This window comes from Orbicella franksi, chromosome 6 (genome assembly GCF_964199315.1).
Source record: "Orbicella franksi chromosome 6, jaOrbFran1.1, whole genome shotgun sequence".
Classification (NCBI taxonomy): Eukaryota; Metazoa; Cnidaria; class Anthozoa; order Scleractinia; family Merulinidae; genus Orbicella; species Orbicella franksi.
The window spans coordinates 16790225-16854158 of record NC_138150.1 but is presented as its reverse complement, the minus strand read 5'-3'; the positions used below and the strand labels follow the sequence as shown (position 1 = coordinate 16854158).

Here is a 63934-nt window from a genome sequence, read left to right as displayed (position 1 = left end):
GGATTATCAAGAGTTGATTGCGAACTTCTTTCAATGAAGTCATCCTAGTTCATCCTGATATACAGAGGACGAATATCACCAATGTCAATAAGCCTGACAGTGCAGAAACCGAGGTTTCCGACGTTGCTGCTTAATGTTTGTGAATTCCCGCTGCAACGGCGTTCTCTCCCCAGCCTTCTCACAGGTTTCGGCGTCCCCGTCGCCGTCCGCGTTCCCACTGCTTAAAGTCCCTATTATTTACAGAGTGCAAGTTACGCTCTTGATTACATTGCAAGATGGGTGAGCAATCGGAACCATCGGTGATTTTGATTGAGTGTTTCGGATCAGACAAGTTGAAAGATTTGAGAACGAAACGTTCATTAGGGACCCACCCTGATTATGAAAGTGATAAGGGGTGGGGTGGGTGGGACTTCTTCGGCTTGCAGGAATTTTATTTCGCCTTCACTGCTTCTGCAGGAAATTTTTACGGAGTCAAGTCCCCTGTACGGATTTTTTATTTTTTTCTGGCGACGCGGCGGGGGGAGGAGAAGGGGGGGGGGGTACGCGGATTTTCTACTCTCGCAATCTTAATCTTGACACTCGCCACAATCTGATTACCTGGAAGAGGCTTCAAACAAATATTTTTCATCTTTCACACAGTCGTTTTGCTTTCCTGTCCAAATTATACTCCGGGGAAAACATAACCAAGTATCAGACACATTTAAGTGCTATTGCCTAACTGATGCGGCATTTTTGCATTTTTTTTGTTTGGGAAATATCAATTTTATTTATTCATTCCCCTCGTAATAAAATTCCTTCTTGGCATGCATTGAATCAAGGTTTTAGCTAGGATTCTGTGACTAGCCGTCCAGTAACAAACATGGAGGTTGAACATACATAACGTGCTAGTGGTAGGACGTGTTTTTTGTTGCTCCTTGAAATGGCGGAGTAACAAGTGATCATGCACGTTCCCGAAGCAAACCATTGAAATACCTGAAGATGGCGGAAAACCTAATGAGCCCAAAAGAGGAAGAAGTAGGAAACGTCAAAGAGGAAGCAGCTCCAAAACGGACGAAGAAACTAACGATTCTGACATGATTTGCGGCCAACATGGCGACCAAGTTGACCAAGACGACGATCAGACAAGCGCTGCTCGCTTTGAAGAAATTAATCAGAAGCTTGACAAGCTCTTGGTTCTTTGTCCTCTAATTGAAGACCTTAAGACCCAGTTAGCGCTGCTAAAGGAAGAAAACACAGAGCTAAAGGAGGGTCCACAATAGGTTTTGGCGGGATGCAGGATTTGCCTTTTTTTCGCCGTGATATTCGGGATTTGAGCTGAAAACAGGGGCGGGAAGCGGGAATTACTATTAAGAGCGGGAGTGGGATTTTGTGTTTTTATGTTGTTGGGATGCGGGATTCGTGAGGGGAACAGAGCGGGATACGGGATTTCCATTCTTTTGTGACCTCATAAATTCATAATTGACCGACGCAAAAACTGCAAGTTGGCAGAAACGAACCTTTTGTGTGTATAGCTGTGTCAGGTTTCAAGTGATGGATAGCAATGGCTCTGTGCCCTGTCAGGTTCTGTCAAAAGCATCCATTATCGCTTGTCTACGTTAGTATCATGAGACTATGAGATGGTCTTTGAGTTCTATTGCGATCATTTGTGTTGGCCTCTGACATCAATGACATCTGTCCATTTCCGACATTTTCGACGCTTGCGCCTGTAATCAAAACCCCCCGATCCTTTCTAGTTTTTCTAGTCTTTTGACCTTTTCCAGAGCTCTTGGCTTGTTTTGGCCAGGACGGCCACACCGGATGGTGGCAATAGTGATTTATCGAACAAAGTATTCGACATTATAAATTGCATCGCCATATATTACGAAAATGTGTGCAAGTGGGAATGCCTTCATTTGGAAAGAAAAGTTCTGAGCCCAGATTTCAAGGAAAGTGAAGATGCTGAAAGCTTTGAAAGAGATTGTCAGGTGTGTTTATGGGCCATGTCTTGAATATGGGAGTGAACAATTGCTTTCTTTCACTGATACGTGGACAAAAGAAAACAAAACAGTAAACCGTTTACAGAAAGAAACCTTACAATCATTTGTGCTTACTTATCTGCTATCCATTGAATCCTTTTGTGATCTTTTATGTGATATCTTTTTTAAACAAGTTTCTTTGTTAATTATTAATTTAACAAATTAATAATTAATACAGAAAAGTTTAAAAGTGGGTGGGATCGGGATTTCAGGGCAAAAACGGGCGGGATGGCGTGATTAATAGGAAAAAATGGGCGGAAAAGCGAGATCCCTATTGTGGACCCCCCTAAAGAAATCATTACAATGGGCGACAGACGAAGTAAATGATTTGCGAAACAACCAGAATGAAATGAGAACCGAACTAAACAGCTCCAGAGACATGTTGCAATATGTCCAGCAAGATCTCCAGATGCAGACCATACGCAACATTAAAATTGAAGCTCAGTCAAGGCGAAGTAACATTAAGTTCTTTGGAGTGCGAGAAGCAGAAGCTGAAAGTAACCCGTACGAAACAGAGAGGATCGTAAAACTTTTTCTTGTCAACGAGCTCAAAATGCCAATTGAAGACGTGACGAATTTAAAATTCGAAATAGTACACCGCATGCCAACTAAACGCTAAGCAAGGACAACAACGAGTGGACCAAGACCTATTATAGCCAAGCTGAGTTTTTACAAGGATAAGCGCCGTATATTTAAGCACGTGAAGAATATCGACCCTGAGTTAAAGATCGGCGTCGCAGATGGCTATCCCAAGGAAATAGATGAAATGAGGAAGGCGCTACTACCAGTGCTAAGGAAGGCCAAGAGGAAAAAGGCTTCAGCCTCGTTCAACGTGGACAGACTTGTAATTAAAATTAAAATTTACCCTGGACCTGAAACTGAGAATTTTCCTTTCTATGCAAAATTTTTGTCGTCGTAAAATCGCTATCTGATCTTATTTAAATCACAAGACAGCTTCGGGAATCCATCTTGCACGGTAAGCCGTCACATTTTCAAGGGAGTTGGTTACATTTAGGTTATATGCACACTTGAGACTCCCTTACCTCCTTTGCTAATTGTTAGTAAAGTAGTCAAAAGTGCCAGATTCTAGCTTTGCCGCAGTTAATTGCTTTGCCCTAAAATTTCCTAAATTTTCGCGACTTTAGCTGCACAAATTCGATAAATTTGTGCTGGCACTTTTTCATTTATTTGTGTTTAGGTTGGTTTTATATTTAAGTGTCGATGATCGTTTACATATCAAGAATGAGTACCCAATTAGGTTTAAATAATAGACTCCATCTTACAGCCAACTACAGAAGATTTTATAACAATTTGTATAGAAAGCACAGGTCAAGAATTCTATTTGCGGTTCTGGTCTTTGTTAAGAGAAGAAATGGTACAAAGTCTCAACTACGCATATGAACACGGACAACTGAACTTAATGCAAAAACAGGACATTATCAAGGTGATACCAAAAAAAAAAAAGGAAAGACAAGTCATTCCTTGAAAACTGGAGACCCTTAAGCTTACTCAATGTTGATTACAAAATCGCTACAAAAGTTATAGCACACAGGATTTCGAGTGTTCTTCCAATCATTGTCAAGGAAGACCAAATCGGATATGTCAAAGGCCGGTACATCGGTCAAAATATAAGGCTAATCACAGACATCATGAAGGTAACAAAACTAGAAAGTATATCTGGTTTGGCCATTTTCATTGATTTTAAAAAGCATTCGACACGGTGGATTGGAACCTCCTCTTCAGGGCGCTGCAAGCTTTTAAGAGGCTGTCTTTGTAAAAAACCGACCACTGATTTTACTTCGAAAATTCGATTTTTCTCATAAGCTGGTATTTTCGAAGCCCTTACCTATTCAATCACTAAAATGAGTTTTATTTGATTAAAAATTCTATTTGAATTTTTCTGGGATAGATTGAAGTTCGGTCCGCTCGACACAAGTTGCGTGCCTGCCGCTCAAAAGTCCCAATTCTTTTTTCAACCATAGATATATCATAGCAGTTTGTTTAGTCATGTTGCAATTATAATTCAATGTTGTTCCTTCAACGGTTAAAAGAAGATTTTCTACCCGTTAAATCGAGTTTTGAACCAAACACGAAAATAGCTCTACTTTGAAGGCACGTTTTAAAAATGTGGCACCTGTTTGAAAATGCCGAACTACATGAATAGAAAGTATAAATGGCCCTTAATTTAAAACAGTAATAAAATTTGTCTGCCCACTAGGTTTTCAAAACTAACGACCGCTTAAAGTCAGGATATTTTGAAAATAGTCCAGTGAGTAACTTACATCCTCGCCTTCGTAAAGTGCTCCGATAAATTCACGTAGATCGTTTACCTGGCTTCAAGATTAAAGTTTAGGTCGTTTATAGCGATCCTTGAAACCTAGGTAGCATTAAAACTGCCAGCTTTTCCTTCCAGCTGTAGGTTTGTATACAAGGTACATTTATGCGTTCCTCATCTGTGTCGAGCGTGACGGTAACATACTTCGATGTTTTTTTGTATTACTGACCATTGTTTTCCTCGAAGCCGGTTTAGTCATGTAGAGTCCTCTTGAAACGTTTGCAGAAGCACTCTTTCGGACATTTCTCGGCACACATACAAGTATGAACAGTAAACTGTGATCCGAGGATCCAAGGAAGGATTGATAAATGCTACGGCTATTTTGTGTTTACAATAGCTGTTTTACTTCCCAATCTGATGTGATACTCACGGTCTGTTCGTATAGGGCCCCGTCAAACTGAAACAGCTGCCCCTTTGTAGCAACGTGTGGAAGATCAACGAAATCAGATCTAGTCAACTTTAGGTCATAGATGTCATTGAACCAGTTGTTCTCGAAAGCTTTCGAGAACTTACCGCCGTTACGTAGATGACACTCTAGTCGGGATGCCAGATCTGACAGCAGCTACAGTATTTTTGGATACCTTGAACCACGCCCATAGCGCCGTCAGCTTCACTATGGAGGTAGAGGAAAATGGGATGCTCCCTTTCCTTGGGGTGCAGCTTCTAAATCGCGCACCACGTGTTGAAACAAAGGTTTACGTTAAGCCGACAAACACTGGGCTACTCCTGCACTATCACAGCCATGTGGACAGCCGCTACAAGCATGGTTTGCTCGTCACCATGCTTGATCGCGCGCACCGGCTAACGTCATCTTGGGCGCATTTCTCAGAGGAGTGTGAACGTTTGAGAGGGGTCTTCCGTAAGCTGAGGTATCCGAATCACCTTATTGATTCCGTCATCAACAGGTTTATTACCTCAAGAGTCGTATTGGACCAGCCCAAACAGCATACCGATGACGCCTTCGGGATAGTTATCCCCTATAAAGATCAGGATGCTGCGCTGTCTGTCAAACGACAACTTAAAAATCTTAGCAGCAAGGTGCAAAAGACCATCCAACTCGTGTTTACTAGCCGCAAGCTTAAACAAGATCTAAGCCTACGTGAGCCCAAGCCTAACACCTTAACCCAGCAATGCGTTGTTTATTTATTCAAGTGTGACCTGTGTGATGCAGGTTATGTCGGGTACACAAAGGGCCACTGCACCTTCACACGCGCGTTGAGGGATATCGTCAAAAGGCGTCATCTATTTACAAGCATTATTCCAAAGAACATAACACTACTGTTCCGACCAATTTCTTAACACGCTTCAATGTAATCAAGAAATGCACGAACAAATTTGACTGCCTTGTTAATGAAATGCTTTGTATTCAAGATCTTAAACCAGCACTGAATGTACAGTCTGATTCTCTTCGTGCTAAAGTATTCATGTAATGAGCTTGGTACCCTCTTATGCAAATTCGCTTCAACTTAGCCTCTTCACAAACCGGTTTTTGTATTTAATGCGCATGCGCATTGAACAACTATGTTGAAAACGGTTTCGTGTTAAACCATCCCGAGTGTAAAACTTCGGAGGTCCCATGGGATTTCCCGAAGAAATGAATCGTCACGAGTGTTATTTCGCACTGTCATCGTATTAAATCGGGAAGACCGAACACCAAGTACATGAGCGCAATGGCGACCTGATGCCGGTTCACGTCGTTCGTGTGCATGGAAGCAGAGTTCGGGTAACTTGTTGTTCGAGCGTTCAAGTAAAGGCGGCCACACTGCTATAACTTCCGGGGCGTATCGTTGCATGCTGTGTTGTCGTTGCCGTTTTTTCTGTTTCGAATAATTTGGACAGCTTTCCGTCGCGAGTTGGTTTCTAATTTTCAAGGTAAGCTTAAGTTATTATCCATTTCTCAGTCACTATGTCGTTTTCTTCCTTTCTTCGTAAGTTAACTACACAGCCCTCGAGAATTTAAGCTTACCTACCAACAAATGCCTTGTTATGCCTCCTTGTTATTTCATTTAGGTGTTGCTAACCGAGTTTCCTCGGTGACAGGAGTTTCTTTGGTCCCGCAAGCCATTGAAATTTCCTTTAGCCATGGCTATAAATAGTCACATTGGGATGTGATTTCAGTCGAATTGCTGAACTTACTGGAGCTGTTTGTTATCGTATTAAATGGAAAGATCAATCTGCGAATAATTGATTGTCTACCTCATCACATGTTCAACGGGGATGCTGGAATTTTATGCTTGCGATTTTTATTTAACTGTGTTTTACTTGCCAACATCGCAACAAATTAAGCTTATGTACACTATGAAAAACTGGAATCAAATGATGTTCTACTACTACATGACAAACTGAATGATGTAGAGGAAATTCCAGGCCCTGCAATATTTGATATGATTGGTCCAACGACCACTGTGTCTGTAGACTAAAAATCAGGGAATGCAACACCGTTTGGTGAAGATACTGGTGAGCAATGTGTTGAATTGTCTCATCAAATCGAATATATTAATTTGCAAACTTATTTCACTCTGAATATAGTTACTGGAAATGACCTCTATAGCTCCTCAAGATATTCTGGACGAACAAATGACTGTTTGCTGTAGACTGATACACGTAGCTAACTGACTTACATCCAGGTGGTCTATGACATTTCCAGACTGCACACTTTTTATTCATTATTGCATCCTCATTTCAATTACCGAGAGCTAACCCTAAACAGGCTAACCTGAGCATTATTCAGGCTAGCCTGAATGATATTTATATAGGCTAAGCAGAGTGATTTTTAGGCTAACCAGGCTACTATTTAGGCCTAAATGTAGTTTGTAGTTTGCAAATGTCATACACTGCATTAATTCCATGTTTGTTTTCAATTTTTCCTAGATGTATACATGTACAATACAATACAATACAATACCTTGCAATGCTCTAATCCCTCTATGAGATGCGCCTGCAGGGAATCATGGTAGTTGTATTTATGAAAACAAATATCCAATCCAAGATGATTAATACAACTACCATTATGTTTCCCTGCAGGCGCATTTCATGGAGGGAATGGCTATTATGGCATACCGTGCAATGCAATACAGCAGATATATCTTAATAGATGTTTTGATGTACAAAGTATTGCTCTATATTATTATGAATCAATGTGCTGTATTTTGATGAGCAAGTCAATACACAAGCAACGAGTAAAATGGGTGTCTGGAAAACCCGAATAGTGAAGAGCGAATAGTCGCGAAGAGCGAACAGCGAATAGTCCCGAGTAGCGAATATCGAATAGTGCGAATAGTGCGAATAGTGCGAATAGTGGCAAATAGTCTCGAATAGTGGCGAATAGTGGCACTGAAATAGTGGCAAACAGTAACAAATAGGGTATCCAGTATCTCGCAGTCAACCTCGTAGCAACTTAGGATGGGATTTTTCCGCTAAAAAGCACAGACGCTTATCAGGATAAAAGGCGTTTCTAAACGTAATTTCTTCTGTTTTAACCGCTGCAAAAGCGTAAATACGTCTTTATTAGGTTATCCTTGTGTTTTCTGTTTTCTTAATGTCGGCGATGGACAGCCTACCAGCCTGAGTCCGGAGAAGAAAAGGTAATAAATTCACTGAAATTCTGTTGCTTATTTGGATAATTAATTAACGCTGGATATTAGATCTAAAGCGGTGACTATTGACGACTATTCACGACTTTTAGCGACTGTTCACCACTATTTGCACTATTCGAGACTACAGTGGAACCTCGATTTAACGAAGTCGCTGGGGATCGTGCAAATTTGTTCGTTAAATCGAAAACCTCGATACAACGAATTTGAGGGGAAACAACCAAAATGTTCGTTATATCGAGGTCATAGTTAATGATTGATTTGTAACACAGGCTACTTCTGTCACGCAATTTAATGGAATTTTCGTCACCCAGAAGTGCCGCAGTTTGAGATGCAAATCATTAAGCATGGTGGCTTTCAGTATCAATTATTTTCACTTTTGGGGAGACACGCAGCTTTTGTTTACAAAAGAACGACACTTTCAGAGTAGTGATTTAAAAATGTTGCAACATAGAGGTTATACAGAAAATTGTCTATGGAAACAAGGAAACGGGCGTTAGTGTTCTTATGTTGCACTACCCAACATTTTCGGACTTCAAAGAAGATAGAGCAGAAGTTAATTGATGTCGAAATACTATAGTGCCAATGTCTATGACATATAATAAGCCGTTGACTGAAAGGTGGTTGTCTCTTTATCATAAGGATTACAAGGATTTTGTTGACTGTTGGTCTGTTCAGCGTTTATCTTCTGTCGCATGTTGATATTGTAATTCATTATATCGAGGTAGATTTTATGTTTGGGCTTCCGGATTATGTTCGTTATATCGAAGAATTCGTTATATCGAGGTTCATTATATCGAGGTTCTATTCCATACATTTTACTGTAACTTTGGCCGGGACATAGAATATCGTTCGTTATATCGAGGACTTCGTTAAATAGAGGTTCGTTAAATCGAGGTTCCACTGTATTCGCACTATTCGGGACTTAGTCCCTATTCGCTATTCGCGACTATTCGTTATTCGCTATTCGGGTTTTCCAGACACCCGAGTAAAATTATACTTCGATACTGCGCATGAAATCGTTTAATAAGTGATTTATTACCCAAATGTTGTAGTCAATAACTAATTAAAGGGAAAGAGGGAAAGTGCGACAGTTTTGCATGTCTTGCACAGACCTGACAAGTAGGATTTCTGCTATAAAAATAACTAATTGTACAATTTTGCTGTATATTTGTACCCTTTCACGTGTTTTTTGGACTATTATTACTGCAGTTCAATAATTATGTGAGTTATAAACAGATCCAGTGAAACAAAGCTGCACAGAGTTTCACACATAATGTAAAATGCAAATTCAAAATTAACAGTGCTGACATTTACCTTCAGATGCAAAAGCAGACGAAATACCAACATTTTGACCTGCACCTATAAAGAAGTAACTAATGTACAGAAAAGTTGAGGACCGTTGCTTTGGAAACATGCTCTTACACTTTGACTTAAAGTTGGCACTGAACAATTTTGATACTAACAACAACGCAAGACATCTGCACCATGTCATGTCAGATGTGAGCACAAGAATCTAGTCAACCAAAGTCAGGCACACTGGGCAATGGGAAATGGAACACTCTGTTCTCCATTGTTAATTTTTTTTCCTACAAGTATTTAACTTTGTATCAACGTCTCATCAATATGTTTTATGTGAGGAGTTGAGCTAATTCACAGAATTCTTTGTGCAACTATTGTATTCTGACAACCACTTGAAGATTTTGATTCAGTTAATTATTAGAAACACTCTTCTGTCCAGCAGACATTTTACAAACAACTACCCATTGATCAACAGGCAACCTTACAACAAGCTATCGTAAGAAGTATACAAAATGTACGGCGATTAACGTTATTGCTTTCTTTTTATTGCACTTACAGTTACATTTTAATGAAAGAACCCTGTAAATTCTCCATGCAAATTGATTGTTGTTTAACATGTCTATATACCCTTTACAGCCATGGTAAAAACTAAATATCAGAACTTCAGTGTAATTCAAGGCCATTAAGGTGTCGACTTGGGGCTAACTTTCTCAGTTACTGACTTTTATCTAGTAGGCTTAGTAATTCCAGGAAACCATCTTGACACGTCATGTACAAGTTAATTTGACATTTGTCGGTAAACTTCTGTCAATAACATTTCGTGCTTAAAACTTATAATTTGTTCCACTACTCCATGGATGGCTCCCCCCTTAAAGTGTCCGTCTCTGGTTATGGCGCCAGTTGGCTGAAAACGCATTAAACACGCGTACGCATTGCGCACCTATTTTTATTTTTCATTGTAGCGGAGCCCCATACCCATATAGGGAAGCAAAGGAAACCCATGAATTGATTTTCTCATGGTTATCATGACTAGCGGTATTGCTCGTGGGCGCGTACGCACGACGGCGACGACGACGGAGTCGCGCAAGATGGCGGCCATACTCCAGCTAATAGCTGGAGGTTGACAGAGACATGCACCCTCGGTTTGTAGCGGGAGAATGCCATTTTTCTTGGCGGGATTTTGAAAGAGAAACGATAGCGGAGGTTGATCTAATGTTTTTAAGACAGGGTTGCACTGAAGCAAAAAACAGAAAGCAAGAATTAACGGGCAAAGAAGTAGCGAAGAAGATCGCGAAAAAGACTGAGCGGGCCAGCGCTGGGGAAGGAGGCGAAACAGTACTGAACAACGCCGTGAATTATAGCTAGTCAAGGGCTAGAGAAAGGAGGTGAAATAATACCGAACAATGCCGTGAACCAAAGCTAACGAGGGCTATAGAAAGGAGGCGAAAGTACCCGATAAATCAGAAGACTGCAGAACTCCTCATGGCCAAGTTCAAAATTCGCGCGAACGTGATGCTGTGCAGCCGTGCAAGAAAATTCAAAAGTCACATGATTTGGTCAGGTGATGAACAAGAGAAATCAAACGTACCCGAGAGTTTTAGAGAAATTACAAAACAGTAAACGTAGCGGAAAGAAGTGGTTGATTCGTTGATCTATCGAAAATATAACTTCAGTTCAGTCTTCACAACTTTTGCTGCAAGTGTCTGCCTGGAAGATTTACACTGGCCGAACTGAATTGCCAACTTGCGGTAAGTGACTTTTGTTGTTGCGTTTGCTCTGAAAATTATTAAGTTGCCTCGGCGATATAAGCTTAGCTAAGCTTATTTTCAATTGGAATCCATTGAAAGTCTTCCTTATTTGAAGCCATGCTGTAAGAGATTTTAAAAATTGCATCGTTTTAATTTCGCTCGTCTCTAAACAATAACACGTGGGTCGCTTTGGAGGTTGCTGTAAGTTGTAAACAAATAAAGTTTTCTGTCGATTTTCGTCGTCAACTTAAGCTTATAACCTCACGTCTAAAAATAAGCTTAACCAAAACCGTACTTGTAAACACGGCCGGGCGAGTTTTGAAGTTTACTCTGAGTTAGTTAGCACTGCCGCTTCGTAGACTGCTAAAATTTCTTCTTCTGTTTTGAAAACCAAGAAAGGTCTACAAACCATTTTAAGCCGAAGCGAACAGGATTTGCTAAATTTACTTTTGTTCCTATGTGAATATTTGCATATTGTGATTACAAAGTATGGAGATTTCCTTGTTTTGTTAGTTCAATTTATTCGGTTTGGCGAAATGCTTTTGTGAATTCCGAGGTTCATTTGGTTGAAGACTGGTAAAGCTACTGCCAATAAAATGACTGCAAAGCTAAATTAAACCGTCGGCAAAAATACAGACTCTCAGTAATATTCAATCAAATTTAAGCGTGAATAATTTTTAAACTTTAACACTGCAAGCTTAAACGAATTTTCTTTATCCTCTCTTTTATTCGGTCACCTTTCATTGAGAAGGGATTGCTGTTGATACTCGAGCTCAGATGTAGTGATATGCATCTTGTGTTTATAATGTAGATTTCCTCGTTTTATTTTGTTGTCTGTCCAATTAGTTCGGTTTGGTGAAATGCTTATACAGTGTATAGTCCAAAATGTCGAGTAGACGATTATGCATGGCAATCCTGTCGGCAAATTAAGCTCTGCTTTGATTTTGATTGGCTATTTCATTTTATTTATGCCATTGCTTTTGGTTGGGGGTACATGGACCCTATTTTCTTAATAAGAGGTTATTCCCCAATACGGTATTTACACTTAATATGGAAATGTTCCTAAAAAGTGAGATTGTACTAATTAACTCGGTAAATTGAACAGTGTAATAGAAGTTCTTGCCCTGACCATTTCTCAGTAATAAGAATAACTTTTACATACATATATATACACAATTTAGTTGGAGAGAGCGCTCTCCTATCTCCACTCTCTCTCTCTCTCTCTCTCTCTCTCTCTCGGCTCTCTTCTTCACACTATTTTTTTATTAACTAACTTGTTAAATGAATATCATTGACTGTTTTCTTTGTTGTGCATGCATACTTTTTTGCTCGTTGAAGAAAGTTTCAGTTTCTTCCTGGTTGTACAGTGTCCTTTGTCCTGTCCAGTACCAATTCGTTTGTGATATAACTTTGTGAATTCTCTATTCTCCTTAAATTTTATCTCATCAGGTTGATAGAATGCACTCTCAGAGTGTTCCATCATTGTCTTCAGTCGCTACAATTTTCCGGGAAAAAGCAATAGTTTTCTTAATTTCCTTTTACTTTGTGTTAGGACTTTTTAGCATGCCTGTAATTGGCCCATGGGCATTACCGGAGAATAATTTTCAAGTAAAGAATTACATTTGTTTTAGTGTTGAGTGTTTTAAATTGTTATGAATTAGGCATTTATTTTTATTTTTATTTTTTAAATATTTTATTTTAGTCGCATGCAATGTTTTATGATTTTACCGAGGTATACCATGTAAATGTAAATAATGCACTGGAATTGGCCAATCAGAGTGTGCATTATATCGGCTTTAAACACAAACCATGTATAATAAATGACTTGTATGTAAATGATATTTTTATTACAGAGAACTGGACAGGGCAAGAACTTCTCGTTCTTTTGTGAATTTATATATTAATTCCTCTCAGTGCTGTCAAAGATGTCTCAGGAACCTTCATTTCTGATAATCTATTATTTTCCACCATACCTACAGCACAGAAGCTCACCAAATCCTAACTGATAACTAACATGTGTGTATCTCTAGCCTTTGCTGTCTGCTACATGTATATTCTGTTATCCTGCCTTAACTGTTAGAAACAATTTTGACAGAGCTGTTTCAACAGTTTCACTTAAATTGATTTCCAGTAACAGTGCTACATGTAGCAGTGTTATTGAGTATGAACTTTATGGAGGATTTTAAATTTTTATTTTTTTATGATTACAGACGACAACAAAATATAGATGTGTATACATAACCTGATGTTGGTGTTGGTTACAAACCGTAGTTCATAATAGTCATCCTATTACAGGTAAGGGGGAAAAGTTCAGAAAGTTTAGAACATTTCTTCTCCCAGCACACCTTCTGTCTATAGGTGCAATAATTGAGAGGTTATATATATATATATATATATTTTTTTATGATTACAGACGACAACAAAATATAGATGTGTATACATAACCTGATGTTGGTGTTGGTTACAAACCGTAGTTCATAATAGTCATCCTATTACAGGTAAGGGGGAAAAGTTCAGAAAGTTTAGAACATTTCTTCTCCCAGCACACCTTCTGTCTATAGGTGCAATAATTGAGAGGTTATATATATATATATATATATATATATATATATATATATATATATATATATATATATACGAGGAGTATTGTAAAGTTACTGTATAAACTTAGTATGAAAATCTGACATTTGAATGCCTCCTTTGCTAAAATTAGTCACGATTTAATTGTTATCTCTCCCTGTGAATTCATAGAGATTCCAGAGGCAAATTATCACGTAATGTGGAAGTCCTGTCTTCAAGTGAGGGAAAATGACACAAAAGAGTTACAATGAAAGTAAAAAGAATAGATCGTTTTCACGTGACGTCATCGCTTTCTAAAATCCAAAACTAAAGAACCACCAAAGTTTTTATCCTCATTAGGCATAAGAGGCGGTATATTTATATCTGTTCACAATTTTACAGTTCAATAACGTGCTTCGTTTGGAATCCAGAGCAATTTGAATGTCAGGGTTATGGAGGTGCGTGACATAAGGCTAAGATCGAGTTCGTCAAAAAATATAAACTTATCTCATGATTTTGAGCTTTTTTAGAAATTTGAGCATTACGAAAAGTGCTTATGTAAATGCTTCTTTGATCAGTACTGATAATCAGTCGCCTAGATAGCCAAAGAAAGTTCCAGATGTTTACTCTATTTTCCGGCTGCCATATTGGTGTACCACGGAGGTACACCAACATGGCGTTTTCATACTGGGCTCTGTAAATATCTGCAAAACATTTCGACGAATATCTGAAGTTTGGGGGAACGTACAGGCCTAAAACTTGGAGAAGTGTCTTATTTAGTTACCTTCTATAACATCATAATTTCATAGCTTTTTCCAAAGGATGGTTTTCGATTTATTTTTTTTATTGCGTGACAGTGAAAATGATCTATTGTGAATGTTTATATGGTGTACATTATACATCATGTAAAGGTATTTGGTGAGTGCCAAAGGCATAACATTTCATGTATTGCTTTTTCAGGACAAATTATATAACACTGATGTTTTAAAAGGTGTGATCAGAAAAATAATGAGTACATTGTCCAGGCATCACCAGTTTATGGATGGCATATGTAGACAGTAAGAGATTAACTGTAAGCAGCACATAAGTTAGTTTTATGCTTATGACTTCTTGTTCTTGGATTTTGTGTCATTTCATCACAAGAATTGGTAATGAAAGATGCAATAGTTGTTGCAATATATTTTTGAAGGAAAACTTATAAGTCTGCCTATGCTGGATAACAGCCAGGTGTAAACTGAATGTGAAGCAAACACTCTGATAAAGATGGGGCAACCCTAAAACCCAGAAACCGGAATCCGGAATCTGGAACCAAAAACCGGAATCCAGAAACCGGAAACCGGAATCCGCAAATCAAAGAAAATAAGTTCTTCAAATACACAAAAATTGTTTTGCTTAGCTTTTTGACAGTAAAAAATAAGCTGCCAAGTAAAAAGGACCTTAACCTTTTTTGAAACAAAAATCCCCCGTCTGTTGAAATCGTGCAACCATTATTTCTAGTGAGGGCTATGATTATGAGAATCTCAGTAAAGTGCATCTTAATTTTATTCCAAGCACCTCGAGAGCGTCTAAAATAAGCTTGCTGGTAATTGCCATTTTGTTCAATAAGTGATCTTCAATTTACCGGAAGTATAAATTTATCCTTTATGTCTAGTAGATACTGAACAAGATAGAAAATTTCATAGAGAACAGGATATCCGTCAGTGGCAGCCCCCTGTACATTGATGGTCAGGCCCCCCACTTTCGAAGTCCAAAGGCTAACCTGTCTGGTCTAAATATGAAATTTGATTTTTCCAACAGATACGAGACCAATTCCAGATTAACACAATTTTCACACTGATACTATGACAAATCAGCATTTCATATTCATGGCGGCCATCATATTAAAACAATTTGTAGAAATGTTGCGCACTTACTTCCATCTGCTTCTCACTTGCCAACAGATCAGACCACATGTTGTTAAAAGATGCTAAAAGACTGCCAGAAACTCACTGCAATAGCCTATAATAGCTTGTTGTTAATGTGCTGCTCACCAGTCTTCTCAGAGCAATTTGATCTAGACAAGAACCGGGCTCTCACCAGGGCCAGCTTGAACAAAAGATGGGTAACTTAGCCTATGAGCAGGCTCTCGTGTTTGGGCTGGGGGCGTGAGTGGCAAAGCCGCATGAAGGCTCTTGGTGACGTGCCAATGCAGAAAAACACTAGACACCTATTTAGCCTGCTCAGACACTAGAGACAGATACTAGAGCCTGCTCGCAGGCTATGAGTAACTCTATCCACCCAAAAAATCAGTAACCCTGACTGGATAGTGATGTACCCAATGGATAGCTTTATGCAACTTTTGAACAACCGGGCCAAATATATAGCTAAGGGTTGTTCAGAACTAGTCAATCATTTTTTAGCAATTACAGTCTGTGGCTGAAGTAAAGCCAAGAAAATAACTAACAAGAAAATAATTTTTGCTCATATTTATTAATTAGACATTGCTGAAGTAAATTATTTCTATCATCATTCATAATATCTGGATTCCAGATTCTGGTTTTCAGTTCCGGATTCCAGATTCTGGATTCCAGATTCTGGATTCCGGATTTCGGTTTCCAAATTCAGTGTTTTAGGGTTGCCCCAGATGATGTATGTGCATATGTTAATCTTGAATAATCTGAAATTTCAGAGAGTTTAAAAATGTCATATCATATCTGTGATGGTTCTGAGGTGGAGGGCTGTTACATGTAGATGTAAATGTCTCATGCACGATTTTTCACTTGTTATGATTCAGGTGAAAATAGTTTCTGTATCTGTTGATGTGCAACAACCTACACCAATATTTCAGCCTAATAATGTACAGTGTATATTAATTAACCAAATTATGCTGTTTTTAGTTGACCAGTGCTACTGCATAGTAATGTGATGTTGAAGTGCACAAATTTACAAACATGCCCAGTGTCAACTTGTCAAATATATGAACTGGCCAGACAGTGTAAATTACAAAATTCTCTGAAAGGTAAGATGTTTCTTAAACATTATTTTGTAATTGTTTTCCTCAAGGAAAGATTCATACCCCACATGGAGGTTTTTTCTCTGTTAGAGCTCTTGATTCCTGATACTTTAATTTGGAATTTCTAAAGACTGGCCATGAATGGGTGTTGGGTGTGAATATCTTCTGGAACTGCACATTCATTCATTGAGTAAGCAAGAACATCAGTATTTATCCTGACAAACTCTGATTTTCTTCTGGAAGCTGAACTCACATACAGTTGTACAGTTATATGTACATGTACAAACAAACAGCCTGGATGACCCTGTGATTGGGACTGTGCACATTGTTGTAACTTGCAGTGTTCCAGTTTCTTGTTTGAAGCAAATTGCATTTGCTCTCGAAAGTAAGTTGTGAAGTTCATAACAGTTATGTAAGTTTGCTTTGTATCTCAGGGCAGAGCCTGCCACTGTGAAAGTTGGAGTACCAACCCCTAGCATTTGATTCACTACTAACACTCAGTAAACAAGTCACAATGAAGTACACTGTATATCAAAGAGAGGAATTACATGCCTGTTCCTGTCAGTCAATATATGAACAGTTTACAGATGGGCAGCCTGTATTAAAACATCAAAGATTTTCAAAGCAAGCATGGCCTGGTGAGATATTTCTGACAGATATATTAATTTGTGAAAAGTGCTATAAACAAATGCATCTGGGAACAAATTAATTTATCATGGATGCAGCTTCTGAGAGATCCCCAATATTAATGGAACATACACTGCTCATACATGTAAAAGAGTTCAGTAATTCATTACTTATGATTGTAATGCTTTGTTTGGTTTCTCTGTATTTACAGACAACTTGATGGGATTATAAATTCTGCACCAAGTTCATTGAATAAACTGACTTGGAGGTTCAGTTCTGCAACCCATCCTTTGTGTAGTAATATCATAGCTGCAACATTGTGACAGATACACTGCATTACATTATTAAGAAACACATATTAACTAATTATTTTTAAGTGCCTGTTAAATTAATCAGTTTTTCTTAGAGATAATTTACTCATGGTTTATTTAAATAATTGGCTTTTTGGCTTTAAAATGATATTTATTGAGCTTTTAAATCAATTTTGTGATAATCTGCATTGGACATGGCATAAATTGATATTTTGCCAACACGAAATGGAGAACTGGGTCTTAAGCAAAGTTGCAGGATTAGCATTTTTGTAGAAAGAAAGGGTTGAGAAATTTGTGACATTCTACAGACAGCCTTGCCATTCGCAATGTCCAATAAGGTTAATTTGTTCCATTCTGTTGTAGAAATAGTGTTCTCTAATTTATAAATTACTTCAATCTGTTGTTTAAATGATTGCCTTATAACCCCATGTCTGGCTTTGGTGCATGTAGGATATTGATGTATTTTTTATCCATTTTGCTGTAAATTATCGTAAGTGATGTGTCAATCAAAACATATCTTGGATATGCTGGGCTCTTCTGACAAATGTACCTATGCCTGATATCCTTGGAGTGCATTTGGTTGTGTAGTGCAGACAAAATACATGTACATAATATAATTTCCTCTTAGCTTACTGATAATTCTTGGTATAATTTAATCATAGCAAAATTAATTAATGGAACCCAATAACAGCTCTTGTAGTCCACAATGCCAGTCGAGAAAAAGAACAAATCACATTGAAATTGAGCAATAAAATTACTATTAGAAGCCTATGCAAGTATTCATGATCAGCAAAAAAAATATATCGCAATTACCATTTATGCGAGGGTGATTTTGCTCATTGCAAACCCTTCCAGCAGGAGCAGACTCCATACAATAGTGAAGATGGCTAAATGCATCTCTGGGGACAAGTTAGAAAACAAAACTTTCCAACTTTTCACATATGTATACTGTTTTGGTATTTTTGTGAGATTACATTTGGTAGAGATTCAGGGACTGAGTATATTGTAACCACTGTATTTCAATCAGTCCCCACAACAACAAAATTGTGTAAACTTCTTTTGTGTGGGAGTCCCCATGTTAACTAAGGAAGAATATAATGATTAATAACAATGCCTTGTCTTTCTCAATAAGGTAGGAAAGAACAAGAAATGCCACCAAAAAGCACAGAAGACAGTTGTGTTATGTGATCAAGATTTTTGGTGGCTTTCCAGAAATCCTTGAAATCATGACTCTATATTTCATAATCACACCATCTTTCACCTCGATCTGCTGATGTAATACTAGTTCCGGCTGAAACTATTAAATCATTCGCAATTTACCTCATTAGTAGCAACATTCCGAAAAATAACTGAGGAGCTCCGCTTTTAGGCTGGCCTAAATCTATATATTGTAACCTTGATAATGGCGCAAGCTGCACCGAAACGTCGGTTTCTATCACTTATATTTCTTGTCTCATGAACTCTGAGGTGTTTGTAAATATGGTCAAACACTATTTTGAGTGGTTGATATATCTCCTCAGTCGAAGCCAAAAATAAGGAGAAACTGGAGAATTAAATCGTAAAAATCTATGTTAATTAAGATCAGAATTCGAAACATTGTCAAGGACTTGATTTCCTTTGTTTAAACTTGATGAATTATTAATGCGTTTGAAAAGTCTTCTTCCAATACAACCAATGTAACACATCTTACACAGAGTGAAAGTTATGCTCTAGATCGATTACATTGTAGGATGTGCAATCAAAACCATCGGTGATTTTGATTTAGCGTTTCCCACCAGACACGCTAACAGCTTTGTGAAAGAACGTTAAGAGTTACAGCGCCTGAATATTCGTTGGAATTGAGAGAACTTTTACTCAAGAGCTGCCAAGATTCTTGTCGAGTTTAAAGGAAATAACTGGTGCTCGAGTTGAAATTCTGCCCGTTTAAGGGTCGTGCTGAAGTAGCTTAAAGTTAATTATAGTTAAGGTTACGGGTATGGTTACTTTCGTTATTTATCAATGCAATTAAGAATTGGTTCATGCTTAGCGTGCGTATATCGAGCTATAGGTGCACGCGGGAAGTTTGGAGAGCACCAAAGAAGCGTAAGAGTTGCTCTCGGCTGTCGCCTCGAGCAACTCTAGCTTCTTGAGAGCTCTCCAAACTTCCCAAGTGCATCCATAACTCGATATACGCACAGCTAAAAGTATGAACCAATTCTGTCATAACATGGCGCCAACAGCTTGGGCGCTAAAACATGTTTCATTTGTTAATGTCTACAAAGTTCTCACAATGCATGGTGAAGAAAAACAAAGGTCATTAGGATTCTAACACGCCACAATCGGTTGAGCAACGGTTGAGCGAAAACGCTTAACCTGGTTTCTAAAATTGTCAATGAAAAATTCGCTTCTTCGAGTAAATTATGATGAAAATGTAGGCAGAGAAAGTCAAAAATACTCGATGAAAATCTAGCCAAATTAAGTCAAAATACTCAGGTTTACGTAAACATCTTAGCCTGGCAAAAGTCAAAGGCTCGAATTAGAATTTGGATTGTTCAGAATAATCTTCACATTGCCGAAACTTAACAAAAGGAACTTGTACTAAACTCGACGGAAATTTTGCAGCTAAATTGAAACTGTACACGTCATCTTATATACGCACGGCCGTGCGTATATAGAGATTTTGTTCATGATGGCTCAAAAAGAATTAGGACTAGCACGCGCGCTATGTTATAATCCATCATAAGTAGTGATTTTTACTTCCGACGAGTCACTATTTTCGAGTGCAGGGAACGTTGCAGCTGAAATTACTCGCGAATCTTTCCGACCGAGCGAGTCAACTGGTTTCTTATTGATTTAGCTGATATCACGAGTACGTCTTTCACATCACTTTGGAGTCGAAACTGCCCAGGCGACAATTAGGTTAACATAACAAACAGCAAGATTTTACATCCTGCAGCTAAGATTTTTTACCTTAGGCCAAATTTAATGTTATCGCCTTTTGTTCGATCGTCTGAAGAGCAATGAGTAGCAGTACACTGATAGAGGTGTTTGCTCATATCGTGTTCAGTTTTACACGAGGAGTGACAGAGTACTATAATCCACAAGGACCTAAATACACGGCAGAGTCAAATCCTTGCTATTTTGGAAAATAGTAAACGATACTTAGGGCAAAATGATAATATACAAGGTTAAAAACTTAAAAGAAGATTTATTACGAAACCAAACGTTTTCGACATATTCTCATCATTAGGGTTGATGCAATACTGAAGGTCTTGCCAACTTTTCTATGGGTCTGAATTTTCTGGTCCTATAAAGTATTACAGTAATGCACGATTTTCGCGGAAACGATATCTTAGTCTTCTTCCAGTCCAACCAATGTAAAGCATCTTAAACAGAGTACAAGTTATGCTCTAGATTACATTGTAAGATGTGTAATCAAAACCATCGGTGATTTTGATTGAGCGTTTCGGACCGGATACGTTAACAACTCTATTAAAGGGAGAAAGACAAGTGTTACTGTGCTCGTTATTCCTTGGATTTGAGAGAACTTTGAATAAAGCGCTGCCAAGATTCTTGTCGAGTTTAAAGGAAATAACTGGTGCTTGAGTTGAAACTCTGCCAGTTTAAGGATCGTCCTGGAGTAGCTTAAAGTCAGTTATAGTTATGGTTACGGGTATGGTTACTTTCTGTATTTATCAGTACAATCAATCATAAGTGATGATCGTCGACTTTCGACGAGTCACTATTTTCGAGTGCAGAGGATGGTTCCAGCTGAAATTACTTACAAATCTTTGCAACCGAGCAAGTCAACTGGTTTCTTTTTGATTTATCTGATATCACGATGACGTCTTTCACATCACTTTGGAGTCGAAACTGATCACATGAGGCGGAAATGAGGAGCAAATATAAAACACGAAGATGTTAGATCCTCTGACTACGTTTTTTCCCTTTGGACCAAATTCAAGGTTATCACCTTTTGTTCTGGTCACTTACAGATAAATGAGTAGCAGTACACTGATAGAGGTGTTTGGTCATATCGTGTTCAGTTTTACACGAGGAGTCACAGAGTACTACAACCTGAATACACGGCAGAGTCCTTTGGCTACAGTCCTCTAGAAAGCACTGGCCAAGAATGGTATCGTCACGGAAATCCTGATGAGGAGTGTATTTATCAAGAATACAGCGACAGAGAAGCCACGACTTTAGACTTCATAAGATCCAGTAGAATTAATGCAAGCTTTATAGAGGCAAGTTTACCCGAGGTGAACGAAGAAACACGGGAAGATCAGCAAGTTGAAGATAGAGCAATGGCTTGGAAGCGACTCAGACCATCCGCTATGCGAACGGCCTGTAAATCAATGTACATTGGAGCTTTGATTTCTTTACTAACTTCTACAATCATAGGTTCAGTATACTTGTTGATCTCGTATCTGTGTTATAAAACTATAAACAACTGTGAATTTCACCCAAAGATGTCCATTCCAGTAAAAGTCCAATAGATGAGATCAATTTCTGATGCAGTCGCTTGTGTTTTTCTATACGCTTCGTTCTTTGTATACACCTTATTTCTTTTTCGCCCACATCAGTTAATGGGGGTGAAAGGAAAACTGATCCTGGTTGCTTCCCTCGCATATTTCTTGGACACAACTTATCGAGTGGTTCTACAAGGCCTGGGGATATCTCATTCCAAGCTTTCGACTTTGCAAAAACTTCCACTCTATGTTTTGTTTTTTATGGGTGTATGTTGGCAAGCCTATCTTCTAATGAATCACTTCCGTCAGCGACGGACAAAGAGACAGCAGATGGCTTTGTTCTAACAAATTACAGTTCCCTTCGGATCTATTATAATTCTTGCCGATGCTGTGAAATGTATTATTTACCCACTTTATAACAAGCAAAGTAAGGAAAGTGCTCTACGCCTGGTAATGGCACTGTTCGCTCCTCTCATTGGAGTCCTATTTAAAGTAATATCACGAATTTTTGTTCAGCAGCAAGAGAGCATTACCCATCCGGGATATGCGTGTGTCTCGTTAGCGCCATTGTATTGTCATTCAGCGATTATGTTCCGAGTGCTGCAGGCAGATCTTGACAGTTTACAATCCATGGTTGTTCTTGGATTGATTCACGGCGCTACAGAAGTCATAGAACGAAGCACAATGGTTGTCATGTGATTTGTCATGTGATTTGCAAAAGAACATCAGCTCCTTGGGGAAGTTTTCGTACTCCTCGCCGTGAGAGACTAATGGCTGATATCGCTATCATGAGCATGTTGTATGAATCAACTGCTATAGTGTCTATGAACGGCGTTTTGTATTTGTATGAATATATGTTCTTAAAAGACGATTCACTCTTAGAACTTTACAGTTTTTTGCTATGACAACTTCAGTTCAACTGGTGATCGAGTGGTTATTCACCAGCATGTCTCTAGCGATAGAGACTCGCTATCAGAATATAGCTGTCATGGCTGTTTGGCAAAGAAGATGGAAAAGACACATTACAGTGGTAGTTTTAGCTACTGTTTCATCAGCCCCATGGGTTAGCGTAAACTTTTTAGACATGGCACATGAGCGTTTTGAGGCGCCCTCAAATCAGCCTTGTGAAATGCCGTTTGCTTAAAACTGGAAATCACAACTGAAAAGCAAATCAGACACTAAACGGCTCGGCGTTCTGCTACGTCATTAGCTTGGCTCATCGAGAGGGAAAAATCTATTTTTTTGTACAATTCCAACTAAAATTTACTCAAATAACGATTCCTGATTATTTTTATACCTATGACAATGTATTAAACTGTTTACCTTAGAAAAATCGCTTAGAAAATTAATGGAGTTAGAAAAGTTTGGACTGAATTTGTAAATAAATGATTTATTTTCGTTTTGCTTTTAATGAGCTCTGCGATTGCCTTAAAAAAATTAAAGCATAGTTTGGATAAGTGTTCTGACCAATTCCTTGTTGTAGTATGTTGTACCAGGACCATTCAATATACAGAGTTGATATTTTTGTAGCTCGGTCAGTAAATGAGGTGCTCATGCTTATGTGCAAAATATTGTAAACAAAGATTACCCTGTTGGTTGACTCTATTTGCTTGCCTTTCTATTGCTTTTAAATATTGCTAAGCGATCGTAGCGTGTATAATATCATATCAGTATCATTATTTTCCTTTCAGCTAACTTGTTGATTATTTGAAATTGTCTTTGGTAACTGAGTAATTCAATTATCTCTGTAAATAAAGTGTTTAAAAATTATTACTGAAAGGTGTATTTGTTTGAGATTTTTGTGTAAGTAATTGCCCTGCTACAAAGGCTAGTGTAGATATCCGTTTGAGTCTTTCGATACGATCCTATTCAAAGCCAGGTCTGTAATGGCGCGACTGCATGTGTAATCGTATATGTAAATTATGTCTTCATTGTATACAAGCATGTAATATAATGTATGGATAGAGCACATAAAGAGTCGGCCAGAGTTTGTAACGGTTTCGAAACGTTGACATCAAAGCGGTAGACATTTTAAAAAATTCCGAGAAACTAAAAACTCTTGTCATTTTCGAAAGTGGTAAATGATTGTGAAGGTAAATTTATATGTATGACGCTGACAACTGGAAAAGAAAATTTATTGTAAAACCCAACGTTTTCGACATATTCTCATGATCAGGGTTGACCATGAGGATACTGAAGGTGGATATATCAGTATGGATGTGCAATCGAAAGTATCGGTAATTTTGATTGAGTGTTTCGGACCGGACACGTTGATAGATTTCAGAAGAAAGCGAGAAGTGTTACATCACGCGCACGAGAGCTTTTAAAATAACGTTTCTGGCTATTCTTCAGCTTCCCAAAACCCTTATCCTATTTATGACCAAACTCTGCGATATTCCCTACCCTATTTATGACCTGACCAAAAATTCGAAACCCTATTTATGACCTGACCCTTAAATCAAAACCCTGTTTCAGACCTACGTTATGATTGGTTCCCCAGTTCAGACCAATGTTAAGTTAAAATAAACATAATTTGTGAAGGGCTTTTGTTGTTTTTCTTTTCGATAATGATGAAAAAGTGGCTTCTTCTTAAAAACTTACCCATATGAAGGCTAGAGTGCAAAAACCATACCCTATTTATGACCAAAATCAGCTAAAATCTATACCCTATTTATGACCAAAACGGCTGAAAAACCATACCCTTTGGGGCCGCATATACCTATATAGCCCATATAAGGGAGTGCCCCCCCGGCTTTGAGTAAACAGTTGCCGAGATTTTTGTCGTTTTCAGGGGGGTCGTCCTGGATAGATTTAAGTTAAACATGGCCTAATTCTTCTCCCCGTCACACCAACGTAAAGCTTGATATCATTATACACAAAGTGCAAGTTACGCTCATGATTACATTGCAAGACGGATGAGCAATCGAAACCATCGGTGATTTTAATTGAGTGTTTCGAATCAGACACGTTGACAGATTTGAGGACGAAACTTTAGTGACCCACCATTAGAAAAGTGATAACGGGGTGGAGGGGGGGGGGGGGGATAGGAGGTCTTCAGCTTGCAGGAAATCTTTTTCACCTTCACTGCCTTTGCAGGATTCTTTTTTGGGGGTCAAGTCCCCTGCGCGATATTTTACTGTCGCGATCTTAATCTTGACACTCGCCACAATCTGATTGCCTAGAACAGGCAACAAATATTTTTTCTTTCACACAGCCGTTTTGCTTTCCTGTCCAAATTATACTCCAGGGGAAACATAACCAAGTATCAGACACATTTAGGAACTATTGCCTAACTGATGGGGCTGCATTGCATCTTTCTTTTTTTATGTTAAGGGAAATATAAACTTAATCGATTCATTCCCCTTGTAATAAAATTCATTCTTGGCATGCATTGAATCAAGGTTTTAGCTAGGATACATTGTGACTAGCCGTCCACTAACAAACATGGAGGGAAAAGGCATATTCCACTAGGAAGTGCTTAAGGCATGCTTCCCCACCCCCTCCCCGAAAAAAATTTTGCAAAATTGACGCGTTTTTTTGGTGCGGTTTCCCCGATTTTTAGCCAATAAATTTAATGTATCGATTGGACTTGAATGATAATGCGTCGTTTACTTTATCAAAGATTTAAAATAGATTGAAAAAGCCCATATTGAACGCATCAGTTCATGATTGTCTTTGATTACGACGTTTGTCCAACGGGGAAGTACTAGTGTTACGGTTCGCCATGGGTGTGCAAATGTGTGTCCACAATCGTCATTTATTCATGTCAGTTATGAAATCACTCCTATATGTCGAGGTTTTCAAAACATGGTATATACTTTCTTAATTCAAAATGAATCAAGCAGGATGGCTGTTTATATATATAGTACATGGTCTTCTTTTCTTATCATGGTTATGCGTAAGGGTTTTTGTGCAAGGATGTTTGGCTACTTAACAAGTGTCCATGATGAGGTTGCTACGCACAAAATGTATCAGCCTTGAAAGGGCAAAATGCCGTTTTCCTAATTATAGAGAAAACCAGTTGAATGGGGATCCCACTAGGCTTTTATAGTACTGTGCTAGGATAATTTTTAGCATAATTTGAGCAAACGGGCATAATTTTTCCCATTTTTTAAAAAATTAGCACTACTAGTATAATTCGCATAGTTTGATAATTATCGGATCCTTTTTGAACCTATAATTTGATTATTTTTGATTTCAAGTCCCAAGCACTTGCTGACGTTATTCAATGTTTAATGTTTTAGTACAATTAGTACATTTGCAGTTCACTGATCCCGGGAACTAGAGCCTGGGATGCAGCGCAACCGGAAGTGACATTGTAAACCATGTCGGTCTCTTTCGTTATTTATCAATACATCAATTAAAAACAACGAGTATTACTTTCGGCGAGTCATTATTTTCGACTGCGCGGGGCGTTTCATGATCAGCTGACATTACTTATGAATCTTTGCACTAGCAAGTCAAACGAAAGTATGCATTAATATACTTTGGAAGAAATGTGTAGTACGAAAGAAAGCGCTAAAGATTCAAGAAGGCAACTTTAAGAATCGCAAGAATCGCCAAGACTTTCTTATTGATTTAGCTGACGTCACTGCGTCTTTTACATTACTTTCGAGTCGAAACTGATCACATTAGGCGGAAATGAGGAGGAAATATAGAAACCGAAGAGGTCACATCCTAAGGCTAAGAGATTTTTTTTTACCTTAGGCCAAATTAAAATTATTACCTTTGATCGAGTCTCTGAGTTGGAATGAGCAGCAGTATACTGATAGATGTGTTTGGTCATATCGTGTTCAGTTTTACACGAGGAGTCACAGAGCACTACAACCCACAAGAACCAGAGTACACGGCACAGTTGTTTCGCTACAGTCCTCTAGAAAGCACAGGTCAAGAATGGTATCGTCACGGAGATCTTGATGAGGAGTGTATTTATCAAGAATACAGCGACAGAGAGGCCACAACTTTAGACTTCATAAGATCCAGCAGAATAAATGCAAGCCTTATAGACCCAAGTTTACCAGAAGAGAACGAAAAAGCACAAGAAGATCAACAAGATGAAGATAGAGCAATGGCTTGGAAGCGACTCAGACCATCCGCTCTCCGAACGGTTTGTACATCAATGTACACTGGAGCTTTGATTTCTTTACTAACTGCCACCATCATTGGGTCAGTATACATGTTGATCTACTATCTATGTTTTAAAACTATAAACAACTGTGAATTTTACCCAAAGAAGTCCATTTTAGTAAACGTCCAATGGATGAGATCAATTTCTGATGCAGTCGCTTGTGTTTTTCTATGCATCTCGTTCTTTGTATACACCTTATTTCTTCTTCGCCCACACCGGTTAACGGGGATCAAACGAAAACTTATCCTGGTTGTTTGCCTCGCATATTTCTTGGACACAACTTATCGAGTTGCTCTACAAGGCCTGGGAATATCTCATTCCAAGCTTTCGACTTTGCAAAAACTTCCTCTCAATGTTTTATTTTTTATGGGTGTCTGTGGGCAAGCCTATCTGCTAACGAGTCACTTCCGTCTGCTACGGACATGGAGGCAGAAGATTGCCTTGGGTTTACAAATGACAGTTCCCTTCTGTTTTATTATAATTATTGCCGTTGCTGTGGTCTCCATAATTTACCCACTGTATGACAAGCAAAATGCGAAAAGTGTACTGCGCCTGGTAATCGCACTCTTCGCTCCTCTCATTGGAGTTCTATTTAAAGTAATCTCACGAATAGCTGTTCAGCGGCTAGGGAGTATTATGCATCCGGGATATTCGTGTGTCTTGTTAGCACCATTGTATTGTGCCTCAGCGATTATGTTCCGAGTGTTGCAAGCAGATCTTGACAGTTTGCAATCCATGGCTGTTCTTGGATTGATTCACGGCGCTACAGAAGTTATAGAACGAAGCACCATGGCTGTGATTGATCACATTTGTCATGTGATTTGCAAACGGACATCAGGTCCTTGGGGAAGTTTTCGTACTCCTCGCGGTGGGAGAGTAACGGCTGATATCGCTATCATGAGCATGTTGTATGAATCAACTGCTATAGTGTCTGTTAACGGATTATTGTACTTGTATCAATATGTATACTTAAAAGACGATTCCCTTTTAGAGCTGATACAGTCTTTTGCTATGACGACTGCAGTTCAACTGGTGATTGAGTGGTTTTTCACCAGCGTCTCTCTAGCGATCGAGACTCGCTATCAGAATATAACTGTGATGGCTGTTTGGCAAACAAGATGGAAAAGACATATTTTAATGGCATTTGTAACTACTATGTCTTCAGGACTATGGTTTAGTTCAAATCTCTTAGACATGGCACATGAGCGTTTTAAAGAGCCCTTCAATCAGCCTTGTGATACGCCCTTTGCTTAAAGCTAGGGTTCGCAAAGATCTGGAAGCTGCTCGATCCGAACAGTGCCGGCACACGGCTGACTACAGAGACCCCAGATTCTGGTTGTTAATTGGCTTGAAATTGTAAGTAAAAGGCAGTTAATCAGACGCAAAACGTCTCAGCGTACTGGTGCGTCAGAAGCCTGGAGCGTCTCTTAAAGTGCCCATAATGTCGAAAAAATTTTTTCGTTCATCTAATTCTACATTTCACCTAATGAACTTCTGCGAAAAAAGTTTTCGATTTGGATAAAATGCTATCTAGATTTTCTTATAAGTTTTTAAAGACGTTCAAATTTGCCGCCATTTTGGTCCACCGTTCGCACCAGTCTTCGTCGGTTTGAAGTGAGTCGTGACGTAGATTCAGGAACACGTGATTTAGGTCATGACTTGTCTGACTTGAAAACAAGTGGAAATTTTGCTTCAGAGTTGTCTACATTTAGTTTAAAATGCCGGAAAGGTGCGTCGCCGCTCTTTGTAACAACGTTAATGATCCAGAAAACAACATCAGTCTTCATCGTAGGTTCCTGAACCTACGTCACAGGCATCAGTCTCGTGGCCATTTTGAGCACGTTATTCTTGTGATCAGCGGGAGGGGTCGACCCCAAGAAAATAGAATTTTGAACTTTGTAAAGATTCGTAAAACAGTTGCGTTTTATCCAAATCGAAAAATTTTTTCGCAGGAGCTCATTATGTGAAATGTACAATTACATGAGCGAAAAAACAGTTTTCACATTATAGGCACTTTAAGCAAGGAAGAATCTAAGCCTGCGTCGGGACGTTAAAGTCCTTTTGCTGTGGTATCCGAGTGTAACTCAACTATTACGATTTATACCATGCCATAGGAAATACAGCCAATCAGAATACAACGCTCAATTAAAAACCACTTAATGCAACAATCTCTCGTGGTATGCTTAACATTTATTCCACGAGCGCGCGTTGGATATAAAATAGTAGATAGCCAACGAGGCGCGTAGGGGTGGGCTAAAATCTTCTCATATCCAATTATGCAACAAGCGCTAGTGGAATAGTTGTTTTATTAACAACACCCCCAAAAGATAGAGAAATAAACTAAAACAAATATAAAAGCTTCCCCCAAATGCTACGCGCACGCTTACCATATTTGTAGAGCATAGTATAATTAACAATTATTCCATGAGCGTGCGCTGGATATGAGATGGTAAATAGCCAACTCGGCCCTACGGGCCTCGTTGGCTATAATTAATCTCATATCCAACAAGCGCGAATGAAATAATTGTTTTATTAAATTCGATGCTTTTGTATTCTTGGAAATATAGCTTAATTTTATTGGATTTTAATTTTACAAAACGACCGGAAGTCGATGTGACAAAAACAACAACAAGTGGGAAATCACATGACATGCGCGCCGTTTGTTAAATTAGTTGAATGAAAAATTTGAAAGCGAAGCAAACGAATTTGCTGAATGAAATTACAATCACGTAGAATTCAAGGAAACTCTATCAAATGAAGGAGATATAACCCTGGTCAGAAAGTTTGAAAAGCGTTCAAGTTCGAGTCATGGAGAAGAGCCCAATAATTTTGCACTTGCACGTTGCCGTTGTAATAATGCGCGGGAAAACTTTGATCGCAATGTGACACAGACGTTGTGCCAAAATTATTCTCGACAATAGCCCCTTTCAGGATTCCCTTGCCTTGAAAGCCTTGGCATTTCGAGCTGTATGTGTGGAGCTCATTGTTGACCAGATTTAGAGTCAAGGATAGAAACTATCTTAGCGTCAGATTCATCTTCAGAATCTCCGAGGCCACCCTTGTGATTTTTCGTGGCTGGTAAAGAACCGGGCTTACTTCGGTTCAGCTCAAAACACTCAACTCTGAACATTCAGTTCTTCTTTTGACTTTTCTTATATCGGTTTCGAAAATTTGGTGCCACCAGGACTAGCAAGCCATTCTGTTAAGGTGAACATTGTTTTTGTCACATAATCTTCATGAATGCGTAAAATCTCGCCGGTCATATTTAAATTTTGCAACTTTAAGGGAAACTTAACTTATACGTACCGTTAAATAACCTTATCTCGAACTTTGTGGCTTTTTTGTTGTTACTGGGACGGCATTGTCCATAATTTCCTGTATTTCCTGTGTAGATAGCTCACCGAATGTGCTTTTTTTCATCCATTTTTTTTTGTCGACGAAACTTTGCTTCACGCGAAAAAGCCCATGCAGAGCGACTTTTGCCGCTTTCATTTCCATATAAGGTCAAACGCAGATATAATGGCTGGTAACCGAGATCCAGTGAACCAATCAAAAAGCTAGAATTGCATTATCCGAGGCTGAGAATTTAACAATAACTCATTACCCATAATGGCTAAGTCAATAAAAACTCTCAAATATCGTTACTTAATGATGAAGTCTTTAATAACATGGAATATGCCATTAGTTGCTTGTATTTTCTTGGTATACACACTCGCCTAAAGGCTTGTGTGTCAACCGAAAAAATACAAATGTCTCGTAGGATATTCCATGTTATTAAATACTGTATCATTGGATAATGCAACTCGAGAGATTTCATTGGCTTAGCCAGCATGGGTTATGAGCCATTGTTATACCTTGCAACTCAAATACGTTCTCCGATTGGAGAAGAGCGTGTCCCGTGTCGTGGGTCAAAACTCACTAGCTCCCTAGGACGAACAAAACTCACAAACTCCTTAGGGAAACAACAAAATGAACTTTCGACTAGCACGTGATCAAGTCGCGCTCCTAGAAATCGCGGCAAATTTGTGAGCCAGCCGGCGTCAAGGAAACGATTTCTTCGCATTTTGTTTTTCTGTTTTTTAATTTGGGAGGTATGGCAAAACACCTAATGACTGGCGCCAAGAAAAACAGTGAGTTTTGTTGCCCCGAAACCTTCAATGTTCCCAGAGGCGCAGCCGAGGGGTACATTGAGGGTCTCGGGAAAACAAAACTCACTATTTCCCTTAGGGCCAGTCATTAAGTGCTTATTACACCGTGCTCTACAAATATGGTAAGTGTACGCATACTCGTGATTATTTTGGGCGTTTTTATTTCAGATTAGTTTTCTGTATTACAGTAGCGTTTTTTTAAATAAAACAATTATTCCAATCGCGCTTGTTGGATATGAGATAATTACAGGCAACTCGGCGCTAGGCGCCTCGTTGGCTATTCTCCATCTCAAATCCAACGCGCGCTCGTGGAATAAATAAACAATAGCCTCCATTTCACACGAAAATATTCTCGGATATTTGTCCGCCAAAATGATCTGTTCCGAGAAGCGAAAACGACGAAAGAGAAGTGTAATTTTTGAAAAGTGTGACATTCAGAAAACTGTGAGTTTTGAGGAGAAGCTCATGTCCAAGAGCAAATATACGAGCATATTTTCGCCTCAAACGGAGGCTATTGTGTATATTATCCTTCAGATGTTTTTCGCAACACCTGCGGTTTTCAAAATTAGGGAATATCCCTCGGACATTCCCCAGATTTTGCTGGGGAATATTCAGTCACGTAGCGCATTTAGACCAATCGCGCGGGAGCGAAAATATTTGATGGATTTTAATTGTTAATAACCCGAGAGAGCGTTGCATAACTATTATTAATACCTCTCAGTCATAATTTAACACTGCTTGGACCAAAATACAGCAAAATCGCCGTGATAGTGCCAATCTCTCCAAGCTTGTTCTGTATTTGTTGCCATGTTAAGTGTGAGAGGTTTAACAGAAACGTTCTTGCAGATCAAGCCTGTAAAATACTGTCTAGGTCAGAATCACGGGACAGGTGACAAGCCTGCAAGTGTTTCTACGGTTCTGTCAAGCTTTCACAAGTGTTGTTATGACTCGGTAGAAAAATTGAGAAAATGTCTGTTGTTGCTTTTAGACAAAAAGAGAGACAAACGAAAGGAAAAGAAACGGTGCTCGTTTATTTCCAGAAGCAAAATGTAAATTCTATTTTCTCACGTCACCATCACGTCAATAGCTTGTGCTAATTCTGTGTTTGAAATAGAGGCAGAGAACTACGCCGGCTTGTAGTGTGACCTCTCTGACAGGGGTGATTCCTAATATGATCCTTAGTTCGATGTACTTTAGGCTAAAACAGCAATTTTAAATCAACGGCTGAAGAGAAGTTTAGACTGACTGTTTAAAGGGATTATTTGTTTTTGGTTTTGTTTTGGCTGAGCTCTGCGATTGGCTTAATTAATAAGAAAATCCAATTTCGATAAGCGTGACGCTCTTTCAATATTAAGAGCTGATATTTTAGTTGCTCGGTTAGTAAATGAAGTGCTCATGCTTATATGCCAATATTCTAAACAAAGGTTACCCTGTTGGCTGAATCTATTTACCTTTTTATATATCTGTTGTTTATACATTTGTAAATATTGCCATGTGATTGGAGTATCATATATAATATCATATACCATTAGTTTCGTTTTAGCTAACTTGTTGATATTTTGCTCATATGTATACCGAACTTTTTACTTGTCACTGTCACGAGATATTATTAGTCAAAGGCCGGCTATTTTTGTTTGAGATCATTCTTGTGATACAATAAAATAAAGGTATCTCTCAGAGTCTTTGGTCAGAATCTTCAACAATGCCAGGCTGATAATGGTATTATCATCCTTATAAGCCTTGTTAATTTCGAAATTGGCGAAGGTCTAACTTAATTGTGTGTTCTAGCTGCGTGGATTTTCTAGCCTCACAAAGTTTTTTACTAAGAAAGTCAAAACAGAGGAGTATTTCGTTATTCAAATTTATCGGACGCACGAAAGTAACAAATTCGAACAGAGAGATTCAACCAGACAGTTCCCGTTCCCTGCTGTTGTTATGAAAACTGCTTCACGTTGTTAACTGGATGTATATCGAGTTATAGATACACTTGAAAGTTAAAGAGCACTCGAAAATCTAGATTTACTCTTGGCTACGCTCATTTACGTCTCCAGATCTAGAGCCGCATGTCTATACCTGTCCATCTTAGCCGGCACAGAAGTTCTTAGTTCAAACAAGTAGCTGATCATATCATAGGTCTCCTGACCCACTTTTTCCTCGTGCCAAGCTAAGAGTGACATTTCATGCGCCTCTCTCGCGCTCAACAAACTCCTTCGTGTATCCAGACAAAACTTGACTGAAGCAGCCTAAGTAGAAACGATAAGCATAAAGCGATTCTTTATTATGCACAGCTTCGATACTGATCGAAACTTCCTCAGCTGAATGCTAATCAAATAGTTTTTCAAAATGATAAATATGATTTTAGGTGACAAAGGAAGCAGCGAACGAATATCGACTAAAATGATATCTATAGTTCAACATTTCATGTACTTATGTAAGTCACGTCAACTTCACCTGAAAGATGAGAGTTTCAAAGTTGATGACCATAAGTGTTTTTGAACCCCGGCATTATTCAGTTATTCAGCTAAAAGTTTTCACTTTGAAAACTTCAAACCATGACTTTCAGTGTAGTTTATTAAACCAGCCGGACATGAGTTAAAAGCTGATAAAGTTGTACAGGGTTCACTGTGTTGAGTTTTACATGAAGCAAAATTTCTTCTCCTTGAAAGAAAGCTAGAAAAAAAAAAAAAAAAACTGAGAAGAAAAATAACTTTCGATCCATTGACGCACGCGTCGAGAGGAATGACGAGTTTCGATCCAGCCACTGACAGAAATGCAGCCAAGTTCGAACCACTGAAAGACGTTTGACAGCACTTTGAAAAGACAGTTCCTTTTGCTTAAACATTCATTCCAAGTCACTATGCTATTAGATCGACAAATTCAACTTTTTTTTGCTTGGAAATTTGAATGTGGCATATACGAAGATCTAGCCTGCGTGAAATATGACTTTCCAGACTCTCAAGGAAATGCTTACTCTGTGATTTACCGAATAAAAAACCTTACATGAACAGCTGATAGATCGATCATTATTGGGTTACATGCTTTTTCTTAGCCTTTTAAGTCGAAAATTGAGGGTTTTCGTAGTTATTTAATTAACCGGCGGAACGGGGGGTCTTTAAAAAAAACTGAATACAGCTGTTTCGAGAAAGGTTGTCCCACAAAAGCGTATTAGCGTACGCGAATATGTCGAAAAGTAATATGGGTACTGGTGACTTAAGGTGTCTTGATTGAAGCTGCAAGGTGTTTCAGCGTGATAGAAAGAAACAGAACAAACACGTGTACTCATGCTTCCCTTTCCTTCTTGCTGAAACACCGTGAGCCTAAATCAAGTGACGATAAATTATCATTGTCAATCGGCATTGAGGCGTAGGCTTGAATTCTGTGGGACAACCTTTGTCGAAACAGCTGTTTTCGAAAGTATACCTTCACAAGACACAACAGTAATACGGCCTGCTAATTTCTCAACAAAAGCCTTGGAACGATACTGAAGCGAATAACACATGAAGACATAGTTTGTCAACTGCAGGTTGTCACTGAATTTCAGTAAAGCCGCTTTGCTGTACTACTCAGATCATCACTAACCAAGTCTTCTAATAGAAATTTATTTTTGGACCTATTTGCAATTTATTCAAAGAGCATAATTTAAAAAAAAGAAGTGGCATAATTTGGAAAAAAGAGCATAATTTAAGCATAATTTGGCCAGAAAAAGAGCAGTACTACCAGCAAAATACTTTTACTAGCACAATCTATCAAGGCGACCAGCACCAAGAAATTAAGAATACAGTGTACAGGGGCTGCCAAGGTGACCTTCAGGCGGGTACAGTTTGTAAATCCGACAGTGCAAATCACTCTGCAGTAATCTTTTTTCTTAACTTTTTCTTTGCACGACTTTTTTTTAGTCACCCTTCCTTGCATGACTTTTTTTTGTGTTTTATTCCCCAACCGCCACCCCCCCCCCCCCTTCATCACTTTTCTAATGGTCCTTCGCTTAGATTCGAGAGAGCATTTGCCTAAAAAGTTACTGTGATTTTTGCCACGTTTAAGGGAAGTAAGTGGTTTTTGAGTGAAATAAGTGATGTTTGAGTGATATTCTGCCCGTTTAAGGGTTGTCCTGGAGTAGCTTAAAGTTAGTTATGGTTATGGTTACGGGTATGGTTACTTTCGTTATTTATCCATACATCAATTAAAAACAACTAGTATTACTTTCGACGAGTCATTATTTTCGAGTGCGCGGGGCGTTTCATGATCAGCTGCCATTACTTATGAATCTTTGCTTTAGCAAGTCAAAGGAAAGTATGCATTAATATACTTTGGAAGAAATGTGTAGTACGAAAGAAACCGCTAAAGATTCAAGAAGGCAACTTTAAGAATCGCAAGAATCGCCAACACTTTCTTATTGATTTAGCTGACGTCACTGAGTCTTTTACATTACTTTCGAGTCGAAACTGATCACATTAGGCGGAAATGAAGACGAAATATAGAAACCGAAGAGGTCACATCCTACTGCTAAGAGTTTTTGTACCTTAGGCCAAATTAAAATTATTACCTTTGATCGAGTCTCTGAGTTGGAATGAGCAGCAGTATACTGATAGATGTGTTTGGTCATATCGTGTTCAGTTTTACACGAGGGGTCACAGAGCACTACAACCCACAAGAACCAGAGTACACGGCAGAGTTGTTTGGCTACAGTCCTCTAGAAAGCACAGGTCAAGAATGGTATCGACACGGAGATCCTGATGAGGAGTGTATTTATCAAGAATACAGCGACAGACAAGCCACAACTTTAGACTTCATAAGATCCAGCAGAATTAATGCAGGCCTTATAGACGCAAGTTTACCAGAAGAGAACGAAGAAACACAAGAAGATCAACAAGATGAAGATAGAGCAATGGCTTGGAAGCGACTCAGACCATCCGCTATGCGAACGGTTTGTAAATCAATGTACATTGGAGCTTTGATCTCTTTGCTAACTGCCACCATCATTGGGTCAGTCTACATGTTGATCTACTATCTATGTTTTAAAACTGTAAAGAACTGTGAATTTTACCCAAAGAAGTCCATTCCAGTAAACGTCCAATGGATGAGATCAATTTCTGCTGCAGTTGCTTGTGTTTTTCTATACATCTCGTTCTTTGTATACACCTTATTTCTTCTTCGCCCACACCAGTTAATGGGGATCAAACAAAAACTTATCCTGGTTGCTTGCCTCGCATATTTCTTGGACACAACGTATCGACTGGTTCTACAAGGCCTGGGAATATCTCGTTCCAAACTTTCGACTTTGCAAAAACTTCCTCTCAATGTTTTGTTTTTTATGAGTATATGTGGGCAAGCCTATCTGCTAACGAGTCACTTCCGTCTGCTACGGACATGGAGGCAGAGGATTGCCTTAGGTTTACCAATGACAGTTCCCTTTTGTTCTCTCATAATTGTTGCCGTTGTCGTGGTCTCCATAATTTACCCACTGTATAACAAGCAAAGTGAGGAAAGTGTACTGCGCCTGGTAATCGCACTCTTCGCTCCTCTCATTGGAGTGCTATTTAAAGTAATCTCACGAATAGCTGTTCAACGGCTAGGAAGCATTATGCATCCAGGATATTCATGTGTCTTGTTAGCGCCATTGTATTGTGCCTCAGCGATTATGTTCCGAGTGTTGCAAGCAGATCTTGACAGTTTACAATCCATGGCTGTTCTTGGATTGATTCACGGCGCTACAGAAGTTATAGAACGAAGCACAATGGTTATGATTGATCACATTTGTCATGTGATTTGCAAACGGACATCAGGTCCTTGGGGAAGTTTTCGTACTCCTCGCCGTGAGAGACTAATGGCTGATATCGCTATCATGAGCATGTTGTATGAATCAACTGCTATAGTGTCTGTTAACGGACTATTGTACTTGTATCAATACTTATACTTAAAAGACGATTCCCTTTTAGAACTGCTACAGTCTTTTGCTATGACGACTTCAGTTCAATTGGTGATCGAGTGGTTTTTCACCAGCGTCTCTCTAGCGATCGAGACTCGCTATCAGAATATAGCTGTAATGGCTGTTTGGCAAAGAAGATGGAAAAGACATATTTTAATGGCATTTGTAACTACTATGTCTTCAGGACTATGGTTTAGTTCAAATCTTTTAGACATGGCACATGAGCGCTTTAAAGAGCCCTTAAATCAGCCTTGTGATATGCCCTTTGCTTAAAGCTAGGGATCGCAAAGATCTGCAATCTGCTCGACCCGAACGTTGCCACACTGCTGACTACAGATATCCGTGATTCTGGTTGTTGGCTTGAAATTGTAAGTGAAAGGCAGTTAATCAGACGCATAACGTCTCAGCGTACTGGTGCGTCATAAGCCTGGAACGTCTCTTAAGTAAGGAAGAATCTAAGCCCGCGAGGGAACCTTAAAGTCCTTTTGCTGTTGTATCCAAGCATAACTCAAATATTACGATTTATACCACGCCATAGAAAATACAGCCAATCAGAATACAGGAGAGCCGTTGTATATTGGACGGTATTACATTCAACATTCCCATCATGCGCCGCGTGTATGTCGCATTGACTGTGTTGGCCAATGTATTTTAATTGTTAGTAATAATAGTAATAGAGCGGTTTTCAATTGAGTGTCGAAAGCAATTAGACAATTACTTTGGTTTTGGTTTTGCTACGGTTTGAGACTGGCTGAGTAGTCCAATTGGTATGTAATTGGCTTGGTTTTGGTTTTACGACACTCAAAAACCTACTAATTCCCTTGACGCCTGTCATTAAGTGTTTATTATACCATGCTAGCTCTACAAATATGGTAAGCGTGCACGTGATTTTTTGGTTCGTTTTTATGTCAGATTAGTTTTCTATATTACAGGAGCGTTTTTAATGAAACAATTATTCCACTCGCGCTTGTTGGATATGAGATGATTACAGCCAACTCGGCGCTGGGCGTCTTTTTGGCTATTTACCATCTCAAATCCAACGCGCGCTCGTGGAATAAATAAACAATAGCCTCCATTTCACACGAAAATATTCTCGGATATTTGTCCGCCAAAATTATCTGTTCCGAGAAGCGAAAACCACGGGAAGAAAACTGTAATTTTTGAAAAGTGTGAAAGAAAACTGTGAGTTTTGAGGAAAAGATCATGTCTAAGAGCAAATATACGAGCATATTTTCGCCTCAAATGGAGCCTATTGTGTATATTATCCTTCAGATGTTTTTCGCAACACCTGCGGTTTTCAAAATTAGGGAATATCACTCGGACATTCCCCAGTTTTTGCTGTAGAATATTCAGTCACGTGACGCATTTAGACCAATCGCGCGGGAGCGAAAATATTTGATGGATTATAATTGTTCATAATACGAGAGAGCGTTGCATAACTACTATTAAAACCTCTCAGTCATAATTTAACACTGCTTGGACCAAAAATGCAGCAAACTCACCGTGATAGTGGCAGTCTCTTTAAGCGTGTTCTGTATTTGTTGCTATGTTAAGTGTGAGAGGTTTAACAGAAACGTTCCTGCAGATCAAGCCTGTAAAATACAGAATCACGGGACAGGTGATAAGCCTGCAAGTGTTTCTACGGTTCTCTCAAGCTTTCACAAGTGTTGTTATAACTCGGTAGAAACGATGAGAAAATGTTTGTTGTCGCTTTTAGACAAAAAGAGAGACAAACGAAAGGAAAAGAAACGGTGCTCGTTTATTTCCAGAAGCAAAATGTAAATTCTATTTTCTCACGTCACCATCACGTCAATAGCTTGTGCTAATTCTGTGTTTGAAATAGAGGCAGAGAACTACGCCGGCTTGTAGTGTGACCTCTCTGACAGGGGTGATTCCTAATATGATCCTTAGTTCGATGTACTTTAGGCTAAAACAGCAATTTTAAATCAACGGCTGAAGAAAAGTTTAGACTAACTGTTTAAAGGGATTATTTGTTTTTGGTTTTGTTTTGGCTGAGCTCTGCGATTGGCTTAATTAATAAGAAAATCCAATTTCGATAAGCGTGACGCTCTTTCAATATTAAGAGCTGATATTTTAGTTGCTCGGTTAGTAAATGAAGTGCTCATGCTTATATGCCAATATTCTAAACAAAGGTTACCCTGTTGGCTGAATCTATTTACCTTTTTATATATCTGTTGTTTATACATTTGTAAATATTGCCATGTGATTGGAGTATCATATATAATATCATATACCATTAGTTTCGTTTTAGCTAACTTGTTGATATTTTGCTCATATGTATACCGAACTTTTTACTTGTCACTGTCACGAGATATTATTAGTCAAAGGCCGGCTATTTTTGTTTGAGATCATTCTTGTGATACAATAAAATAAAGGTATCTCTCAGAGTCTTTGGTCAGAATCTTCAACAATGCCAGGCTGATAATGGTATTATCATCCTTATAAGCCTTGTTAATTTCGAAATTGGCGAAGGTCTAACTTAATTGTGTGTTCTAGCTGCGTGGATTTTCTAGCCTCACAAAGTTTTTTACTAAGAAAGTCAAAACAGAGGAGTATTTCGTTATTCAAATTTATCGGACGCACGAAAGTAACAAATTCGAACAGAGAGATTCAACCAGACAGTTCCCGTTCCCTGCTGTTGTTATGAAAACTGCTTCACGTTGTTAACTGGATGTATATCGAGTTATAGATACACTTGAAAGTTAAAGAGCACTCGAAAATCTAGATTTACTCTTGGCTACGCTCATTTACGTCTCCAGATCTAGAGCCGCATGTCTATACCTGTCCATCTTAGCCGGCACTGAAGTTCTTAGTTCAAACAAGTAGCTGATCATATCATAGGTCTCCTGACCCACTCAATTTTCCCTCGTGCCAAGCTAAAGAGTGACATTTCATACGCCTCTCTCGGGCTCAACAAACTCCTTCGTGTATCCAGACAAAACTTGACTGAAGCAGCCTAAGTAGAAACGATAAGCATAAAGCGATTCTTTATTATGCACAGCTTCGATACTGATCGAAACTTCCTCAGCTGAATGCTAATCAAATAGTTTTTCAAAATGATAAATATGATTTTAGGTGACAAAGGAAGCAGCGAACGAATATCGACTAAAATGATATCTATAGTTCAACATTTCATGTACTTATGTAAGTCACGTCAACTTCACCTGAAAGATGAGAGTTTCAAAGTTGATGACCATAAGTGTTTTTGAACCCCGGCATTATTCAGTTATTCAGCTAAAAGTTTTCACTTTGAAAACTTCAAACCATGACTTTCAGTGTAGTTTATTAAACCAGCCGGACATGAGTTAAAAGCTGATAAAGTTGTACAGGGTTCACTGTGTTGAGTTTTACATGAAGCAAAATTTCTTCTCCTTGAAAGAAAGCTAGAAAAAAAAAAAAAAAAAACTGAGAAGAAAAATAACTTTCGATCCATTGACGCACGCGTCGAGAGGAATGACGAGTTTCGATCCAGCCACTGACAGAAATGCAGCCAAGTTCGAACCACTGAAAGACGTTTGACAGCACTTTGAAAAGACAGTTCCTTTTGCTTAAACATTCATTCCAAGTCACTATGCTATTAGATCGACAAATTCAACTTTTTTTTGCTTGGAAATTTGAATGTGGCATATACGAAGATCTAGCCTGTGTGAAAAATGACTTTCCAGACTCTCAAGGAAATGCTTACTCTGTGATTTACCGAATAAAAAACCTTACATGAACAGCTGATAGATCGATCATTATTGGGTTACATGCTTTTTCTTAGCCTTTTAAGTCGAAAATTGAGGGTTTTCGTAGTTATTTAATTAACCGGCGGAACGGGGGGTCTTTAAAAAAAACTGAATACAGCTGTTTCGAGAAAGGTTGTCCCACAAAAGCGTATTAGCGTACGCGAATATGTCGAAAAGTAATATGGGTACTGGTGGCTTAAGGTGTCTTGATTGAAGCTGCAAGGTGTTTCAGCGTGATAGAAAGAAACAGAACAAACACGTGTACTCATGCTTCCCTTTCCTTCTTGCTGAAACACCGTGAGCCTAAATCAAGTGACGATAAATTATCATTGTCAATCGGCATTGAGGCGTAGGCTTGAATTCTGTGGGACAACCTTTGTCGAAACAGCTGTTTTCGAAAGTATACCTTCACAAGACACAACAGTAATACGGCCTGCTAATTTCTCAACAAAAGCCTTGGAACGATACTGAAGCGAATAACACATGAAGACATAGTCTGTCAACTGCAGGTTGTCACTGAATTTCAGTAAAGCCGCTTTGCTGTACTACTCAGATCATCACTAACCAAGTCTCGGTTAGGAAATGGGCTCCTACACTGACTAATATACTACTAGGGGTTTTAAAATATTTGTTCAACTGATCTCCCAACCAAACACAATGAGTAGCAACACACTGATCGAGGTATTTGGTCATATCCTGTTCAGTTTTACACGAGGAGTAACAGAGCACTACAACTCGCAAGAACCAGAATACACGGCAGAGTCTTTTGGCTACAGTCCTCTGGAAAGCACTGGCCAAGAGTGGTATCGCCACGGAGATCCTGATGAGGAGTGTATTTATCAAGAATACAGCGACAGACAAGCCACAGCTTTAGACTTTATAAGATCCAGCAGAATTAATGCAGGCCTTATGGACGCAAGTATACCAGAAGAGAACGAAGAAGCACAGGAAGATCAGCCAGATGAAGATAGAGCAATGGCTTGGAAGCGACTCAGACCATCCGCTCTCAAAACGGTCGGTACATCAATGTACATTGGAACTTTAATTTCTTTACTAACTGCTACAATCATAGGTTCAGTATACTTGTTGATCTCGTATTTGTGTTATAAAACTATAAACAACTGTGAATTGCTCCCAAAGATGTCCATTCCAGTAAACGTCCAATGGATGAGATCAATTTCTGATGCAGTCGCCTGTGTTTTTCTATACATCTTGTTCTTTGTATACACCTTGTTTCTTTTTCGTCCATATCAGTTAACAAGGGTGAAAGGAAAACTGATCCTAGTTGCTTGCCTCGGATATTTCTTGGACTCAACTTATCGAGTTGTTCTACAAGCCCTGGGAATATCTCATTCAAAGCTCTCGACTTTGCAAAAACTACCACTTTATGTTTTGTACTTTATGGGTGTATGTTGGCAAGTCTATCTTCTCACAAAACACTTCCGTCAGCGATGGATAAGGAGACAGCAGATGGCTTTGTTCTTACAAATGACAGTTCCCTTCGGATCTACTATAATTCTTGCCGATGTTGTGAAATGTATTATTTACCCACTTTATAACAAGCAAAGTAAGGAAAGTGCTCTACGCCTGGTAATCGCACTCTTCGCTCCTCTCATTGGAGTCTTATTTAAAGTAATCTCACGAGTTTTTGTTCAGAGGCTAGGGAGCATTACCCATCCGGGACACGCGTGTGTTCTGTTAGCGCCATTGTATTGTCTTTCAGCGATTATGTTCCGAGCGCTGCAAGCAGATCTTGACAGTTTAAAATCCATGGCTGTTCTTGGATTGATTCACGGCGCTGCAGAAGTCATAGAACGAAGTGCTATGGTTGTTATTGATCACATTTGTCACGTTATTTGGAAAAGAACATCAGCTCCTTGGGGAAGTTTTCGTACTCCTCGCCGTGAGAGACTAATGGCTGATATCGCTATCATGAGCATGTTGTATGAATCAACTGCTATAGTGTCTGTTAACGGCGTTTTGTATTTGTATCAATATATATACTTAAAAGACGATTCCTTTTTAAAACTGCTACAGTCTTTTGCTATGACAACTTCAGTTCAACTGGTGATCGAGTGGTTTTTCACCAGCATGTCTCTAGCGATCGAGACTCGCTATCAAAATATAGCTGTGATGGCTGTTTGGCAAAGAAGATGGAAGAGACACATTTTAATGGCATTTGTAGCTACTATTTCATCAGCCATATGGGTTAGCGAAAACTTTTTAGATATGGCACATGAGCGTTTTGAAGAGCCTTTAAATCAGCCTTGTAAAATGCCGTTTACTTAAAACTGGAGATCACAAAGATTTTGAGCTGCAAACCGTTCGAGCCGAACAGTGCCACATAGCCTGCGTAGCAAGCGTTTCCGTGGGGTTCGGGAGTAAAGAAAGACCGAAGAACGGGATTTTCGGTGTTTTGGCCGCGCGAAAAATGGGGCGAGAGTCAAAAACATGGCGGTCTAACATGGCGGTCTGAAAAGGCGGTCGCAAGGTTGTAACGCTAACTCGCCCCAATAAGACGCCTGCACTGCAGGCTATGGCCGAATCAACTATCACTTGGTAGAAATCGAGAGGGAAGAATCTAATTTTTTGTAGAATTCCAACTAAAATTTACTTCCAATAACGGTTTCCAATTATTATTCTACTTATGACAATGTATTAAACTTTGTACCTTAGAAAAATCGCTTAGCAAATTAATGGCTTTAGAAAAGTTTGGACTGACTTTGCAAACAGTATTTGTTTTGGTTTTGCTTTTAATGAGCTCTGCGATTGCCATAAAATTAAGTTTGGATAAGTGTTCTGACCAATTCCTTGATATAGTCTGCCATGTCATGACCTTTCAATATTCAGATTAGATATGTTTGTGGCTCGATCAGTAAATGAAGTGCTCATGCTTATGTACAAAATTGTAAACAAAGATTACCCTGTTGGTTGACTCTATTTGCTTACCTAGCTTGCTTTTAAATATTGCTAAGCAATCGTACTTTGTATGATATCATATCAGTATCATTATTTTCCTTTAAGCTAACTTGCTGATAATTTTAAATAATGTTTGGTTAATGAGTTATTCAATTATCCCTATAAATAAAGTGTTAGAAAATTATTACTCAAAGGTGTATTTGTTTGAGATTTTTGTGTAACTAACTACCCTGCTACAATAAAAGTATAGATATCCATTTGAATCTTTGGATACGATCCTATTCATGAAGCCAGGCCTGTAACAGAGCGACTGCATGTGTAACCGCATATGTAAATTATGTCTTCATTGCATACAAGGATGTAATGTAATGTATGGTTAGAGCACATAAAGAGTTGGCCAGAGTTTGTAACGGTCTCGAAACGTTGACATTAAAACGCTAGACATTTTCACCTTCACTGCCTCTGCAGGAATTTTTTACGCAGTCAAGTCCCCTTTACGGACTTTTTATTTTTTTTGGGGGGGGGGAGGCGGCGGGGGGAGGGGGGAGGGGAGTACGTGGATTTTCTACTCTCGCAATCGTAATCTTGACACTCGCCACAATGTGATTACCTGGAAGAGGCTTCAAACAAATATTTTTTTATCTTTTACACAGTTGTTTTGCTTTGCTGTCCAAATTATACTACGGGGAAAACACAACCAAGTATGAGACACATCTAAGTGCTATTGCTTAACTGATGTGGCTGCATTGCATTTTTGTTTGCATATTTTTTGTTCGGGAAATATAAATTTTATTTGTTCATTCCCCTCGTAATAAAATTCCTTCTTGGCATGCATTGAATCAAGGTTTTAGCTAGGATTCTGTGACTAGCCGTCCAGTAACAAACTTGGAGGTTGAACATACATAACGTGCTAGTGGTCGGACGTGTTTTTCGTTGCTCCTCGAAATGGCGGAGTAACAAGTGATCACGTTCCCGAAGCTAACCATTGAAATGCCTGAAGATAGTGGAAAACCTAATTAGCCCAAAAGAGGAAGAAGTAGGAAACTTCAAATAGGAAGCTGCTCCAAAACGGACGAAGAAACTAACGATTTTAACATGATTTGAGGCCAACATGGCGACCAAGTGGACCAAGACGACGATCAGACAAGCGCTACTCGCTTTGAAGAAATTAATCAGAAGCTTGACAAACTTTTGGCTCTTTGTCCTCTAATTGAAGACCTTAAGACCCAGTTAGCGCTGCTAAAGGAAGAAAACACAGAGCTAATTAAAAGAAATCATTACAATGGACGACAGACAAAGTAAACGTTTTGCGAAACAACCAGAATGAAATGAGAACCGAACTAAACAGCTCCAGAGACATGTTGCAATATGTCCAGCAAGATCTCCAGATGCAGACCATACGCAACATTAAAATTGACTTCTTCAGCTTGCAGGAATTTTATTTCACCTTCACTGCCTCTGCAGGAATTTTTTACGGAGTCAAGTTTCCTGTAAGGATTTTTTATTTTTTTCTGGGGAGGCGGCGGGGGAGTGGGGAGGGAGTACGTCGATTTTCTACTCTCGCAATCTTAATCTTGACACTCGCCACAATCTGATTACCAGGAAGAGGCTTGAAACAAATATTTTTTATCTTTTAGACAGTCGTTTTGCCTTCCTGTGCAAATTATACTCCTGGGGAAACATAACCAAGTGTCAGACAGATTTAAGTGCTATTGCCTAACTGATGGGGCTGCATTGCATTTCTTGTTTGATGTTTAGGGCAATCTATTTAATTTATTCATTCCCCTCGTAATAAAATTCACGCTTGGCATGTATTAAATCAGGTTTTAGCTAGGATTCTGTAGTAGTCGTCCAGTAACAAACATGGGGGCAAAAGGCCTATTCCGCTAGGGGAAGTCTGGGGACATGCACCCCGAGAAAATTTTGCAAAATTGAGGCGTTTTTTGGCCCATTTTCCACGATTTTCAGCTAATAAATTTAATGTGTCGATTGGACTTGAATGATGATACGTCGTTTACTTTGTTTAAAACCTAAAATAGATTGAAAAAGCCCATACTGAACGCATAAGTTCATGATTTTCTTAATAGATTACGACGTTTGTCCAACGTTGATCTTAGCGGCCACCTTAGGGGAAGTGTCACGGTTCGCCATGGGTGTGCAAATCGGTGTCCACAATCGTCATTTACACATGTCAGTTGTGAAATCACTCCTATATGTCGAGGCTTTCAAAACACGGTATATACTTTCTTAATTGAAAATAAATCAAGCAGGATAGCTGTTTATGTATATAGTACATGGTCTTCTTTTCTTATCACTTTTAAGCCATGGTTATCCGTAAGGGTTTTTGTGCAAGGATGTTTGGCTACCAGTGTCCATGATGACGTTGCTACGCACAGAATGTATCACCCTTGGAAGGGAAAAGTGCCGTTTTCCTAATTATAGAGAAAACCAGGACCAAGAAATTAAAACTGCAGTATAAAGTGGCTGCCAAGGTGCCCTTCAGGCGGGTACAGTTTGTAAACGCAACAGTGCAGATCACTCTACAGGATTCTTTTTTCCTTCTCTTCTTCTTTGCACGATATTTTTTTCACTCAGCCTTCCTTGCATCAATTTTTTTTTGTTTTCTCCCCTTCCATCACCTTTCTAATGGTCCGTCCCTTAGATTCGAGAGAGCATTTGCCTAAAAAGTTAATGAGATTCTTGCCGCGTTTAAGGGAAATAAGTGGTGTTTGAGTGAAATAAGTGGTGTTTGAGTGATATTCTGCCCGTTTAAGGGTTGTCCTGGAGTAGCTTAAAGTTAGTTATCGTTATGGTTATGGGTGTGGTTACTTTCGTTATTTATCAATACATCAAGTACAATGAAAAACAACGAGTATTACTTTCGACGAGTCATTATTTTCGAGTGCGCGGGGCGTTTCAGCTGACATTACTTACGAATCTTTGCAATAGCAAGTCAACCGAAAGTACGCATTAATATAATTTGAACGAAATGTGTAGTACGAAAGAAACCGCTAAAGATCTAAGAAGGCAACTTTAAGAATCGCAAGAATCGTCTACACTTTCTTATTGATTTAGCTGACGTCACCGCGTCTTTTACATAACTTTCGAGTCGAAACTGATCACATGAGGAGGAAATATAGAACCGAAGACGTTGCATCCTACGGCATCCTAAGATATTTTCCTGTTAGGCCAAATTAAAATTATCACTTTTTGATCGAGTCTCTGAGTAGCAATGAGCAGCAGTATACTAATAGATGTCTTTGGTCATATCGTGTTCAGTTTTACACGAGGTGTGACAGAGCACTGCAACCCACAAGAACCAGAATACACGGCAGAGTCTTTTGGCTACAGTCCTCTAGAAAGCACAGGTCAAGAATGGTATCGCCACGGAGATCCTGATGAGGAGTGTATTTATCAAGAACTGAATACAGCGACAGCGAAGCTACAACTTTAGACTTTATAAGATCCAGCAGAATTAATGCAAGCCTTATAGACGCAAGTTTACCAGAGGAGAACGAAGAAACACAGGAAGATCAGCAAAAGGAAGATAGAGCAATGGCTTGGAAGCGACTCAGACCATCCGCTATCCGAACGGTTGGTAAATCAATGTACATTGGTGCTTTGAGTTCTTTAGTAACTGCTTTTATGATAGGCTCAGTATACATGTTGCTCTCATATTTATATTATAAAATTTTAAGCAATTGTGAATTTCAGTCAAAGAAGTCCATTCCAGTCAACATCCAATGGATGAGATCAATTTCTGCTGCAATCGCCAGTATTTTTCTTTACGCTTCGTTCTTTGTATACACCTTATTTCTTTTTCGCCCATATCAGTTTATGAGGGTGAAAGGAAAACTGATCCTGGTTGCTTGCCTCGCATATTTCTTGGACACAACTTATCCACTGGTTCTACAAGGCCTGGGAATATCTCATTCCAAGCTTTCTTCTTTGCAAAACTTCCTCTCTATGCTTTGTTCTCTATGAGTATATGCTGGCAATCCTATCTTCTAACGAATCACTTCCGTCAGCGACGGACAAGGAGACAGCAGATGGCTTTGTTCTTACAAATGACAGTTCCCTTCTGTCCTATTATGACTGTTACCGTTGCTGTGGTATTTATTATTCATCCTCTATATAACAAACAAAGTAAGGAAAGTATTCTTCGCCTGGTAATCGCACTCTTCGCTGCTCTCATAGGAATCCTATCTAAGGTAATCTCACGAATTTCTGTTCATCGGCTAGGAAGGATTACCCATCCGGGATATTCGTGTGTCCTATTAGCGCCATTGTATTGTTCCTCAACGATTATGTTCCGAGTGTTGCAAGCAGATCTTGACAGTTTACAATCCATGACTGTTCTTGGATTCATTCATGGGGCTGCAGAAGTCATAGAACGAAGCACAATGGTTGTGATTGATCACATTTGTCATGTGATTTGCAAAGGATAACAGTTCCTTGGGGAAGTTTTCGTACTCGTCGCCGTGAGAAACTAATGGCTGATATCGCTGTCATGAGCATGTTATTTGAATCATCTGTTATAGTGTCTTTCAACGGATTAATGTACTTGTATCAATATATATACTTAAAGGAAGATTCCCTTTTAGAGCTTCTACAGTCTTTTGCTATCACAGACACAACTTCAGTCCAACTGGCGATCGAGCGGTTTTTCGCTATCAGAATATAACTGTGATGGCTGTTTGGCAAAGAAGATGGAAAAGACACATTTAATGGCATTTGTGGCTACTATATCACCAGCATTATGGGTTAGCTCAAACCTTTTAGACATGGCACATGAACGCTTTAAAAAACTCCATAATCAAAATTGTGAAATGCCTTTTGCTTGAAAGTAGAGATCACAAAGACTTTGATCTGCAAGATTCTCGACCTGAGCAATACCACAATCTGACTACAGAGATTCGTGATTCTAGTTGTTTGCTTGAAGGTGATTGTGAAATTTCGGGCCATTACTGTGAACGACCACTAAGAATCAATACCTCTCAGTATTCTGTTTCTAAATCGTCCTGGAATGTCTGGATCGTATATCAAACGTGTTTGGTTTAAGGAAGAATTTGTTGCTATTCAAGCATATACCTAATATTTTTACCATATTTTAGTCAAGGGAGATTCGTTTAACTTAAACGCTACTGATTATGGCTTCAAAATGCTGTCTGAGTCAGAATCAGGGAAGAGGTGACATGCGCATCACCGTAAGCTTACATGCGCTTGCACAGATTGTAGTCTGACCGGTCCGCTGACAAGACAATAGTCACAGCTGTCATAAATTAACAAATTGAAAACGTTTTCCACTTTTGATCGAGTTTTGGTAGATTTCTACACTACTGCAATGCAATTGGTTGAGCTAACGTACACTATCAGCAAAAAGTAGCCACTCAGCTGTGTTCTATTGGAAATCCGCGAATCTGATTGGTTCTCTCATCGTTTTCTAATCTTAGAGTCTCTACTAAACCAATTAGAGTACTCGCCCTCGTCTTCTATCATGATCAGTGAAAGTCAACTCGGCTATGCCTTGATGCTCAAAGAAACAAAGTCTCCTGGTCTAACTGTTAATGAGTGTGGACTGGCCGGAATTCGTCTTTATCATGGCGACGTTTTCTCCTCTTCTGTATGAAATTTAGAAATTTTACTGGATAATTCAATTCCCAAGAAGACTAAGATAGGAAATTGGCCTTTTTGTGACTTTTTAAAAACGTCAACTGATTAGCGCGAGTGAAAGTAGCTGTATATTTCAAACGACAATTTAATCGGTAGATGACTTTGCATATGGGTGAAGTTAAAATACTACTTACTATGTACAAATTAAGAACTATTATTTTGAAAATTTTTAGTTGAAGGAGATTTAGACAGAATTCTACTAAAACAATTAGATCGTTATCTCTCCTCTCTGTTAGATGATTCTTGATTGATGATACTAATTGTTTAATAGGTTCAGGAGAACGAGAAAATGGTATACTTTTTTTAACCAGCTTGTTGAGTTTTGTTCTTTTTAAATCGAGTTCAGTTTTCATTTGCATCTGTAAACGTTTTAGAGTTATTTTATTCAAAGGCACATTGTGAATGAAATTGCTTTCAGGAAACTCCGCAAAAACAACATCAAACAAACCCACCCCCCCCCCCCCTTCCCCCCTCCCAAAAAAAAAAACAAACCAAAAAAACCAAAAAAAAACAAGGGGAATAAAGGATATTTGCTCGTATATTTCGATTGCCAAAATGTAAAATCGCTTTCAGTGTCACGCCATCATATCGTCACCAGCTCTTGCTAGTTCTATGTTTTTTCCGAGTTAAAAAAGTACGGCTTTTAGTGCCCACTTTCTTACAGGGTGGTTCGTAATGTGATTTGTAATAGAGCCCTTACTTTGCAAAAAAATTATTTTTTTTTTTAGTTTTTCTTAGGCTGAGTGCTGCGATTGCCATAATATTAAGCACAGTTTGGATAAGCGTTCTGACCAATTCCTTGATATAGTCTGTCGCGCGTGTCATGATCTTTCAATATTCAGAATTGATATTTTTGTAGCTCGGCGGTAAATGAAGTGCTCGTTCCTATGTACAAATATTGTAGACAAAGATTACCCTGTTGGTTGACTCGTATTTACTTAACTTTAGATTGTAGTGGGTATAATATTATATACCATTACTTTTATTTAGCTAATTTGTTGGTTATTATTTCTTTTATAACCAAGTTATTTAATTCTCACTATAAATAAAGTTTATTTTTGACAATTATTACCCAAAGGGTGAATTCGTTTGAGATATTATTGCGTAAATAATTGGCGTCATGCAATCCCTGGGGGTGGGGACCACTTCAGAAAGTTTTCCAGGGGGGAAGCCCCGCCCCGAGGTTAAACCCCTTACCCTTCTGTATACTATTTTGAAAGAAAAGCTACCCCTTTCGTACACCTTATATTGAAAAAGGTACCTCTTTCACATATCTACTTTAGAACACTGTCTCCCTTTTCTAAACCCTTGCAATGAAATTAGGAATAATAGTATGGGAGAACACCAAGAAATAGCAGAAGGGACATTACAAAGAAAAAGTACTATTTGTTCAGTTGGTGTTGTAGTGGGAGTCAAGATACTCCGATTTCCCTACCCTTTCATATACCTCAACTTGTGAAATTCCCACCCTTCAATATACCTGAAGCCTGAGAAAGGTACCCGTTTCGGACGGAGCTTCCCCGTATCAGCCATTTTAGAAAGTACCCCCACCCCACCCCCCGAGGGATGCAATACAAGCAAAAAAATGTCAGAGTCTCTATAAAGCCAAGCCGAGAAGCTTCGTGAATCCTGGTTATTTCGGAAAATAATAAACGGTACTAAAGGCAAAATAATATGTCTACAAGGCTAAAAACTAGAATGGAAAATCTATTATAAAACCCAACGTTTTCGGCATATTCTCATCATCAGGGTTCATGACACTCAGGGTCTTGTCAACTTTTCTATGGGTCTGAATTTTCTGCTCCACAAAGTATTACAGTAATGATGTTCGCGGAAACGATTTCTTAGTCTTATTCCAGTCCAACCAAAGTAAAACATATTAAAACAGAGTGAAAGTTATGCTTTATTTTACATTGTTAGATGTACAATCAAAACCGTCGGTGATTTTGATTTAGCGTTTCCGACCGGACACGTTGAGAGCTTTGAGAAAGAAACGACAAGAGTTATTCGTTGGACTTGAGAGAACTTTGACTCAAGGGCTGCCAAGATTCTTGTCCATAGTTTAACTGAAATAACTGGTGTTACGTTTGAGTTAAAATTCGGCCCGTTTTAGGGTCGCCCTGGAGTAGCTTAAAGTTACTATTCTATAGTCAATGGTTACGGGGATGATTACTTTCGGTATTTATCAGTACAATCCATCATAACTCCTTAATTTAGGTCTCAGAAGAGATAGCGAACAGGGGGCGAACACAGCTCGGTCACAATTTCACACGAATCAAATTGGCGTCAAAACATAGTTAATAGATGCAGGAAACACGATAGGAGTTTGCTCTTTGTTTGCTCTTTTGAAGTTTGTCGGACTTCATCTATTACTGAACTATGGTCTGAAAAACGCTAATGTCCGTCATGTTTAAATTTGTTCCCAATGTTTGTAATCGATCACAGTATCGTTAAACTTACAACAAAACAAGCAGCATACTGATAAGGAATGCTTTTAGCTCTTAGTAACCGAGCTGGAGGTCTGTATGGGAGAATCTTGACCGAGGTCGTGAGTACAGACCGAACGCAGTGAGGTCTGTACACACGACCGAGGTCAAGATTCTCCCATACAGACCGACTTAGCTCGGTTAATAAGATGTTTATTATATGGCAAAGAAGAAAACTTTAATTCTTTTAATGTAACTGGTTTGCTGACATTTTGCTTGCGAACGGCGATGAGCTTAACTTAAACCTGCCGAAATTTGCTCGTCCTCTTTGCTTTTTTTTGTCATCAGGCTTTTTGGCACTTCCATAAATAATTGAGACGAAAATAAAAGAAAATGTTGAAGATTTTTGTTTTTTAGTTTGCTACTTTGTCAACGCAAAATGAAACCGGTCTAGACGCCGGTCTAGATGGGAAAATCTAGACCGCGGTCAATATCGATTTCAGCCAATCAAATTCGTGAATTCGGTAATTCCCAGTTCTTGTGAGACACAGCCATATAATAATCTCCCATACAGACCGACTTAGCTCGGTTAATAAGATGTTTATTATATGGCAAAGAAGAAATTTTTAATTCGTTTAACTGAATGTAACTGGTTTGCTGACATTTCGCTTGCGAACGGCAATGAGCTTAACTTAAAACTGCCGAAATTTGCTCGTCCTCTGTACTCTTCTTTTTTTTGTCATCAGGCTTTTTAGCACTTCCGATCCATAAATGATTGAGAAGAACATAAAAGAATACGGTTAACATTTTTGTACTTTAGTTTGCTACTTTTTCAACCCAAAATGAAACCGGTCTAGTTGCCGGTCTAGATGGGAAAATCTAGACCGCGGTCAATATCGCTTTCAGCCAATCAAATTCGTGAATTCGGTAGTTCCCAGTCCTTGTGAGGCACAGCCATATAATAATGCTGAATAATAACTATTGGGATTTCGTCCTTTAATTAGTATGTGACAGAGACGAACTGATTTAGCGGGTAAAACCCTTCATTATCATATGCAGGAACGCGGAACCAAACCACTAAAATTGGTGTCACGAGTCGTCTCGGCAACTAGCCAACAGAAATGTTAAGGTCACGTTATTCAAGCTCAGTGTATGACTGAGCAGAAAGACGGTACACAGTCGAACATTCCAGCATAAATAGTGTCGTCGGTGTTTGCTTCTTTGAAGTTTCTCGGACTTCGTCTATTAAATGTGTTAAGAAGAACTCCACTACCCGTCATTTTAAATTTGTTCCCGATATTCGATATATTATCTAAGTGACAACAAAACAAGCAGCATACTAATAGTTCTTAAATTAGCATATGACAGAGGCGAGCTAATTAAGCCGGCAGGTAAAACCCTCATTATCATATGCAGGAACACGAAAACAATCAGCACGCACTGCAAAACGTTTGTCATCGAATCTCAGTATTACTAACTGCCGCTTAGAGTTAGGCTCCTGCACTAACTAACTAATACACTAATAGGGTTTAAAGTATTTGATATACTGGTCACCGATTAACGATGAGTAGCAGCAGCAGGACACTTTTGGAAGTGTTTAGTCATATCGTGTTCAGTTTAACAAAAGAAGTTTCAGAGCAATACAACCCAGAAGAGCTTGAATACACGGCAGTGTTTTTAGCCTACAGCCCTCTAGAAAGCACGGGCCAAGAATGGTATCATCACGGAGATCCTGATGAGGAGTGTATTTATCAAGAATACAGCGACAGAGAAGCCACAAGCTTGGACTATCGAGCACAGTCTAACAACCTGGCAATCAGGCTTGTAAACGCTTGCTCAATACAGGAAAACGACGAATCACAAGAAGATCACGAAGACGAAAACGGAGCAATGGCTTGGAAGCGACTCAGACCATCCGCTATCCGAACGGTCTGTAAATCAATGTACATTGGAGCTTTGATCTCTTTGCTAACTGCCACCATCATTGGGTCAGTATACATGTTAATCTACTATCTATGTTTTAAAACTATAAACAACTGCGAATTTTACCCAAAGAAGTCCATTCCAGTAAAAGTCCAATGGATGAGATCAATTTCTGCTGCAGTTGCTTGTGTTTTTCTATACATCTCGTTCTTTGCATACACCTTATTTCTTCTTCGCCCACATCAGTTAATAGCGATCAAACGAAAACTTATCCTGGTTGTTTGCCTCGCATATTTCTTGGACACAACTTATCGAATGGTTCTGCAAGGCCTGGGAATATCTCATTCCAAGCTTTCGACTTTGCAAAAACTTCCTCTCAATGTTTTGTTTTTTATGAGTATATGTGGGCAAGCCTATCTGCTAACGAGTCACTTCCGTCTGCTACGGACATGGAGGCAGAAGATTGCCTTAGGTTTACAAATTACAGTTCCCTTCTGTTCTCTGACAATTGTTGCCGTTGTCGTGGTCTCCATAATTTACCCACTGTATAACAAGCAAAGTGAGGAAAGTGTACTGCGCCTGGTAATCGCACTCTTCGCTCCTCTCATTGGAGTCCTATTTAAAGCAATATCACGAATTTTTATTCAGCGGCTAGGGAGCATTACCCATCCGGGATATGCGTGTGTCTTGTTAGCGCCATTGTATTGTGCCTCAGCGATTATGTTCCGAGTGTTGCAAGCAGATCTTGACAGTTTACAATCCATGGCTGTCCTTGGATTGATTCACGGCGCTGCAGAAGTCATAGAACGAAGTACCATGGTTGTGATTGATCATATTTGTCACGTAATCTGGAAAAGAACATCAGCTCCTTGGGGAAGTTTTCGTACTCCTCGCCGTGAGAGACTAATGGCTGATATCGCTATCATGAGCATGTTGTATGAATCAACTGCTATATTGTCTGTTAACGGGTTATTGTACTTGTATCGATATGTATACTTAAAAGACGATTCCCTTTTAGAACTGCTACAGTCTTTCGCTATGACAACTTCAGTTCAACTGGTGATTGAGTGGTTTTTCACCAGCGTCTCTCTAGCGATCGAGACTCGCTATCAGAATATAGCTGTCATGGCTGTATGGCAAAGAAGATGGAAAAGACACATTTTAATGGCATTGGTAACTACTATGTCATCAGGACTATGGTTTAGTTCAAATCTTTTGAACATGGCACACGAGCGTTTTAAGGAGCCCTTCAATCAGCCTTGTGATATGCCCTTTGCTTAAAGCTAGAGATTGCAAAGAGTTTGATCTGCAATCTGCTCGACCCGAAAAGTGTCACACTACTGACTACAGAGATCCGTGATTCTGGCTTTTCATTGGCTTGAAACTGTAAGTAAACAGTTAATCAGACGCAAAACGTCTCAGTGCACTATTGCGTGATAAGCCTGGAATGTTTGGATCGAATCTCTGACGTCTCTTAAACAAGGAAGAATCTAAGCCGGCGAAGGAACTTTAAAGTCCGCCGGTATAACTCAAATATATATGTGTCTCACTAGATGTTTTGGTGTGTGGTATCGCTGTATATTTTTACGAGTTGTGCCGTATTTTGACGAGCCCGTTGTAAAACTATACAGCGATACTACACACCAAAACATCTACTAAGGGATTTATTATCCAACTGCCATAGTAAATAAATTTATCAACGAAGGAGAGAGAGTGTGACAGTTTTGCGTGCGCGCGCCGACCTGTACGGCAAACAGGTTCTCTACTGTACAAATATGGCAAACAGGTTTTCTACTGTACAGTATTGCTGTATATTTGTACTGTTATTTGGACGGCATTCGCTGCAGTTGGATAATAATAGTAATTACATAGTTATGCAACGCTCTCTCGTAGTATATTTAACAATTATTCCACGCGCGCGTGTTGGATATAAAACGGTAGATAGCCAACGAGGCGCGTAGGGCTAGGATGTTCTATGTTATTAAAAACTGGATCATTGGATAATGCAATTCGAGAGTTTCATTAGCGTAGCCATCATAGGTCGTGAACCATTATACCATGCTCTACAAATATGGTAAGCGTGCACGTGATTTTTTGGTTCGTTTTTATGTCAGATTAGTTTTCTATATTTCAGGGGCGTTTTTAATAAAACAATTATCCCACTCGCGCTTGTTGGATATGAGATAATTACAGCCAAATCGGCGCTAGGCGCCTCGTTAACTATCTACCATTTCATTTCCGCTTTCGTGAAATAAAAAAAAAAAACAATAGCCTCCATTTGGCACGAAAATATACCGGCATATTTGTCCGCGGACATTGTCTGTTAAGAGAAGCGAACAGTTTTCCTCGAGCGTAGCTTTGGGAAAACTCTGAGCTTTGAGGAACAGATAAGTCCGAGGACAATATACGAGCTTATTTGCACCCCGAATAGAGGCTATTGTGCTTATTATCCTTCAAAATTTTTTCGCAACACGCGCGGTTTTGAAAGTTAGAGAAATATCACGCGGATATTCCCCAGTTTTTGCTGGAGAATATTCAGTCACGTGAAGCATTTAGGCCTATCACGCGCGAGCGAAAATATTTGATGGATTATCGGAGAGTTGCATATCTATTATTTACTACTATAAGCAAATGTTCCTGACAGTTAAAGTACAAGAAAAACCTCTCAGTTAGAATTTAACACTACTTGGACCAAAAATACAGCGAAATCGCCGTGATAGTGCCAGTCTCTTCACGCTTGTTCTGTATTTATTTCCATATTAGGTGAGAGAGGTTTAACAGAAACGTTACTGCAGATCAAGCCTGTAAAATACTGTCTAGGTCAGAATCACGGGACAGGTGACAAGACAAAAAGAGAGACAAAAGAGAGGAAAAGAAAAGTTGGTCGTTTATTTCGAGTACCAAAATGTAAATTCTATTTTCTCACGCGACCATCCCGTCAAGACCTCGTGCCATTTCTGTCTTTCAAGTCGAGTTAGAGAAGTACGTCGGCTTTCAGTGTGCCCTTTCTGATGGGGCGTTTCCTAATATGATTCTTAGTTCGGTGTACTTTAGGCTAAAATAGCAATTTTAAATCAATGGCTTTAGGAAAGTTTAGAATGACTCTGTGAAGGGATTTTTTTGGTTTTGGTTTTGCTTTGTTGAGCTCTGCGACTGGCTTAAAAAAATCCGGTTTCGATAAGCGTCACGCCCTTTCTATATTAGGAGCTGATATTTTTGTAACTCGGTCATCAGTAAATGACGTGCTCATGCTTATGTACAAATATTGTAAACAAAGATTACCCTGTTGGCGGACTCTAATTTATCTGCTGGTTTTACATAAAATATTGCCATGCGATTATAGTATGAGACATAATATTACTACCATTAGTTTCTTTTTAGCTAACTTGTTGATTTTTTTGCTCATATATATACCAAGCTTTTTACATGTCACTGTCATGAGATATTGTCACTCAAAGGCCGGCTGTTTTTGTTTGAGATTAAGTTACCAACATGTAACTTCTATTTTCTCACGCCATCATTACGTCAACAGCTCGTGCAAGCCCTGTGTTTTGATCGAGTTAGATAAGTACGGCATTCAGTGCCCACTTTCGTACAAGTGTTCCTAATATGATTTGTAGTATAGTCTTATTTAATCTAAAACTATAGCAATTACTTAAATCAATCGATTTAGAAAAGTCTTGATTCACTTTGTAAAGGGATTATTTGTTTTGGTTTTGCTATGGCTGAACTCTGCAGTTGGCTTAAAATTAAGCAAAGTTTCCATAAGTGTTCTGACAAATTCCCTAATGTAGTCTGTCGTGCCATGACCTTTCAATATTCAGAGTTGATATTTTTGTTGCTCGGTCAGTAAATGAAGTGCTCATGCTTGAGTAGAAATATTTTTAAAAAAGATTACCCTATTGATCGACTCGTATTTACTTCCCTTTTAATGGGTTTAAGTATTGTTAAGCGATCGTAATGTGTATAATATCATATACCATTACTTTTTTTTGAGCTAATTTGTTGATTATCATCTCTTTTATAACCGCGTCATTCAATTCTCGCTATAAATAAAGTTTAGTTTTAAAAATTGCCTTATTACAAAAAGGCTGTATTCGTTTGACATTATTGCGTAAATAATTGCCGTGATACAATACAAGTAAAGATTTCTGTCAGAGTCTTTGGCTACGATCTTCTATAAAGCCAAGCTGAGGACCTTCAAATCCTTGTTATTTCAGAAACCAGTAAACGATACTTGAAGTAAAATAATGTGTATACACGGCGAAAAACTAGAAGAGAAAATTTATTTTAAAACCCAACTTTTTCGACATATTCTCATCATCAGGGTATCTTCTGACCCCACAAAGTATTACAGTAATGATGTTTGCGGAAACGATCTCTAAGTTATATATCAAACACGAAAGACCGTGTTTGACCATATTTCCAAAAAAACAAGATGAAAGTGAAAAATACGACACGCAGTGGAATATTTTTGACGAACGTTGAGTGTTTGAAAATGCGGTCAAACACTGTTTTGAGTGTTAGATATATCTTCTCAATCGAAACCAAAAATAAGGAGGGAATGGAGAACTAAATCGTAAAAATCTATGTCAATTAAGATCAGAATTCGAAACATCGTCAAGGTCTTGATTTCCTTTGGTTAAACTTGATGAATTATTAATGAGTTTGAAAAGTCTTCTTTCAATCCTCCAACCTCAAACATTTTAAACAGAGTGAAAGTTATGCTCTAGATTACATTGTAAGATGTGCAATCAAAACCATCGGTGATTTTGATTGAGCGTTTCGGACCGGACACGTTAACAGCTTTGAGCAAGAAACGACAAGAGTTACAGCGCCTGGATATTCGTTCGATTTGAGAGAACTTTGACTAAAGGGCTGCCAAGATTCTTGTCGAGTTTAACGGAAATAACTGGTGCTTCATTTGAAATTCTGCCCGTTTAAGGATCGTCCTGGAGTGGCCTAAAGTTTTTATAGTCTTGGTTACGAATATGGTTACTTTTGGTATTTATCTGTGTAGTCCTTTAAGTAATGATAGCTACTTTCGACGAGTCACTATATTCGAGTGCGGCGGACGTTCCAACTGACATTACTCACGAATCTTTGCGATCGAGCAAGTCAACTGGTTTCTTATTAACTTAGCTGATATCACGATTACGTCTTTCACATCACTTTGGAGTCGAAACTGATCACATGAGGCGGAAATGACGAGGACATAAAAACACGAAGATGTTACATCCTGCAGCTGAGTTTATTTTCCCTTGCACCAAACTGAATCAAGGTTATCAACTTTTGTTCGATCGTCTGAAGAGCAATGAGTAGCAGTACACTGATAGAGGTGTTTGGTCATATCGTGTTCAGTTTAACACGAGGAGTGACAGAGCACTACAACCCACAAGAACCTGAATACACAGCAGAGTCTTTTGGTTTTAGTCCTTTAGAAAGCACAGACCAAGAATGGCATCGTTACGGAGATCCTGATGACGCAAGTCTACCAGAGGAGAACGAAGAAACAGAGGAAGATCAGCATGATGAAGATAGAGCAATGGCTTGGAAGCGACTCAGACCATCCGCTCTCCGTACAGTTTGTAAATCAATGTACATTGGAGCTTTGATTTCTTTACTAACTGCTACAATTATTATTATCATTATTATTATTATTATTATTATTATTATTATTATTGTTATTGTTCAGGTTACATATTCATGTCATATTTCTGTTATGAAATTGTAAACAACTGTGAATTTAACTCAAAGACGTCCATTCCAGTAAAAGTCCAATGGACGAGATCAATTTCTGATGCAGTCGCTTTTGTTTTTTTATACGCTTCGTAGTCACCTTACTTCTTTTTCGCCCATATCATTAACGGGGGTGAAATGAAAACTGATCCTGGTTGCTTGCCTCGCATATTCCTTGGACACAACTTATAGACTGGTTCTGCAAGGCCTAGGAATATCTCATTCCAAGCTTTCTATATTGCAAAAACGTCCTCTCTATGTTTTGTTTTTTATGAGTGTCTGTGCCTATCTTCTAACAAATCACTTCCGTCAGCCATGGACAAGGAGACAGCAGATGGCTTTGTTCTTACAAATAACGGTTCCCAGCGGATCTACTGTAATTCTTGCCATTGCTGTGAAATGTATTATTTACCCACTTTATAACAAGCAAAGTACGGAAAGTAAACTGCGCCTGGTAATCGCACTCTTCGCTCCTCTCGCTGGAGTCCTATGTAAAGTAATCTCACGAATTTTTGTTCAGCGGCTAGGGAGTATTACCCATCCGGGATATTCGTCTGTCCTATTGGCACCATTATATTGTGCCTCAGCGGTTATGTTCCGAGTGTTACAGGCAGATCTTGACAGTTTACAATCCATGGCTGTTCTTGGATTGATTCACGGCGCTGCAGAAGTCATAGAACAAAGTACTATGGTTGTGATTGATCACATTTGTCATGTGATTTGGAAAAGAACATCAGCTCCTTGGGGAAGTTTTCGTACTCCTCACCGTGAGCGACTAATGGCTGGTATCGCTATCATGAGCATGTTGTACTTGTATCAATATATATACTTAAAAGAGGATTCTCTTTTAGAGCTGCTACAGTCTTTTGCTATCACAACTTCAGTTCAACTGGTAATCGAGTGGTTTTTCACCAGCATCTCTCTAGCGATCGAGACGCGCTATCAGAATATAGCTGTCATGTCTATTTGGCAAAAAAAGATGGAAAAGACACGTTTTATTAGCAATAGCAACTACACTGATATCAGCCCTATGGGTTAGCGCAAATCTTTTAGACATTACACATGAGCATTTTAAACAGCCCTTAAATCAGCTTTGTGAAATGTCGCTGGCCTAAGACTAGTTTGCCTACTAACAGGACTTGAATTCTGCTCGTAAGTTATTATGTGTAGGGGACTAATAGACAGCTCTAATAGAGCCATAGAACAATTTTGTTTGTGTCATGTAGGTAGTACACATAAGCCTTGTTGTAGTATGCCGTAGACTGTAGAATGCCGTCTTTTAAGACTTTGGTCTGCCAGCTGCTCGACCCGAATAGTGCCACACTGCTAAATACAGATCGAAATCTCTGATTGAGAATTTTCGCACAATTACTGAAGTAACCGGTTAACCAAACGCAAAACGTCTCAGACTGGTCTCAGCGTTCTTTTACGACGTAAGTAAATTTTGTAGACACGGTCTCCATGAAAAGCAGTTTTTTTTTTTATTTGAACTGTTGTTATTAATTTTCATTATAGTTAGGTAGATACGTAGATAGTCCAGCAACTTAATTGACAGATGGAAAAACCGTGCATGAATAAAGTTATCTCATCTTATCTAATTACGTTCTGTTATATCCAGCTAGAATGTTCGGGCTCGAGTCGTCCTTGCTCGAGTCCTGGCTCGAGTCTTCGCCCGAGGTCTGCCTCAAATCCTGACTCGAGGCCTGGCTCGAGTCCTGGATCTATAATCCTTGCTCGAATCCTAGCTGAATTCCTGGCTCGAGTCATGGATCGAGTCGCAGCTCGAGTCCTAGCTCGAGTCCTAGCTCAAGTCCTGGCTCGAGTCATGGATCGAGTCGCAGCTCGAATTCTAGCTCGAGTCCTGGCTCGGGTTCCAGCTCGAATCCTGGCTCAAGGTCCTGACTGGAGTCCTGGCTCGAGTCCTGGCATTAATACTAGCTTGTCTCCAGTGCAAATTATAGCCTGCGCAATGTGTATTTTCGGTGCGACGCGGCGAAATACGCCACCGAAACAGCCAGCTACACGGGCTATGCAAATAAACGCGTGGGCGTTTGTTGTTTTCTCAGTTATATAATAAATCATTTATCCTATGAAAGCTATCAGGGATAATTTACACTACAAGTGATATGTGAAAAGTCTTTCAATTGCTCTACCCTAGAGGTTCGTGCAATTTTGAGAGAATTTTTAAATATCACTCGAAAAGTACCACTTGCATTCACACGATTACCCATACAATTAGCTGACGGATTGTCGACTTCTGTGATAAATTGAACGAAATCGATCGTACATTTCAAAAATACGACGGATCGATCAGCTGCGACTTTTGACACGGATTCTAGACTCTGCTGTCTAAAAGTCCAGATCGTTGACCCGGATCAATACTCTAGCATATCTTGGCTTTCGCGCAGTGGGAGTCCTTTGGAGAATAACTTCATCTTGCTGTTTTTGAGTATATCGAGCACAGCTGCGCCAGTAGGCTGGTTGTCCAGCGGCACTCCGCTGTAGTCGGTCGGTCAGCGGCGTTCATTGTTGTATAAAAGCCCGCGCGATCAGTCTTCATTCGTCCGCCATCTTGGTTGTATCTAGTTCTCGTTACGGGGAGATTTCGCTTGCATTAAAGATAAAGCTTACAGTTCGTCAGGGCCTAGTGTGTGTCCATTTAGACTACTGGCGTGGTGGCAGCGATAAAGATTCGAATCGTCACGTTTCCGTCAGATCCAACGCACTTTATCGACAGATTCGTCGGGATTCCCGAGCAGCCAAGAGTCGGTTGTGGATATCATCTTGTTCCGTAAGCTGCGATGTCTTCTAACAGAGCCCCCAAGCAGTGGTGCCTCTCAAAGAACGAAACTTTACCCTCCTTCGAGAGTTGGAAACAAAATCTTCTCTACACCTTGTCTCTGGACGCCAATTTCGCGCCATTTTTGGGCGCAGGGTCGTCGTGGCTGAAAAAGACTAGGGCGAGCCCGTTACGCGGTTACACTGATGATGGGGAGTCGGTTCCAGCTGCTCGAAGGCGAACTGCTACCCAAAAGGTAAACATGCTCGAACTCATGCTAGGCCAGATTGCAAATTATTGCCCAATTATCTCTCGTAATACGATTGTCAATAATTCTACTTGTATTGGGGACATATGGCAGACAATTAGACTTCATTTCGGATTCCAGACTACTGGGGGTCACTTTTTAGACCTGGATGACATTTATTTGAACCTCGATGAGCGCCCGGAAGATCTTTTCCAGCGTCTTATGGCTTTTGTGGAGGACAGTTTAATTAAACCTCACACCCTGCTCCACCACGGTTCTGTCACGTTACGAAACGGTTCCGGTTCTCACACGGTACGAAACGTTTCGTAGCTGTGAGCCAACAAACTTGCGAACATTGCACCACTCACCGTCCACTAAGACAACGAGGTATCGGTCACGACTTTGGGACTTATTACGATCACAGTAGAGGTAAACTAAGTCACCAACAGTTATTGAAGGAGAGCTGCGCAAGTCACTACGCGGGGCTTTCAACGTTTCACTGTGGGGATGGTTTACCAGTCTTTGTAGATGCTGCTCGCGTATTAGCGCCTGATCTGTTAGGGGAATCTGAGAGTTGGTAAACTGATCTCTCTGAGTCCACATTTCTCTAGAGGATAGGCCGTGGCAGCGGATTCTTGAGTTCAGGTGGGCAGTGGCTACGGACAGAGTCCTAGGAGAGAGAGGGCCACCTTCCGGTTGCAACCGCTGGAGTTCGTGTTCCAACTCTTGGATTGCTTTTTCAGCGACAGGGTTCTTGTTCTGATTCTTCACGCGACCTATATCAAGGCTAATCTTGTGTTGCAATAGGACGTGGTCATTCACGAGAGCTCTGAAGGCGGGCGCTGGATCACACCGAATGACAGCGTTAGGCCCATCAAGGGGTCGCAGGCCGACGCATAATTGGATTAAGCCATCGCGTAAGGTCCCATGCTTCTCGTCTACCACGAGGAGGGTCGAAGTATAGGAGGTAACGCACTCTCGGAGCACCAAAATAAGTTGGCGAGACTGCTTAAGGATATCGGCTGCGAAGGAGACACCCACTGCTGCTGGAGGATCACAAGTTGACTGTTCTATAACAGCGTGGGGGACGTGGCGAAGTGCAGCGCAAGGATGACAACCAAGAGAAACGCGCTCTATGGCCTTGTCTAGGTCAAGGGCGTAAAAGTAGCGGCTGACGACTTTCTTAAGCTGGAGACACGATGGATGAGACAACCTGAGGTGTAGGGCGGTTAGTAAGCCATCTAAGACCTGTCCGGGCACTACGATACAATCACGCGAAGGAGCCAAAGGCTCAGTCTTTTTCACGACTAAGAGGCCATCACTGGAGATAGAGGCGACAGACGA

The 63934-nt window shown here is 39.4% G+C and overlaps 5 protein-coding genes, 1 long non-coding RNA gene and 2 pseudogenes across 6 annotated transcripts; all 8 read left to right on the top strand.

Annotated features, from left to right (window-relative positions):
• The first annotated feature begins 13635 nt into the window (after positions 1-13635).
• LOC145490361 (uncharacterized) lies at positions 13636-18269 on the top strand. The gene is made up of 3 exons (XR_014049690.1): positions 13636-14624; positions 16429-16550; positions 16979-18269. It is a non-coding gene; the product is annotated as an uncharacterized LOC145490361 (long non-coding RNA).
• A 2143-nt stretch (positions 18270-20412) lies between these two features.
• LOC145490939 (uncharacterized) lies at positions 20413-21960 on the top strand. Its single transcript, XM_081470055.1, has 2 exons — positions 20413-20566; positions 21536-21960. Exons 1-2 carry the CDS (start codon positions 20482-20484, stop codon positions 21958-21960), a joined length of 510 nt encoding a protein of 169 aa, XP_081326181.1. The 5' UTR covers positions 20413-20481.
• Positions 21961-26362: 4402 nt separating this feature from the next.
• Positions 26363-28315, top strand: LOC145490908 (uncharacterized). Its single transcript, XM_081470025.1, has one exon. It carries the CDS (start codon positions 26684-26686, stop codon positions 28313-28315), a length of 1632 nt encoding a protein of 543 aa, XP_081326151.1. The 5' UTR covers positions 26363-26683.
• Positions 28316-35776: 7461 nt separating this feature from the next.
• LOC145490158 (uncharacterized) lies at positions 35777-37431 on the top strand. The gene has a single exon (XM_081469268.1). The coding sequence runs from the start codon at positions 35777-35779 to the stop codon at positions 37406-37408; it is 1632 nt and encodes a 543-aa protein (XP_081325394.1). The 3' UTR covers positions 37409-37431.
• Positions 37432-40810: 3379 nt separating this feature from the next.
• Positions 40811-43746, top strand: LOC145489969 (uncharacterized). The gene has a single exon (XM_081469060.1). It carries the CDS (start codon positions 41542-41544, stop codon positions 43171-43173), a length of 1632 nt encoding a protein of 543 aa, XP_081325186.1. The 5' UTR covers positions 40811-41541; the 3' UTR covers positions 43174-43746.
• Positions 43747-47035: 3289 nt separating this feature from the next.
• On the top strand, positions 47036-48647 carry LOC145489195 (uncharacterized; annotated as a pseudogene).
• Positions 48648-53322: 4675 nt separating this feature from the next.
• LOC145491423 (uncharacterized) lies at positions 53323-55106 on the top strand. The gene has a single exon (XM_081470612.1). The coding sequence runs from the start codon at positions 53466-53468 to the stop codon at positions 55104-55106; it is 1641 nt and encodes a 546-aa protein (XP_081326738.1). The 5' UTR covers positions 53323-53465.
• A 4033-nt stretch (positions 55107-59139) lies between these two features.
• LOC145489357 (uncharacterized) lies at positions 59140-60679 on the top strand (annotated as a pseudogene).
• The last annotated feature ends 3255 nt before the right edge of the window (positions 60680-63934 follow it).

Coding starts and splice junctions, on each gene's coding strand:
- LOC145490939 (XM_081470055.1), top strand. CDS start 20,482: ATGAGTAGCAGTACACTGATAGAGGTGTTTGCTCATATCGTGTTCAGT. Junction 20,567..21,535: donor AGAGTACTATAATCCACAAG/GACCTAAATACA, acceptor ACAGAGTACTAC/AACCTGAATACACGGCAGAG.
- LOC145490158 (XM_081469268.1), top strand. CDS start 35,777: ATGAGCAGCAGTATACTGATAGATGTGTTTGGTCATATCGTGTTCAGT.
- LOC145490908 (XM_081470025.1), top strand. CDS start 26,684: ATGAGCAGCAGTATACTGATAGATGTGTTTGGTCATATCGTGTTCAGT.
- LOC145489969 (XM_081469060.1), top strand. CDS start 41,542: ATGAGTAGCAACACACTGATCGAGGTATTTGGTCATATCCTGTTCAGT.
- LOC145491423 (XM_081470612.1), top strand. CDS start 53,466: ATGAGTAGCAGCAGCAGGACACTTTTGGAAGTGTTTAGTCATATCGTG.